Below are 72,089 nucleotides of genomic sequence, written 5' to 3'. Positions count from 1 at the left end.
ATTATAGCGGCCTTCCAGTCTTTGGGAAAGCTGCGAGGGGGGGGGTAATTTTTATAAGGGCATGTAGCAACAGGATGAGGGGAAATGGTTTTAAACTCTAAGAGGGTAGAATTAGACTAGATATTAGGAAGAAATTCTATATCGTGAGGATGATGAGATACTGAAACAGGTTGCCTAGTGAGGCTGTGAATGTCCCCTCCCTGGAAGTGTTCAAAGCCAGGCCAGATGGGACTTTGAGCAACCCGGTCTAGTGGGAGGCATCCCTGCCTACAGCAAGGAGGTTGAAACTACATGTAGACCTCACTCCTTTCCTCCCCTTATGGGCAGGATGTGACAAGGAGGTACACATAGAGGAGCTGTGATAATTATGTAATTTCTCTGATATTACAGGAAAGTCCTTTCTGGTCAGCAGAGTGAACTGCACATAGAATATCATGCAGTGACTAGCAGAACTAAATATGCCCAAGTCCATGTCGTGGCATAACACTGTGTCGTGGAAAAGTGTAAAAAAGTGCTTCTAGTGTGCAGCTTACGTGGAGGAAGCTGTGATGTCCATGGAGAACACTGCAGACCAATTTCAAGAGTCTCACTGTGGCTACCATGAGCCCCCATGACAAGCAGCTGACTACACTGTGGGCAAAAGCTGATAACAAAGAGGGAGCAAGCTGTGTGATTAACATGGCACCGTGTTCTGTTTGTCCGTCACCAGCCCAACGTAACCAAAATTTCAATAAAAACAAATGGCAAGTAACCATCACCAAATGTGGCAAAAGAAAAAGTCAAATGATTTATCCTCAGTAAAAATAGGTGACTAAGAAGCCACTATTATAAGCAGGCTTGAAATCCCATCTAAAGAGCCAAGGAAGATTTTCCAAGGAAACGGGATAAACTGGGAACAGTGTGTTCAGCCACTTTTCCTGATGAAAATCGGAATTAAAATAAAAACATGACATCTCAAAACGACTGACCAAAAGGCTTGCTTTTCCCCCGGGGCCTTGTGAACGTGAATTGTGAGATGCTAATGTTGTTGAAAAGCACAGAAAGAAATAATTTGAAATGTGGTGCTGGCAAATATCCTTGCGTGACTGCTAGTTAGAAAAGAAGAGTGCTTACATTAGGAAAACTACTTGATAAAGGTAGGCTCTGCTTCCTGCACTGAGCAGCCCTGGATATGTACTTGGATTAAATCAGACCCAGCCATGGAAATAAATCAAGCAAGATATGAGGAGACAATCAGGAAAGAGGTGAGAGCAGTTCACTCGATGAATATTACTATCAGAAATCTCTGTGCAGCTCACATAGCAAAATGCTGCAGAAAGAGCATAAGGAATGTTTGAGTGACACAAAAGGAAAGCAATCCATTATCAAAATACATGAGAACATAAAAATTCCAACTTTCCAGTTATTAGAAAGGAGTGCATTACTTTATAAGCAGGCTCGGCTTAGGTTGACATGCAAACATCAGGTGTTCCCAAATTTCCCTAATGCGCTAAATTAATTCTTTAAATTTTAGAGAGAGTGGTCTTTTCCTTCAGCAGGCAGTAGATCCAACAATGCTTCCCTAACAATATGTAAGCTTTCAGTATATGGATGGACTCACAGGATGTAAGGGGCCATCTCAGCAGCGCCTTGTGTAAGAGTTACCCTGGAATCCAGTACTTCAAATTATATGGAACTGTGTAAGTGAACTGAGTAGACGCAAGTCTGAATGTCTTTAATGGAGAAAAGTTCTTGGCAACCACGAAGTAAAGGGAAATGCACTGGCTCTAAAAATTGATGAAACTAGCATTTTTCAATTTCTCACTTCTTAGAGCTCTTTTCCAAAGAATTAAATGTATCTTTTCCAGGCAGTGGAATGTGGATTAAAATGCAGTGTTGCAAGAGATGTCTATCTAGTCCAGGAAAACACGTTATGTTTTTAGACATATTAGTAAAAAAAAATTTATGTAACCCATTTTAAAATATTTTTAGCATCTAACATTAGTAATGAGATGAAATAAAAAGACCTATCATTTTTCTAAATCCCTGACCGTAAAGGGAACTGAGCTTCACCTGGAAAACATTCAAACAGGTATTGATGCATTTAAAAACATTCTTCTTTCTGTCCATAAATAAATCTTGCCTCATCCAAGTCTCCTTCTCTGGAGACGTTCCAGACCCGCCTGGACGCCTACCTGTGCAACCTGGGCTAGGGAGCTGCTTTGGCAGGGGGTTGGACTCATCGGTCCCTAGAGGTCCCTTCCAACCCCTACAATTCTGTGATGATGAATTATACTTCCCAAGACAATTCTGTGCTTGATGCTGCATAAATCCCAAAACATAGACAATGAAGCTTTACCCCATGGAGATTTTCATCTATAAGGCAAAACAGACAAACCAGGATACAAGGAAGGATTAATCTGGAAATTCTGTTAGTTCACATTTCTCCCTCCACCCATTTACTGGCTTGATGGTGGTCTGCAGGTCTCTCAAATTATTCCTCCTCTTGATGTTCACCCAGCAGCAATTGACTCCTCACATCCTGGCAGGCAAGGAGCCTCAAAGGGCTTCCAGACTGAACCTTGTTGAACTGGCTTTGTCACTATGAAAAGATGAGTTTACTGGAACGCAAAAACCAAAATGAAATAAAAACTCCTGCTTGTGATTAAGAAACCTTGATATAACTTTTGCAGAGCAGAAGCACAATCGATGTATCAACCACATCTGGAAGGTGCTTCAGTTTATGCAAGGGGAAACACTGGAATGCGAATGCAGGCTAGGTTGGGCCATCATAAACTTCAAGAATGTAAGTTAAGCGTGTAGCAAATCTGTTATCACATATTTTTCTCCAGAAACAAGATGAAAACATTTGAAAAAGAGAAGCCAAATAAATCTTTATGGTCAATTAATGCTGTTATGCTATGGTTGAATTTGACACAAAGATCAGAGTGCATCATTGACAGTAAATGATCTTTTGTTTATGTACTGAGATGTTGATCAGTATTATGAAGTCTTTATCAGCCATTTCTTACTTCCCTTAATTCTCTCTCTTCTGTGTCGCACACAACTAATAACAAATTTGCTCGTAAAAATTCTGCTGTTTTCTCTGAACGTTACAAAGGTTGGAAGTAGGTTAATGTTGGACTGATCTCCTACTGCAGGTGCTGGGATGGAGGACCTTGGGCAGAAGCTTACAATATTTCCATAGATAATTGCTGTTTTGCACTGGTTAGGGTCTGCAACTCAAGGAACAGGACACTTCTGTTTATCCCTCCCAGCAGTCAGGTATTCTTTCAGCAATGTGAACTTGAAGGTCTTGCTTTGCCTGAACTCATCCCCAGAGCCGCTAGGCAGATGGGTATGGGCCATCTGGATACCTTTTGACAGTTTTATCATGGTTACAGAATTCTGTCCTGTTTTCTGTTCTCAGTGGGCATGCAAAAGAGTCAGGAAGAATCAGAGAAAGATCTCACAGATGCTTCCATCGGCAATTCACGGCACTTCTTCTCAAGCCTCTCATCCTAAATTTGTCAAGCGTGTACATTCACTTCAATATTACCCATGCCAGAGCAGAAGTCCTAGGGGCAATGCTTCCAGCCCAAGCTCTGCTACTGCCACTAGAGGTTCTCCCCCATCATCTACCAGCAGTGTGGGTGACAACAGCCACGGAGAGGCAGATTTCTTTGCGTGTTTGTGAGGATCAAATCACCAGGGCATTGTCTGGATGCGAGCGATCAGTTTCTCCTCAAGAGGCTGAGTACTCCCAGATTTCTGCTGGCGTGCAAGTCTGACTCCTCATGTTCCTTAATGCAAACTGAGAAGAAATGGATGAGGTATAATGCCAGCCCACTGAAAACGTTGTGTGTCTCTTTTGTCCTGTATTTTTCCTTTTCTTCGGATGGTAAATATTTCAGTAATAATTATAGCAGTAGCATGGATATCACCCTTCTCTATAGAGCACTTAAGTACTGAAAAATATACCTGAGATATTAGGAAGCAAAGGAGGGTGCGGTCTATTTTGAAAGGCAGTTATCCAGTTCCAGGTGGTTGGAGGGCAAGTTCAGAGCATTCATTCATGATGTGGGTGGTCTGGGCTGAGAGCTGAACTCTGTGCTCCATGAAGGGAGCGGACTCCTCAGAGGGAGAAAGAAAAGTTGAACTTATTGCCCTTCAACCTTTTTCTGTTAAGTAAAAATTAAGCATGGAATATATGTAAAGATGATGTTGTTGGTAGAACTGGCAGCACTTAGTTTTAATTTATTAAAGATACTTACCAAGACCTTGGGAAAAAAGGAGGAAATTAAGTTTCAAATTGGGAGTGGCTCTGAGGCAAGTGCTCAGCTCTAAAACAATTCTGAATTTTGGAAAATCATCTCTTGAGCTGTGGCAGAACATATTTATTGGTAAGATCTTGAGTTTATATCCCCATGGGCTTGTTTACTGACAGGGATTTTTTGGAGAGGGGTGGAGGGGAACTACTTGTCTTCCTCTGGTGATGGCTTAGTAAGACCCCCGGTGTTTTTGAAGTGCTGCAGTGGTACAAATTAACAAAAAAAAACCACTGTAACCAATAGTTATAGATTCCATTCCATTACTCATAGGCAAAATACTCTATAATCATCACCAATTTTACAAGCAAAGTCTTTTCAACTGTATTTTAACCTGCTTTGCCATTTCTCTGTTGCGAGAGGTTTTTTGTCGTTCTAATTTTCCAAAGAACTGCACTTCTGCACCCCATGGGCTGTTTAAGGCCAAGTCCATGATGCACTTAGGACGGGAGCAGCTTTCCTGGGAAGCACTGGATGAAAGCCTCAGCTGAGATGGCTGAATAAAGGACCCGCTGTCAGTGGAACCTATCCTAAGCATGACAGCACCACATTTGGCCCATTGTACTTTGAAGGTCACCGAAGCAAAGGCATGGAAGACAGCAGACTGAGAAAACGGAGGCAAAATTCTTCTAGAGGAGCAAGTGAATAACAAAGCAATTAATCCACTGCTCACGTAATACGCTCTTAGGAAGTCAGCTGTAGTTGGTCAGAAAGATTTAGCTTACTTGAAGCAATTTTACAGGGATGTTTGTATCCCTGTCAATCAGGAGCCTGTCACTTCAGGTTCAAAGGTTGTGCTTGAGAGCGGAAACTGGCTTTAGGCTTCTCTGCTCTGCAGTGCTAGTGGGCTTCATGCTGTGATAGCCACCAGCTACCAAACGTCCCAAAGCCACCACCTGCATCTTTATAATGCCACTACAGCTTACAGATTCACAGTGGCTCCCAGAGGGAGGAGATTGAGATCTGAAATGCTTTGCAAATGATGTTAACTATGTATGAGGAAGGGAAACTGATAGAAAAGAAATGAGAAGCACTCAGTGGACAACTGAGAAAGTGTGAACAAAGATGACAGTAATGAGCTGGCAGAGGAAAGCAAACTCAAACAAGAAAGACATATACAGACTTTAATGGTACCAAAGGCCAGAGAAAAATTAGTTCTGGAGAGAAAGATTAGCACGAGTACGAGTAGATGCAGGGAGATAATTATTTTTCTGTTTCAGCTTGAGCTAAAAGGCTGCTGCATGTATGCAAAGCTGTTCACTAATTGCTACTGAAAGGTCACAAAAGCAAATAAAGAGTAGAGAATTTCTGGATGTATAAAGACAGAGGATGGCTACTACAAAGCTCAGTTAAAAAACCCTAGGTATGTTAGGTAAACCTTTAAAGATGGTTTTAAACTAACAGTAGCATTAACAGCAGCAAAAAAGATGCTAAAAAGGTTTACTCCATCTCTGTTGTGAGAATGCTGCAATACTCAGCCACAGAAAAAGAGGACCTGAGCAGGCAGCAGGAGTCTTGTCTCAAACTACTTCCTTCTGCTTCGCCAATTTAATTCAAAGTTCCAATGCATTTTTATGACATGCAAGAGCGAGAGACTCTCTTGCAATTGGAACTTTATGAGATATCGTGAAAATAAATTTGGCAAACGTTTCAGAGATCACTGGGGCCTCCAGCTGAGTCACTGAAGAAACTCTGAGCAAGGACTATGGGAACTAGTGAGTCCCATTACAGGCTATGTGCTCATTGCTAACTTGCTCTGCACGCAAAGGCAGCCTGGAAAAAGAAATCCATATTTATGAAATCTGAACTCACTTCAGGATATTTTAATTACAATAATGGCTTGATTAAGATCTAAGTGAAAATATGAAGCTTTAAAATGAGCTATTTTAATAAGTACATAATTTTCCTTTTTGAAGATTTGCTTAGAAAGGAGTTAATCTTCGTGGACAAAAGAACACAATGCACCTAGGAAAAGCCTTGTGAATGGTTATTCATTTCTTTCATGTTAATGACGTACAAACAACTGTATGGGCCCCACTCACACTATTAAGATGGCAAAATATAGCTCTATTGAAGTCAGGTATTGCCAAAATTTACATCGCCTATACAATTGTTGTTAAGCCTGCTTCTATGTAAGTATTGTGATGATATCTTTAGTTTTATTCTTAAAAGCTATTTTTGTACTCCGGAGTCTGATTAAACTATAGAATTGACTATTCAAAGAGCGCATTAGCCATAAGATATTTAGAAACAAAACCTAGCTGGTGACATATCTAGCATCCAAAGCCTACATGGAATCTTTCATTTCTTTTTTAATAACAGATTCTGCTACTTCTGTTCACTGCAGCATGAGGGATAACTGCAGGCAGGATAATGATGAGCCTGTCCCACTGAAGAAGGTATCATGAGGAACACAAGAGAAGCGGACTAAATTAGGGCTGTTGACAACAGCACTGAGACTCACATTCTCAAGCACATCAGCACTCTGTAAATATTTTTAACCTAATAATCTGATTTTGGAATGTTACTTCCTGTCATTTTATGACTGAAGACCCATAAAGAACAGGGCTGAGCTGTAATATACCCCACTACAACACAATTGAAATAAGGGACTAGTATAATTAAAACAGGAGGGAACAAATGATAGGGGCAGTTCTTTCTCTAAACACGTTTACTGTGTCAAGGTGTTGAAGCAGAACATTCAACCTGAATGTTTCTACCAATCTCTGTGGAGAAGACATGTGTTCCCACAGTTCCAAGCAGAATAAATGCCTTGGATTGCAGCTTCCCCAATGGCTAAGCTGGACTGAAGTGTCACTGAAAAGGAAGGTTTGCTCTCCTTTTCATCCCACTCCTGCCCCTCCCATCCTCCTGGCCACTTCATAGCAGCTTTGTCTTCATGCTGGCTGTCCCACATGCCTCAAATCAAACAGTCCCCTTCCCTGGTGAGATTCGTGTTGCAGCAACAGTTTCGTACCAGGTTTGTGAGTTTGGGCACAGCATGAAGGTACCAGTGCTGGCACAAACTGAACAAGCAGAGGAGCGTGGCCGGGAAGAGAGAGAAGATGAGAGGCAGCACCTTCCCTTTCCTTAGGTGGGTGTAGTTCAGCCAGGTTGTTCTCCCAGGTTCATCCGGAGTCTTTGATTCTTCCATTTTATGAAGTGAAGTAGGAAATGGCAGGCTTAAGGTGAGCAGGTGCCTCAGCCAGAGCTGAGCAGAGGCATGCAAGAGATGGAAAGATACTTATCTGTTTCCAAGGTGCTCTCTCTCTGCTCAGCTTTCAGATGCTTCCCATGCACAAAGGGAGAGCAACAGCTTTCCCAGAAAGGTCAAAAGACGGTTTTACAGCGGAAAGGATTTGGCAATCTAAATACAGGGTTACTCCCTGCTAGTGAGTACTTTCTTCTGAAACAACATGCTCCAGCCCATAGTTTCCAGGAGATGTCTGAGTCCTCAGAGTGTGAAAAGAATGAGGACATCTCCCATTTCTGTAACTCAGGTGGATAAACAGGCGGTCTCAACCGGTCATTGAACCACACTTCATTTTGCTCTGGCTGGTCCACTGATGAGAGATTTCACCTCACTTTGCCTCATTAGTCTGCCTGCTTCAGAAAGTTGATCCTTCTATAGATTTACATCTTTGGATTTCAGGCAGTGGCTTCTACGAGGTATGATGTCACTAGCATCCTATAAGCTTGTATTTATAAGGATTTATTTCTTGGCCATCTCAGAAGGAAACGATCTAAATACAGACTAATACATTATCTTAGCTGCCCAAGACTTCTCATTAGAAGACCCCCCTGCTTTTTGCACTGATTCTGCTGGATTAACTCTTTTACTTGATTTTTTTCATCCCGCCAGGCTCCTTCAGACTTTGAAACAAAACACTCTGCCTTAATGCTTACCAATTCCCAACAATACGGATGAAAAGAAGGATTATGCTTTCCTGATGCTAAATCTTCAATACACGTAGCTTTGACCAGGGACTGGAAACGTGGTGAGGGGAATACAGGGCTCTTAAGGGATCATCCTTTGAAAATCAACTGAAATTTCACACTGCAGCACATTTCTGGAAAACTGCACCGTGCATATGTTCAGCAGAGACTTGCCAGAACTTCACAAGGCAGCTCGTCAGAGATTCAGTATGCAATAAGCATGTCAGACCTCATCAGGCTTTTCTGTGGCAGGAAGGTTTATAACCTAATACCACTAATAACTGCTCCTTCAGATCAAGTTGCAGGTCTGTGCAGCACATTTACAGTTTCTAGCAAGCTGATAAATTCACTTATTGTCAGCACAATTACACGGTTGAATTTTTTTTGTTTGCATCTTTCATGAGCTTACAAAAGTTGCTGTAAAACATATACTTTGAAAAACATCCAGTACAAAGGCCATGCAAAGTGAGCGTTATTAGCCCCATTACACAAACCTATTTCAGTATCAGTGTAGTCCTTCTGTGGGTATTCTCTCTTGTGAAATTATGAGCATATTTTGCTTTGAAAAAGTATAACCACTACTTGCACAATAATTACAGTAAAGATGTTACCTCGACACAAAAATTATCATGTTTTGAAGGCAAGACAAAACCTTCCATTGTCATGTATTATACAACAATGAATACCTCTCATTTCAGGAAGACTGAAGTCTAGCTACAGAAATCCCTACTGCACTCTGAATTCAGGCACTGGAAAAAGCAGATGACCACCAGATGTAACGTTAGCCATGCAGTGTTAAAAAATGAGCAGAGGAAATAAAATACATGCTATTTTCCTTAGCACTATTTAGCCATTCTAAGAAACACACACCATCACTCATAATTAAGATAAACATAACATCAGTGCATGTATGGTTTGTGCTTTTATCAAGGAGTCTCAGATCCTTCTCTCCTAATAACCGAATGTACAAGTTAAAGTTGGGAAGAAAAATGACTGAGTTAAATACACTCTGGCTGCCTTAACTCCGAATTTCCTTGTTTTTATGGATTTATGTTAAATCCCTAGGGTTATTTTAAAATTGTTTTCGGTGTTATTTTATCATTAATCTTATTATCATCCAAAAAACCTGGCCATAAATGCTTGCTTTGAGGACTGGCAAACACATTTGTACAGCTTGAAACAATTTATTGAAAACATGTTGCTTACATAAGAGAACACACTGTCTTCAAATTCTTTTAGTAAGAAACGCTTATTGCTTGAATTTCCTTTCTATTTACAGACTCTAAAGACAGCAGAAATACAACTCCAAGCACACCTACTGCTAGCACTTGATCCCTGAGAGAAGGGATCTTTCTCATTTCCCAAGTGACAGCATCCAGCAAAATGCTAGCTGAGGTAAAAGTGGTTTAGGAACTCAACTTCTGTAACGTATGAAGTTCTGCCTGAGTATCTGTCTGCACTTGAATGTCATACATGATCAAACTGAAATCCCTTTCTAGGCTATAGAGTAGGAAAAGCAGCTTGCTTACAGGTAGTTGGCCCGCTCAGAAACTCAGCTGGAATCCCACATTTCCAGCTTGCTTCCTCACGTGGTCACACAATTCTGCATCACAACAGCTGGACCCAAAGCCCAGCAGCCCAACCTGACTCTTCTACATTACTTCTTTCTTTAATAAGACTTTCAGATGACGAGAGCGACTTATGTGCTTATGCATTCAGAAGAACTTCATTCTGAAATTAAATATAGCTGTCTTTCAAAAAACTGAACTTTGGTAACATGTTAGATAGAAAGACTCCAGAGACCAAAAGTATGCATAACTTGAAATCGCAGTTAGACTTCAAAGGTCCATCCTTCACACCCACACCAGGGTCTATTTCATTGCAGTTCTTCTCTAAAAGAACCTAATTGCCTGCTGAACTTTACGTAAGCAATTCACACTTTCCCCTTTATTCTTCATGAGACAGTGGACACAATGTTGAGAGCACAACTTCTGGTTTCACCGACAGCGAGGCAGTTTTGGTCAGCTCACTCGATCCCAGTTTCCCAGGGATGCTGGAATTTTCCTCCTGTTTCATCACGCCGTGGAGGTTTTACCATTGTTGACTTCAGGTCTAACTCAGCAGCTGCCACCAGGTAACTCTTCCTTGCTCAGATCAATCACAGAAGGATTAGTGATGCTTTTGTCAGAGGTTTTAAATAGAAACATCAGGACCACTGGCAAAGCTCCTGAAGCTCAACTTGTGCAGTGTATGGTGCTTCTAGCATCCCAGCAAGACCTGCAGACACAAGAGCCTTAAAACAAGTCAGCTTCGTGCAGCTGTACCTGTGTTCTGCTGAGTTGCCTTCCTCTGGTTCCCCACTGCAAAGCTTTTCCCTGCAGCCACCACAGAAGGGGTATGCACAGCCCTAGCCCCATGCTGTCACGCTGAGGAAGAGTTTTTAATTGAACATTATGGGTACCACATCTCGGAACACAAATTGATCCAGACAAGTAAGAGGTTCCTGAAAGAAAAAAGTCAGGTTGGTATTTCTGGCACTTCCCCTTCTCTGTTCCTCCCGCCTCCTGTGTTATTTTTTTTTTCCTCTTGTTGACCATTTCACTAAAAGAATCCAAAAAACCTTTCATGGAAGCTTGTTGCTCAACTAAAAGGAACATGAACTATTCTTCATCAAAGCTTTCACAAACTGTAAAATGCTATGCTTTGATCAATGGACCACCATTTAGGTAAATTGAAGCGTATTTTAGTTTGGCAATATAACACCTAGCCTTCCAAAAACAACTGACCCAAATTACTATCAGTTAAGCACAGACTCCACTTTCTAATCAACTCTTTAAGTCAGAGCTATTCACTGACATGCAGTGACCTCGATATGGGCACTAAAAATACTTCACCTAGATTCTTCTTTAAGGTCAAGCCTAGAAACTTACAGCAGCCATTTCATTTTTTATGAGCTTTAGATCTCCCTGGAAGGCCATCTTCCATCTGTCTGTCTCTCCATCCAGCCCTACCCCCTGCACTCCTTCCACTGGCTATAGGGAGGCTTAGGAAATCTGATGTCCTCAGGTAACTAAGTTGGGCAGAGTGAATACTTCTCTTTATGTTCTCAGCTTCTATTTTGTGCTTATGGCAATTTAAAAACCCAGAGGAAGCCTACCTCACTGCAAAGGCCCAAAATAAAATCTGTTGACCATAAGGTTCTTTTAAATCCTTACAAGTTATTTTGTAGTGTCCTAAAAAAAGATAAATTTAGAAAAAATATAAGTCACACATCTCCTCTTTGAAGATACTATGGCTTTGTTGCTTATATTCAAGTCTTCCAATCCTCAGTGTGCATAACCAAGGGCACGCAACTATCACCAGCCACCTTCACAAAAAGTCATGCAGAATGATCTCAGATAACTTTCCAGGAGATATCTCTTTCCATCCCTACTCTGATCCACACCCACATCTTCTCCTAATCCTGGGAACCCACTTGAGCTCACTCCCCCACAGCAGGTTAGCTGTGAAAAACTCCACCTCTCTCTTAGCTTTACAACTCTCCTGACTACAGTTGCCTTGCACCCACTTCTCGTAGCAGGAAAAAAATACTTGGCTGAAATTATTCTTCTCATCTTCTCCCAGAACATTTGAACAAGAGAAAATGACAGACTCGAGAAGATATTCTCATCAGTCTCCCAAAAAGACTGTGAGAAGCTGGGACGGGGGTGAGGATGCATGTGTAGAGTTAAACCCTATGAAGCTGAAGGGCACGCAGCCCTCCAGGTAGACCCTGTGGTAAGAAGCTAAGCCCCAAAGCAGAAGGGCTGGACTTTCCCAGGCTGATTCAGAATGTATTGAGACACTTCAATCCAGCAATGAGCAAGCAACCCAAGCATTTTGACTACCTAGATAGCTGACAGCCCAGCAGACTGAAGCATCCAAGGAAAGGAAATACCTTAAAGATCCCGTAACGCTGAAAGATTTTTGCAGAATAACAAGTAGTGCCCGGAGGGCTCTGTCCTTATTAGCAGCTTTAACTTCTTGTTGTTGTTACTGTATAAAGAAACCTCGAGGGCTCAAGATGGCTTCAGGAACGTGCATGCCATACTAAAATGCACTCTCCTTCCCTGAAGCCACGTCACCAGCACTAAAGATGAGTAGACCAATAATAATATTTTGGGAAAAGCACTGCCAACCCACCCTGCATGTGAACATTTTTCTCACTGGTTTGCCTTGAGGTATTACAAATTATGACAGAAATGGCTTCTGGGCAACCTTTCCCACTGGATGTTTTTTGCTTTTTTTTTTTTTAAACAATTTTAAATCAACTCTTGACATCCTTCGTCCCTTACCAGACATGGTTTTGGTTTCAATTAGTGCATTTAGCAATAAGGCTGCTAAATCTGGAAACAGATATGAAGATGAAGGCTATTACCGCCAATGTATTGCAACACAGACGTGCAACAGGTCATGCAGCTGTAATGGGGGTAAGAGGGGGAATACCAAATGCAAACAAACGACAATGAAGCAGCTTCAGAAAGCTGAATTCCACTCTTCAACTGCAAAATACCCTTACTCTAAAACCACGCAGGAGAACCATCATGGGCCCCAACTCAGAACAGTGAGCCACGAGCAATGGAAGCTCCCAGGCTTTCCTGAAGCATCTCTGACTGCCGCATGCAGCCTCTTGTTCCTTGTGAGCATCACTAACTTGTGACATTTCAGCTGCTGGCAGCACAAGTCTTGCATAGCCTTAATATCAAAATACAACAAAAGAAGGAAGGAGAAAGCTCTACCATGTGTCAACAGGGATCAAAACATCTTTTCATGATCATGTGAACTTGAGAATAAAACAGCTTTCAATGAGGCAACTGATGAATGACTGATGGGCTATTCATGAAAAACTACTAGGCATGATGGAGTCTCATCTTGATAAATCAGCTCAAATTCCACCTCTAACAGTAATAAATCATAAATAGGGCAACTCCATTCTTAATGTTATCATTATGGCGCCTTCTGTCTGCTATTGAAAGTTTTAACATCTTCCCACATTAGGATAAGCCCTCCTTATTGAATTAGATAAGAGGATTCTGCATCCTTAATTCAGCAGGCAGGAAACTGTCCTGCTCTCTTGCACATGCTCCTGCTTACAGGAAGGAAGATCTTGAACACAAAATAAATGGAAGCGCTTAAATTTCCATTTACAGTTGGAATTCCAACAGTACAGTGGTAAAGCACTGGAACAGGCTGCCCAGAGAGGTTGGGAGTGCCCCAACCCTGGAGATGCTCCAAGTCAGGCTGGATGGGGCCCCAGGCAGCCCCATTTGTTGGGTTGGAGCCCTGCAGGGGGATGGAACTACACGGTCTTCAAGGTCTCTTGAAACCCAAGCCATTCTATGGCTGAATTTCCTTCAAATACAGTCAATACCAGCTCAAGGCAGGAAAGACATGAGATCACGCTCTTCTCAAAGTTACAAGTTGCTTAGTTGGCAAATCTGCCTATGAAACTTAAGACTCCAGGACACATTTGAGGACTTACCAGTCATTAACACTATCAATTAGTCTCACTCCTAATGCAGGTTTGTCTAATCAGCCCCTACACAGAACTAATTCTGCACATCTTCTCTGTGCTGCTCAGTACTCATTTGCAGAAAGAGTTGTACACAGCATCACCCAATTTAAAAACTTGTATCTTGAAGATAACAAGAGCTAATTTGGTTGCCATGATGTACTGATGAGCTCATGCCTTCTGAAACAGAAACGGGTTCTACTTCACAGGCAAATGTAATTCCTCATGGCTTGTTTGTGACAACATGTGCCTGAGACAGGGTACAGAAACACAGAGGGAAATCTGCAGACTCCCATAGATCATTTGGAAGAATGTAAAGAAAGATAAACTATGATTTTGGAAAACTAGCATGTCTGTACCCATACTAAGTTGCTCTTTCTGTATAAAAAGAAGGCCTTTTAAAGTTGTGTCTTAAATCTACACAGTTATGAACTATTTGTTACTAATTTGGCAATGAAACAATTGTATGCATTACAATCTACAAGAAAAAATATAGGCATAAAGCCATACTGGTCAGGCACTGCAGTATATACATGGCATCAGCCCTGCAGAGTCTATGGAAAGAAAACAGTGCTTGTAAGGCTGTTGTCACTACTACAACATAAGGCTTCCCCCCACCTTCCACGCCCCATTCATATTTTAAAGTGCATATTTTCGAACAAAATTGTAAAGTGCTAATCTTTCCTAATCCCCTATCTCTACGTTAATCAAATATTAACTAGACTGAGGAATGAGATGATGTAAAGTTTTATTCCCACATGTTTAATCTTCCCAGAGAATTCACAAGCAGTTGAGGCATGACCAAGTTCTTGCAGGTGTTTGTAAGCTTCAGCTTTCTTGGCAGCCACTGTAACAGCCTCCAAGCACCTTGCAAGAGCTAAAAACAACACATCAATCACCTCCTTCCTTCCAGCAGGTAGGCGTAAATTACTTAAGCGATCAGGCTGAAGGGAGAGGGAAACGGTGTCAGGGCATCTGAGGGAAATTGCCTGTAAGAGAGGAAGGTTTCACACTGAAAGTTCAAAAGCTCGTGGTCATTCCTACTGCTGTCTTCTGACGCTCAGTCCCTAAAGCCAAGGTCCAAAGCCAAGGTCCACATGTGCTCTGGCTTCTATATGCAAACCTTGCGTTTGCTGCACAGTTCAGCAGCCACAGTAAAAACAACCACTGCAGGAAACCCTGCTCGCAGAAGGATGAGCATCCTCAGACTGCTGGGGCCGGAAACAGCAAGACAGCCAACACACACAATGCAGATCTGATGAGCACATGGGACACGTGTGATGATCTTACAGAGACCTGGGCTACTCAGCAGGCGATCTGCAGCAGGTTTGGACCAGATGAGGCCGTGCAGACTGTAATCCTGGTCCTCAGCAATAGAAATAATCGTGACTGGATGTCTCGAGCACATGGATCGCTGTGGAGGATAGGATAAGATAAGCTCCTAACCAGAAGCAGATGGAAATGTTTATTATTGCAGCTCTTCCTCACTCACAGAACAGGGGTGGCCTGGAGGGTCTGACCACTGTGAGCTGAAAGCATCTCTTCAGAGGGGCAACCAACAGAGCAGCAACTTCTCTTGACAACACACCTTTCCCAGCAAGAAATCTAGCTTGGTTCTGGTTAACTGCTGTTACATCAACAGATCCTAGTTAATCAGCAATAATATTTAAATATTCTTCATCACATACTTCATTGAAGAGATGCGAGGAAAGAGGATAATCCTATTCATCTTTGAGTCTAATTTCTTGACTGTTAAGACTAATAAAAATTCCTCCATGTTTTGAAACAAAACCCTAGACAGCTTAGTCTTGTGACTACTTATCTAAGCTTAGATATCTCCATAATCACCACTGGCAGCCTTCCTCCCTCACCTACTGCTGCACAAGAGACTAAAACCAGGAAAGCCTATCTGAACATGGGATAAAATTACCATTTTTAGTAAAGAATAAAGATACAATCATGAGATTCCTTTATCAAACAGGCTACACATTCTTCAGCAGCTGTGGAAAACACTTAATGCTTCTCTGGTCAGTTATAAAGAGTGTTAATCTCTTTTGGCCTTTCAAAGATTTCTGTTACTATTCAATGGAAGCTAACAGTAACAACAAAGCAATGGGAAAATATCAGGCTCATTGGGAGCTGGCAAGTACTCCCACAGTGGGTTCTGGCTAAGATATACCAGTTATGTGTTCTTATTTTATCTTCACTGTAAACTGGATTTCCAACCCTCCCCCCCCCCACAAGGGTTACTGAACTAATGAAGTGCAAGGTATTTTGCAACTATCAGAAGTAAAAAGATTGGCAAGAGAGATGTTTCTTACTGTTCTTTAAAGCTAATGCTCAAAGGCTCACATTACTTAGGACCTGAAAATCTGCACTTAGCCCAGGAGACACAAACTCAGGGCTTTATATACATGGGCAGAGTCCCTCACTACAGATGGTAAGCCCACCTCAGGTGGGCAATGGTCAGAGCAGGGAGCCTACCAGCCAGCAGCTGAGTACTCTCACACCTGAGAGCCATTTGGCCTCTCTTTTCCCACTTGCTATAGGATAGATCTAAATGAACATGTTCAGCTCTCTAACATCTGCTCGGCAAATGCTCACATAAATCAGAGGTTAGAATATAAACTTATTTGCCACACCCTGAATATCAGTAGTAATGCAAAACAAAGACCAGGGTGAAATCCTAGACTCACTGAGGTCCATGGCAAAGCTCCCATGGATTTCAGGCAGGCCAGTGGTTTTAATGCAGATTGTTACCAGATGGTAGATTTGAGGACCATTTGATAAACTCAAGTGAAGAAAACAGAAAACGTACACCGTGGGTGCACTAAACTGCATTCCTATCATTAAAAAGCAGTACACAAAGCAAAAGCATCTCAGCAACAGCTATGAGCACCTTGTTAAAAAGCAGCCTTTGTGCTTAGAAAAACCTGAAATCCTTCTAATCAGATTCACTGAAGCAAGCAGATTTAGATTCACCAAACCGATTTTAACAGATACCTTTTTTTGGTGATATGCTGCAATTAGATACCCCATGTTTAGCTGAAAGTGCACGCAAATGCCACAAGCTAGCTGCCCAGTTCCCAAAAGCAGTACCCAGCTGTAGCTATGAACAGTTCACAACTAAGGGTTTTAAATTAATCTTCTACAGCACAGCATTTTTCCCAGTTGAGCAATGAAACGCGTCTGTGAGCACTAATATACAATACAGCATCTTACCCACGCTTAGAACTTTTTCTCCATGTGCTGAGCAGAATCTCTTCTATTAGAAGCAGCAGGTATAAAAGCAGGGTGCTGTTTCTGAAATAAAACTTCAGTTTCAAACAGAAATCAAACGACACGACACCTAATACCACATGCCTAGAGGTAACACCAAAAATTCATCAAGACTGCACAGAGGCTTCATCCAATACATGAATTTCAGATACTCAGAAGACATTAATGGGTCTGTGTGTTTACATTCCCTCATCAATTAAATCAAATACTCTCACAAACTGAGCAAAGGAATTGTTATTTTCAAACTACTGGCCATAAACCCCATCTGACATCTCAAACTTAAGTTGTAGTCTCGCTCACAGTCACAAAGAGTAAAATTTCAACTTCACTAACCCATCTTACATCCAGCTCAGCTGTCCTGGTTCAGAAGGAACAGCAGACACACCAAACATCAGCAAGAAATGCCTTTGTAGCCATATCTCTCCATATCTACAGAGAAGGTTTAGCCTACAAGGCAACTACCTTGATTACAACACTGGCATTCCCCAAACCTTTAAGATTTGCACCAACAATGGCTGTAACTCTGATTTAATCTGCCACCAGTCCCTCAAAGAAGGATGCTGATTGCCTTGAACTGTTCAAGGCAAAGTAGACAGTTGACTGCTGACATCCCCAAACTGGGGGTAGAAGCTCCATGCCCCTACCCCAGTCCTACTCAGCAGAGCTTCAGCCACGCAATAGTTGATAAAAAAGCTGCAGTTCCAACCCCTATGTGGTGCTCCGCAGCACAAAACACCGATTATTTGATGCAGTGTCACCTAAAAGACAGCAGTGCCATTAGTGCTCTCTGCTGGATAAAAAAGTAATTACTCCAAAATGAATAAACTGCAGCAGGAATCTCAGTAACGAAGTGGGGTGTAGAAACATTCATATTTAAATTACAGGTCTTGGACTACATTCGTTAAAGTGTGCGTTACTCCATGCAGCAAGTTAAAAACTTACTGTGAGATTAAATAAAGCACACAAAATAAGGCTGAAGTTGCAACTCCGATCTGAAATATGCCAATAAAGGGAAAACAAGACAGCACAAGAACACTTGAGTTGGGGGTGATTTTATTCAGAAGTATTCCTTCCTGTTCTTCACACTACCTGCCAGCATCGCTCAGGTCAGTTTGCAGCTCACAACCAAAATTCAGTTTCCAAAGTACACCCTGCCCTGAAAAACAACGGAGTACTTGAAGTCTAGTTTTCTTCAACACTTTGTATATCCTGTCAATATAAAGGAAGCTCACACTTGATAGATTACTACAGTGAGTGGTACTGATTAGTTCTGTGATTTCCAGGTGAAGAAACCAAAGTCAGCTTCTCTGTTAGCCCACACACCAGTGCAAATGACTCCATCTGGATATAAAGACCCACAGTTTGGCACGACCTCTGGCCAACACTGAACCACCGAGCCCCAGCAGCAGAATCATTGCACGGGCCTGCAGTTCAGCACTACTTAAAAGCCAAACCCAAAATACCTCAATTGGTGTTGAAGAGTTGATGGTGTAAGAAGAATCAGCAATTAGTTTTGGTGAGAGCCTCTCAATAATGAAACATCCAACCAACAGTTGAAGCGTGCCCACCACAACACTACATCTTTCTAGCAGTGGGCATACACAATTCACTACAAGAGTTCTCAAGAGGGCTGAAGAGAGACTAAAACGTTTTTACACTGCTACTAACCCTGAATTTTCACATGCAAAACAGGCTTCATGGAAAGTCATGTCAGGTTATACAGATGCACAAGTTCACTGTGTCTTTAACAGCTTTTGTTACCACATTTCAGAAGTATTCAGGAATTAGGCTTATTACAGTTGCATTTAAAAGCTAACCAAGAATGAACAACTACTACATGCAGTTCTGCATCAACAGGCACACAGTGGGGAGTCAAGCATCAGGGCAGACAAGGCAGCTAAGTGGGAATAGGAAGAAGGAGTACACCTGATGGAACCATTGGAAGAAGCATTTCTGAAGCATCATAACTTACAGTACAGTTGGAAACCACTTTTCTTAACATTGCTGAGAAAGCTGTCCAAATTAATTATTTCCCTGTTAAGCAATAATGACATTTTCCCCACCAACTAAATACCCAGCTACATCCCCCAGAGTTTCTCTGGAAGTCACTCCAAGGGAGCAATGACAATTATTTTGTTGGGCCCCACTGATCTGAAGAACATCTATCCTAAAAAAAAAAAACCCAAAACAATAAAAGCTGGGATTCAGGACGTTTGAAGAATGGTTTAATATACTGTCTTGGCTTCGTTTTAATCTTCTTCCAGTGTTTTGTTCACCATCTGTCAGCTCTCCTCAAGTGAGATTCCTATAGCATCAGATTTGACATTCTCAGTACACATCTCATAACAGTACTGATCATCCATTAAGAAAAGAACAGTATATTCAAGCAACAGAGTTGGTTAAAAAAACAAATAGCTATTTCCATAAGTCAAAACCCAAACGACTCACATTTGCTTGAATTTAGCTCAAATAACCAGAGATAAGTAAGGTCACAGCTACCTTGACCAATTGGCTGATAGACATTTCTCCCACATATTCCTATTTACCTCTACGTGACATCCGAAGTTCTGATTAAACATTTCATCAGAAAGAATAGGAAATCCACAATTTTGCATACCCATACTCTCTGAAGCTCTTGCCAACATGTATTCCCAGCTTCTCTCCCCCTTAAAAACAAACCTCTAGTTGGTTTTCCTTTCATCTCATCTTCTCCAAAGCTGAGCATCCATGGCCATTCCCAGAACGTGGGCTAGGGGAAAGCTTTAGAATTGCTGCTCTGTAGTTGATCCTGTTCTACACAGCTCAGCACATCCATAGCACCAAGAAGGACCAAGAAAGACAGATACGAGCTGAATCTCAAAGCAGCCTCATCAAAAGGGTTAGAAAAGTTACTCACCTGATTTTGATCTCAGCTTGTAACTTCGCTACTCACTCACAAATGGAGGAGATAAACTGATAAACCACCTATTAGATATGTGTCCAGAAAAATTAAGAGTTCTGGAAAGAAATATTATGTTACTCAAATCCTGTGATTAAAGGAAATGTTCTTAACCTAGAATGCAGAGTACACTACAAGCCAGGTGTATCACTGGTGTCTTTCCATTTATGCTTTCCACCTCTTAGCACACCATGCCAGATGACAGGATACAGGCTGCATATAGGAAGGTCATACTGACAGCACCTAGAATCCAACACAGGAAAAATAATATATCTTCCTCAGAAAGCCTACTGTCTTTAACAAGTTAAGTATTGCTTGCTTTCCAGTCTGCTTCCTCAGATTCATATTACTTATCCTCACGTCTTCATTGACATCAACCTCCAAATGGAAAACACGGATGGTATCATCATTTGGGTTTGATAACTAAGTAGGAATAGGTGATGGTATAGAAAGAACTTTCTCCAACGAGTTCTGCATAGCCCATGTTCTCATTGTTTCATCAATAGCCAACGTCTCCTGCTGGCCTGGTATTTAGCAACACAGAACTCAGCAGTCCCCACTGCAGCCAAAGCAAGCTACAATGAGGCCCTTTGCTACTCCGTCCTCTACCTTGGTATTAGGAGGGTCAAGTTACTCAAAGCCAAGCTGAGACTGCCCAGGTCAAGAATAATTCTTCAATTAGCCTAAATGCCCTTGCATGAAGGGAAGGTTCCCACGATTTTATCCTCATGCACAGAACTAAGCTTAATCCTGAGACCACATAAAGGCATCTGTTTATAATGCCAGAGGGAGGTGTGGGCAGCCAACTAGGAGACAACTTCATAATGCACACTCTAAGGGCAGCCCAAACCCTTCTCTTCCCTCCCACACAATTCACCATCCAGGAGTAATTTACAGATTATTAACAGGCCTGCTTAATCGTTTCAGTTTCCTAGGTATTCTCTTAGAGAAAAAAACAACACCCTCCAACTTGCAGTCACAAGAATCAAGAGAAATACATCATAGTTGATAAGTGTCTTTATATATAGCAAGACCAAATGTTTGTGCCCTAATTCCCCTTATCACTGAAAAGGGCTGCATTTCAACCAATGTTTATGGTCTTTTAATGTATAATTGGAAGAATATTTAATCATCTCTGCAGATTTTAGTGAACCAGTGAACAAAGCTGACAGACATATAACTTAAAACCCACAAGTCCAACACCCTTCTTCCAAGTTAACAGCTTTGTCTTCCTCACTACTAATAACACAAAGCAGCTCAGCTATGAGCCATGTTTGATCTCAACTCAACGAATACTTAACAGCAGCGATGTGCTGTACTGACTCCATCTGAGAAAATTCAAACCAAAGCTGCCTCTGTTCCCAAGTAGAGCAAGCACAGGAAGCACTGCTAACAAACTGTGAAGGTAAATCAAGGGAAACACGGCCACAACTGAAGCATGACATTCAGCTACTATCAGCATCAGGTTCTCTGTATCTACTTAGCTCAATACCACCCGACAACTTTCACTGATTTCCCCATGGTTCTGCATAGTCCTTCAAGCTGAGATTTATAGATATCATTTCAAGTACTAGAAAAAAAAAAACAGCCACTATAATATTTTACTAGAACATGTTTCCTCTCAGATCATACCCGTACTTTGAGACACCTTTCTGAAGCATTTAAAAAACACATATATTGACTTTTCCACACAGTCCCACAGATGTACATTAAAACACTCATTTGCCCCCACACTTTTTCCTCAACTGACACAAAATCATTAACTATTTAACCCAATTTAAAACAGCAAAGTTCAAACAGCAAAGAACAGGCACACTGCATCCCGTGACTTCTATACTTTATATTTCAGCAGATCAAAACCATGAAAAACACAGCAAAAAGGTTAAATAGTAATCTTTTATCAAGTTAAGCACCAAGTACTGTAATTCTTAAGAGAACACTTCAGGAGAAGCGCGAGCCAGTTGAGAAGTGACAAGTTAAAGCCAAGTACTAATAACTACTATCCATGTGCCTATGGACAGGTTTTTCCCCCCACACACACAGCAGAGAGTCCAGGAGGATTTAGCCCTGGGTAACAAAGCCCTGTTGACAGAATTCAGAGGAATTGCACCAAATTAACGTTATGGCAGATGCACAATATATCATCATCAAAACTAAGACAAATTGTTAACCAGATCAGAGCCATTCTTTCCTTCTTGCAGTGTGATATTTCTGTTTTAGCCTGGCACCAGCACCGCTCCCTCACCAGCTTCCTCCCCCCCTTCCCACCCTCCATCCCACCTTCCTACCTGTGTGCTGCTCCCAGAGGTGGTGGTCCATCCTGGAGCTACCCGCTCCATCCACGAGGGCATCCTCGGAGAGGGACAGAAAACAGTGCCGCCCCATCTCAGGCTCCTCCTGTTGCAGCCCTGAGGCCAAGCCCAGCTTCTCACATGCCCCAGGCCTGGCCGCACTGAGGTGCTGCTGAGGGCGATGAAGGGTCAAGATGGCTGCCTGGAAAGATGTGCCTCACTGGGGCAGCCAGCCCAGCATCGAAGGACACAGCAGCACGCTGCTTACCCAGAGAGCAGCAGCCAGCCATGTGCTTTGTCAGGCCTGATTCCAGTACAACAGGCTCAAAAAAATAAAAATAAAAATCAATGAAGTATTATTAATTGTGCTGGGAAAAAAAGGGAATATGAACTGCCTATCCTGAACGCACATACTTGCCCAGAATCCAACAATTTGAGAAAAATGCTTCTTTTAAATTGAGTCTTAAAAACAGAACAAAAGAAGAGCAACATCCTAGGAAGGGGCCTCTGGTGTACCAGGTCTGGTTGCCTACTACTCAGACACTGCTTTGTGTTTTACTTCTAACAGCTATACTTCCCTCTTCCTTTAACACAGGTCTTTCCCTGTAAGGCTGTTCCACAATTAATCCTAGTGATCAGGTAATTTCTAATCTAAGACTGACATAAAGGAAGTTTGTACTTCCTTTTGTTCTAACACTCATTTAGCTCACAATGCTTCCACTCTTCACCTGTCATTTCTAGAAGAGCTCCCAACTACATACTGCTATAGAGTTAATGCTTATCCATTAAAGGAAACTTCCAAAGGATAGAGCAGATAAAACACTTGACTTCCCAGAGCAGGCAACAAAAGAAGAAAAAGCAAGCCTGAAGTTGTGATTTGTGTAGTCATTCAAAGAAGGCTTTTCTCTCTTCATTTTGGATAAACACACTCAGGTACTGCAATCATCTCTTACATTGGCAATATTCACAGCAATCCAATGTAAATCTCCAGATGAAGGAAAACTATACAAAAATCAACTGCATGAACAAAAGTTAATACAACTCTATTGACCACTGATACAAAGACCAAAACACAAACTTGTTAAAAAGAAATACCATTTTTAGAGGACATACTACCCTCAATTTCAGTACAATAGTAAATTTGTCATGAAATAAATAAAACTAAATTTCAGAAATAGCGTTGTATACCTTTCTAGTTATTCAAATCCAATGGAAAACAAATCATGGATGGAATAGAAAAGGTGAATAAACAAATCATCCAGCATCCATTCACAGGCAACAGAAATAAAAGTACCATACATACACAGTGCTTTCACTCTGTCTACAACATGCAGTGCCATTACCATAAACAATGAAAAAGGTGTACATTTTGAAGCAAGAAATACTTCTCAACTTCCACTAGCTTTATTGAAGCCTTCCACGTGAAGAATCAATCTACTTGCAAGGGTCGTCAGGTCAGAAGGCAGACTTGCAAACAGATACTTCAAGTTTTTAAACTGTTAATCCAAAGTAGCTGCATCAGCTGAAGGACAAAACCTTAAGATATTTTCAGTTTTGAACTGTGGCGTTACTCACATATAAAGTCTCCATATTTAACACCTGATTTAGAATAGGCAAACTAGAGCATAGAAAGCCTATGTGATAGGCTTTCTATTAACCTTCTAATAGCTCACGAAGGAGATAGACAATAGGTATAGAAAAGTCACATCATAGTTCTTGGTTTTGGTAGGCTACTTTTACTTGAGAACATGAAAAGCACAATTGGCCTTTACAAAAAACTGATTTCATATAGAGTAAAATCATCTGCTCCTGCTTTTAATTTTAGTGTCTTAAAAATCAACATTAAGTTCATAAGGAGAGACAAAACATTCCCACTGTAACAGAAATAAAAAGCTTTTTAGTGTGTCCTTACCATAATTTGGTAAAAAATAAAAAAAGGCCAGATAAACCTTAAAACCAGAGTTAACAGGGAGAGAATCCTATACAGGTAACCAAAAACCCTCTTAGACTGAAAACTACAGAATTTCAAGGTGGAGTGAGCTTCAAGAATAGCTTGCTTGGGTGAAGTTAATGAGAATATTCCTCACACTGGTCTCATAACATTTCCCATTTCACAGCTGAACCCACCAATACAACTGAGATAGCAACGGAGACACGGATCATAGCCAAGGTACTACAGTCAAAACAGAGCATGGAACCCATTTAATGAAAATGAAAGTGAACTGCTTTCTTGAGCAGCAACACATGATCCTATAGCAGAGCAAGTAACAGTTTTAGCGATAATATAAAAATAGTTTGCAAGCTAGGATACCTTACCGTGGACTAAAACCCATATGTTCAATACTAAATGAACATAGTTAAACTTAGTTTATGCTTTTAAAAGGCATTTTATGAAAGAAAACTGTACAGTTAAACTACCACCTGTCAAGTTTGCATGCTTTAAGGACACGCTTTGTCACTTAGAATATAAAAAACACAGCAAAACAGCGCAGAATTTTCTAAAAAATACTTTAAATAAATTTACACTTCAGTATAAGATTATTCAAGTTAAGAATTAATCATCAGATTTAGTGTAACTCATTTACTTCCATTATCCGCATTGCACATAAAAAACAAAGTTTCTAATTAGTCCAAGACTAGAAGAGTGATTTCCTTGACCTGTGCAGGCCTGACAAGCCAGTAAACATTGCTCCACAGACAACATCATTTTGGTCTTCTGCAGACAATAAAAACCTGAACTCATCAAATATTTCTCACTGAAAGCACAACTGAAGGTAAAAGTTTAAAGGACTCCTAGAAGCACAGATCCTCAGCAAGGATCCATACAGGCAGCCTTCCTATGATTTCACAAGCAGAGTCCAATATTTACAACTGGCCTCTTTAATCAATGCAGCCAAGAAAATAACAGAGCTCTAGGTATAGTCCTCTGATCCAAAAATAATAGACAAACTTACTGCATTTTCAACTTTTACTCCTAGAAACCAAATAGCTTTCTCAAAACACTTGATATCTAACACTGACAAGAAAACAAAAAAAATCAAACACCGACATATTCTTCCTTTTCTGCAGTCTCAGAAAGCTTAAGTTACAGTACTGCAAGGCACATACAGAATCTCTTCCTTTCAAATACATAGCATATATATTCCCTGAAATAATTTTAAAATTCTCAAAACAATTAAAAAATGCTACAAAGTTATTAACTTCTATTTAAAAACATTGTTCCTACAGAACATGCACTTTTGTGGAAAACAGCTCTGCAAATATTTACTTTTTTCTTCTTTACACAGATACTGTAAATATACGGAATATCTTTTAAAGTACTGTATCAAGTCACATTAAGTTATTGCCTTCATTATATGATTGCATCACCTCTAGAAATCATAAAGGTATCAGATTTGTAAATAAGGTGGAATGGGAGACTGTGCACGTAGCTGAACCCATCTGAAAGGACGTCCACTAACAGCAACGCCACCCAAGTCAAAATGAACTTGCTTCATTCAGTGGATAAGGTCTACAGAAAACGATGTAAACATGTTTGTTTAATGCAGTGGTGTTAGAAACTACTTAATCTCAATTTTCTGCCTTTTGGGCAAGCATACCTTACTATAAAAGCAATAGAATTTTTAAGAGGTAGGTTTTTTTTTTCCATTATGCGCTCATTTATTTCAAATACATCATAAGCAAGAAAACCTCAGCATTTGCTTTTAAACAAGGACGAAGTCTCAGATCTCTGTACAGTAAAAGTTCAACACTTTAACTGTCCTCAGCAGTACCGGGCTGCTTTAGAACCAGTGTAATCCAGGTAATCTGAGTCAAAAGACTAATCTACCGACAGTACTGAATCCACCCCCTCCTCCTCCACCTGCTGGTCCACAACTTCCCGGGGGATCGTTGTCATCAAATCCATTGGGGCGGAAAGAGCACGAGGCTGAGGCAGCTTGAAGTGCTTGTGTTCGAGCACTAAGCTCTTGCTCCTGAAATGAAAGATAAAATTACGTATTTTCTACTACTTTTTAAGATGTCCTTGCTCTTGGTTGCCAACCTGAAACCCCAAAACATGAAATCAACGTTCATTCTTTAAAACCTATGTCTTAACTCCATCTTAACTGTATGGAAGAGTAGCACACATTAAATGCAGAAAGATAAACATATTTAGTTTACATTCAGGGACTTTTAACTTTTGAGAATCACCGTGATGACAACTGTCTATTAACGTTATTTATAAGCGTGCAGAACTCTCTAAAGCTCCCAAGATGATATCAGTCAGTCTGGAAAACTCAAGGAAGTACCTACGTGAGCAGCAGAAAGAAGAGAACAGCCTCCTGAGAGCTTTCCTTAATCAGGTGAACACTTCCACAGCTCCTAAGAGTCAACTTAATAGATAAGCAAAGGCTCTTCCCTCAGGGATATCATACACTAGTTTTTCTCTCGACAGTTTCACATAGCTTGCATTAGGTTTTCTTTAGTACCCCTTTTTGAAATGGATTAAGAGCTTCAAAATTTAAGGGAGGCAAGACAGAAGTAGGGTTCTGGGAGTCCCCCATGACTTCATTTAGTAAACAATAGAATTAGGCGCTAAGTACCAGGCTGACAGACTTAATGTGCAGCCGGGCACTACAGGCCACCCTCTAAAGGTAACGGGAAGAAATATTCAGAGGATTTTTATAATTACAATCATCACCTTCAGTCCTCCTGTTTCTCCACCTGGTGGAACAGCACCAAGAACCAAAAAAGACTTTTAAAGCCTTGTGCTTTCACAGTAGTGTAACAGTGTCCGTGTACCTCTACAGGTGCTAAAGGTACCTAAGTGTTGAGTTGGAATTTTTACTATGAATGCGCTCATACATCAATAGAAGTCAAAACTCTGGAAGCTGAAGAAGCCACGCTGCCTTGAGCAATCAAGACAAGTGCCACAAAAAAAACAGGGCAACTCAAACTGCTCAGAAATCAGCAACAAAGCTGCAATTCAAGCTTTCTTTGTTCATCAAATCCTTGCAGCTATTCTAAAGGAATTTCACACTGAGATTTCACTCCTCTTTCTTATTTTGCTCTTCACTATTAATTTGAAGAGGCCTTCAACTTACACAAGAACAGCTTACCCAATCCAACACAACAAGAAAATAATTTTCTTGTTACACAGCCTAAACATAGCAACAGCACTCAAAACAAATTATGTTTTAACGTGGAACGCAGCATGTTCAGAGAATCACAGAGTTGAAGGGGTTGGAAGAGACCTCTAGAGCTCATCGAGTCCAACCCCCTGCCAAAGCAGCTCCCTAGCCCAGGTTGCACAGGTAGGCGTCCAGGTGGGCCTAGTACATCTCCAGAGAAGGAGACTCCATCACCTCTCTGTGCAGCCTGAGCCAGTGCTCCGTCACTGCACTGTGAGAAAGTACACATTTGTGCAAAACTTCCTATGCAACTTTTTTTAATTAAAAAAAGATCGATCTAAAGAGGTCTCGGAGCAGAAAAGCAAAGCAAAAGCAGAACCCAGTCACTAATGCATAGCCTTCACTTTAACGCTATCACTTTAAGTGATAGCATTTGTACCGTCATAGTTGCATAAATCTAACATCTCTTCAAGTGAAAATACGCTTGTGAAAACACTAAGATTTTTTTTAATCTACTTTTGTCATTAGTTAGAGGCAATGAAAATCAGTAGCTTTAAAAGCTTTTCCTGCATAGAACTACAAGCAGTAAAAGGACCAGCACAAGCATCTTCACTAAAAACTTTTTCAACTGAAATGCTCAAGTCATTTGCCTAATGCTTCCCATCCAACAGTGACAGCTGATTAACCTCTATGAAATCTGTCTAGCATCAAAATGGAAGCCAGACTTGTTATTTCCAAGGTAAATGTAAGCTAAGTACACAAGAAAACTTAAAAGCTACCTCTTTTTCCACTTCCCTTTATAAACCCTTTCTTGCAAGTCTTAAAGGAGACCATTCTTCACATATTACCTTAATCTTACCTGCAAGTATAGTTTGTTATCTTTTGTAATTGCATCCATGAGGTCTTTTTGTAGAGGAGGGTCTCCGTTCACCCAGAGTCCATTCGCTGAATTTGTGTTGTAGCCACAGGTGCTATTTTGTTTTTTGTAAAACAAAACATAAGCAGTGTCCTTTGGAAACCTACTGGTAATTTTCTGGACTGACTGAAATGAGGTAAACGTCACTCTGCTGTCATTGAATAAAAACCATTCTTTTGGCATCTCAGTGTCCAGCTCATTCTCTACAACAGCACAAGGACTCTCCTCTGCTAACAACTTATTCTGAGAAGAAATTAAAGAGAAAGCTTTAGACTGGTGACACGGTCCTGAAGAACCCGAACTGGTCACATTTCGAGCATATGAATAGTAATGTCCACTTTCAGAGGATACACCAGAGTGCACCACCACAGAACTCAGCACATAGGGCACCAATTGTGGGCAGGGCACTTCATCAGCACCTGAGGGCTTCAGTTTTTTAGCAAGATTTTCTCCAATATCAGAAATCTCAACATCAACAGACCAACTTCCTGAAACCACAGCGAGAGGGGGTGTTGTTCTTTTGACTGGCAGTTCCAAGAGAAGTGGCAGAGAAACGCTGTCCAAGATTTTACGCCTTATATGACACTTTGGATCGTATGAAAATCTCAGAAGAGTGAGAATGAGGTATTCAGGTTCCTCAACGATTTGCATAGTTTTCTCAGCATTCTGTAGAGAGGCACACTTTTCACAATAATACTTATTGTCTCCACTGAGGATCTCAGGTGCCAGAAAATAATTCAGTAAGTCTGTTACGGATGGGGTGTTTTTCCCTACGAGCGCAGAAGAAACATCCCCGTTATCTTGATCCTTATTAAATTCGGTTTTTGCTTCAGAGAGTGGCTCAGCAGAAAAATCCTTCAGGGCTGCTTCATTTGTAACTGTGTCGCATCCACCATTTATTTCCGAACTACTGAGAGGTGTTTCTCCAGCAGAAGTTGCTGAAATACCAGTTTGCACCACAGAGCCATCTTTTATTTCAGAACATTCCACACATTTTGAACTAACACTTTCCAAGGACGTCGGAGGACAGAAGGCCAGAGAGAGATCTGTGAAAGCTTCCTCCTTTTGAGATGTGCTTTTGCAGTTCAAACAGCATATAGTAGTGTTCAGTTTTCCCCCAAACATTCTCTCTATGAGAGTTCTTTCTTCACTTCCCATACAAAGTGCTTCAGCAAACACCTGTGCTTTATGGACAGTTTCTTGTGCCTGGGACTCTTCATTCTTCCTACTTTCAGCAGCCTTTACTGAAGACAATGCTTTCAAAGTTCTTTCTTCCTCATGCAGCCTGAAGACAAACAAAAAGAGACCCAAATAGCTATAGGGTGAAGTAAAAGCACAAAGGCATTTAATGCAAATTTCATTTGCCTGGTTCTTTATATCAACTTTTATAAAAGAAAAAGTAGCTAGTTCAGTAGTGCTGGATTATTTTTGAGGAGAACAAAAGATCTGGATTGGGCAGCCAAGAAAGTTAGAAACTATAGCAAGAGAAACTCAAGACAAGGGAAAAAGGACACAAGTCTCAGTGAATTTCAGGCAAATGACTGAACAGCTTTCAGCAACCACAGAAGTTTTACGGATGGGATCGCAGCTAACATAACTAACAACCAAGGTCAGGTTTGTGAGAACAGAAATATAACCACCAATCTAACCTGCTTTAGATGTCAAGGCTGCATTCAGACATAACCAAAGATTAAACTCACGAAGGCAAGGGTTTCACAGATCATACATCAATCTTAGAACTGGAGACTGTCAGGAACTGGACCCCAAGTTCTCCAACTTACAACCACATAAAGGAGCCACTAGATGACTGCTCCTAATGACAAGTTCACCATCACATGACAGGGCTATAGGTTTCTACCCATCAATGATGTAACTATACCTGTTGAGCAGGAATCGGAGATATTCTGAGCAATCCTGCTGTGACTGAGGGGTGAACCATGGTGGTCTGGAAGCCTCAAGGAATATTCTAGGAGCATATGCCTCCCTCTGTTATCACGCGGGAGAAACAGAAGCATTACATAGGAATTAATGATTATTTACATATTGACAGCTGAACTCCAGTTTCCATTATTCTACAGGAATTGTACAAAACATGGTATGCCTACATACAGACCGCTTCCATATCAAAATCATATGAGGATAAAGATGAGTATTGGTCATTAATTTCGTAACAACTGCCTCTAGTACAAAGATGTTATCTGCCTCCAGGATCTGCTACTTATAAGCACTGAGCAAGCACAAGCCAGGTATTATGCCTGAAAGCAAGTTACTCTTCTTGCTGGCAACCTTAAATGTTTCATTCTTTTTTTATTACCTCATTAGCTCCGAATTTATACTTAAGGTGACCCACCCTCACCATTTTCACAGCAAGTTTGCTGGTATTCACCATACAGGATCTTTGTAATTACATGCTTTGTTAGGAAACTGTAGTGCTATAATGGGATGGAAAGTACTGCAATAATAGATGGATGGCAAAGTACTTGGTTACAGCAAATGAGAATGAGCTCAAATGCAGCAGACACAAAAGAAAGAAAGGAACTGCTTACCTTCAAAAGGCCTCAGGTAGGCAGCAAGAGACACCCTCACCTCCACTGCCAACTTAAATGAGGTCTGAGAAGGGGTGGATCCTGGCTCCACCCCTTCCTGTTACTCAGGTACATTACATGCACCTGAGGCCCCCTGGGTTAGCCCTGCCTTCTCACCAGGTGCTCAATCACTGTTTCAGGCCACAACTTAGCATTTCCTCCACAAAAATGAACTTCAATAAATGAAGCAATTTGAAATACAATAAAATTTCAAGCAGAAATCACTTCAGAAGGGAACAGTTTATTCTATGAAGTCACAAAATCAATGGTATATCACATCAGGTCTTGTTTGTATTTTTTGATTTTGACTTCTGAACGAAAAACCTTCTACTACCTATAACATCCCACTTATGAAATGGATTTCTCTTAATTCCATCATCATCTGAACATTTGGAGGCAGACTCAGTCCCCTACAAATCTTTCACATTTTTAATACTCTCTAGAGTATGCTTATGGCATAACATTTGTTCCTAAGTTCTGGCATACGAACCTAAGCTTAAAAAAGAGTAGACAAAGAATTCACCTACCTGGGTATGGGCCAAAAATGCAAAAAGATGCTGTAATTTTCTCATCAATGAATTACAACCATTTAGATTCAGAGATAAAACGTGTCTTCTGAAACTGAAACAAGAGAAAAACAGTTGCCCTGACAGATTTAAAGCAATAATGCAGTCAAAAGTTCCAGCTCAGATGACTTCAGTTTGAAAGAAGGTAAAACATGCACTCTGCTCTACTGCAGAAATGCAAAACTACTGCACAGTAGCAACTTACTGCTGAAAAGTTTTTATTAATATTCAAATGCTTAAAAATGAACTTTTTCTTCCAACAGCTCCTAGATTAAAACAAGCACAATCATGAAACTTTTACAATATTAAAGGGAACAAAAAAAAAGACTTAGCTGGAATCTGGAAGTCAGACATATTACCCTCATTTTAAAGGCTGAAGAAATAGCCTCTTGACTCAGTCTACCGTTTGTTCAACACACATATCTTTGTGACAATGGAAAGAAAGCATCAGGATTTTTAACAGCTAAAAATGCAATTTCAGAGTTGGATTTCAACAAAGCAATCAGTAACTAAGTGCAGAGAAACTCACTTGGCCCTAGGTAGCTGAGTAACCCAGGGCATACTTAGACTCTATATAAAGCAAGACAACTGCAACAGTTAACTTGCAATTAAAAGAGCTTGTAAAAAGGACTTACTCAGTAGCCATGAAAAGAGCCTGAATAATGCTGTTCATATAGCAGGTGTTTCCTAGGTTAATCAGGCCCGTCTTCCCAGTTTCAGATTTTCCAGAAAGTCTAGATAAACAGGATGGCAAAGAATTGGATTGAGAAGTCCAGGCACTCTGACTGAGAATGAGCTTCATCTTCTCCTCGCTGGGCTTGGGCATATCCTACAAGAGAAGCGTGAACAAAATGGGCCTTCAAACTTGCATTTGTAATAGCTATTGACACCTAGCAGACTTCCACATTTTCCCTTGCTCCCTCCACAACCACAGAAACAATCAACAAAGAAACACAAAACACTCCTCGAGGCTTTTTCTTTTTTGTCACCTCCCAAATGACAGGAACTTGGGAATAGGCAGATATCTCTGATCTGCTTACTCCAGCAATCCCTTTTGACCCCAGAAGTACTTCTCCAGCTCTATGCATTTGTAGAACCCCTTAATATCCTTACTCTGCTGGAGACAGAATCCTGCTCTGTCGCATCAAAACGCAAGAAAGAAAAGAAAAATGCAAAACACTAAGTTAACAGGAGCCTTTCCATTTTAAGCTTCAAAACATTTAAGGTGTTAAAATCAGGCAGTAATAACTGATCTCATTTTTTGTGGGTTTTTTTTTTTGCTTTAGATGTTAGTTAAGCAAATGTGCATTATATAAAGAAATTTGAGAGCTGCTCTAGAAGTATTGTCTCCCATTTTACTGTGTTGGCTCAAGACATGGGAAGCAGATGAGATAGCTCAGCTGATTTCACACCTCTCCAAACAGCTGCTTTAATTCCTTCTGGACACTCAGGACAACTTATTTATTTTACTCTGGTTTTGATTATTTCAAGCAGTTAGAATCATCATTAAATTATGCAGGTAACTCTTTGCTCAAAGAGGATATTCCACAGAGACTAGATCACAGCTTTCATGTTTGAGATAACAAAACAAACATCTCATCTTTGTATTCTTAATGTACCTTAAAAACTTCCATAATGGGTTCGTAGAGCTCTGGAAAACCTGAGTAATGATACATCATACAGTGTATCAACTCAGCCAACTGCATCAAAAACGCTGCACTAGATGGTAAGCCATCACTTTTGAAGGAGTGAACCAAGCTGACCACATGTGGGACAATCTAAATGGGGAAGAAACAACAATAGAAGTGTTAAAAAGTAATTCCACTTTCTGATTTTGTTCTACAAACAGTACTGTTTTGCACATCCTAAATGGAAGGGAACATTTTTCTTAATTCAGAAGTGCATGAGAAACAACAACCTGAAAAAATATATCCATTATACTCTTAAAAAAAGCACAGTTTAGCATTCAGTGCTCTCCTCAGCTCATATACCAAGTTCTGGAACATCACGAACTCAGAAAATGCATGTTCATTTTTTCACTACTTATACATCCGTAATACTCATCTTATTAATTCATCTTAGAACTGTGGACTTGTTGGAGTGTGTCCAGAGGAAGACTACAAAGGTGATCCAAGGGATGGAACACCTCTCCTATGAGGACAGGCTGGGAGAGCTGGGGCTGTTTAGCCTGGAGAAGAGAAGGCCCTGGGAAGACCTAACAGGCTTTTCAGTATCTAAAGTCGGGCTGTAAGAAAGAAGGGGACGGACTCTTTACAAAGGTCTGTTGTGATAGGACAAGGGGAAACGCCTTCAAACTAGAAGAGGGGGCGTTTAGATTGTATATAAGGAAGCAGCTCTTTTTTGTTTTGGTTTTCACAATAGGGTGGTGAGGCATTGGAACAGCTTGCCCAGGGATATGGTAGAAGATTAGCACTTGAATGCATTCAAGGTCAGGCTGGTCAGGACTCTGGGGAACCAGATGCAGCTGTAGGTGTCCCTGTTCACTGCAGGGCAGTTGGGCTAGATGACCTTTAAGTGTCCATTCCAACTCCAACTATGACACGATCCTGTGATTAAGGATACTACAACAAACATTCTACTTCCGTGCTACCACTGACAGCTCTGTATCCTACTCTAATTTCAGAAGAAAAATTGTGAGGTTTATTTTAAATACTCCAATACTTGCAATCCCAACTAAAAGAATACACATATCCTATTGCAATTAAGATGGAAATCGGTTTGCAGCTCCACCTAGCGACAGAGCTAGGCTGAAGCCAAGACGGTAGGAACAACACAAGCTTATAAAGTCTACTATCAGAATAAACAACTTGCAAACGAGTTCAAATACACTGCTGTTGAAAAACGCATATAAAACAAATATTTACTCCAAACTCTTTCAGCTTGAGTAGCAGCTCCTCACAGTGAACTGAACTATTTTAGACAACTTCTGATTTTCACTGGATTAACTGTGGCAGAAACTGACATAACTATTCCTCATCACAAGCAACTTACAAACTGTTTGGCAGTAAAGACAGGAAATAAATAAACTCCTCAAATAATTATATTCTTACGAGTACACAAATTAGAAGAATTAATATACTTCAAAACATCAGAACAAGGGACAAAGGGCACAGCATTCATTACTTTTTCTAAGTACAAATAGTATTTTTGTATCTCAGAAGCAAACCCTAAATGCTACAAAAAGATAGCTGTCTCCTTTTTTAAACAGAAGCTAAGATTAATTGTACAATGTACTACAGAGAGAGAAGCTCCAATTAATAACTTCTTACTCATGCATATACAGCATTGAGAAATTGGCTCACAACAGTGACATTTGCAAAGGTTAGACGTACAATACAGTAATTTAGCACAAAGCACATAGGAAGAGTAGAAAAGTCCACATCTGTCTAATTGACAACTGAAAAAAAAAAAAGCAAGTCCATGTAACCCATGTAATGACCAAGCATAAGGAGGGGAAAATACTTAGATACATTTCAAAACAAATTCAGGAGCCTTTATTAAAAGTACTTCACTAATATTTTACAATAAATGATCTATATGTAAAACACGGAGCTCAAGCACAGGAAAACATGACAGGATTACGAATGACAGTGGTATATTAAAAAATGATAGTGAAAAAGGTAATGTGAAAAACAAAATGCTAACTGTTAAGTCTGGAAGACATGCTACACTACCTAAGCATTATATTGTAGAAACAACAAATAGCATTTTGAAGAGCTGCCACTAAGAACAGTACCCTTCAGTTTGCCCACACGTACATCACGACAATGGTAACATATCTTTCTTAAAGTGAACTGCTTCTTGCTCTTACACATCTACATGGAATGACCAGAAGCAGGTAATATAACCAGTTAGTTATTTTCCCCCAAATAATTGCTCTTGCAAATCCACCTACAGCCCATCTTCACCTGTAGACTTCATGCCACATAAAATGGTATTCTAGAACTACGTAGACTAAGACAAAATGTGGTCCCCAGATGCTCCTGCCAGAAATATGTAGATAGCAGAAAGAACAAAGCACCTAGTAGTTAGAAAACCTAGCTGCCTGCAAACAACTGAAATCTGATCCCAGACCTCTAAGGTGAAATCAAAGCCCCCAAATTCCATTTCTTTTTACAACCAAAATCCCACATGAATTTAATTTCAAAGAACTGAAAAACCATTTATTCAGGAACTCACCAAATGAAAAGCTTCTGGAGAATGTTGGAAACTAAGTAACATATGAGAAAGGACAGCAAGGGCACCAGGTCTTACTAGAGGAAACCAAAGTCGATTAAATACCTAAAAAAAAAACAAAGAAAAAAACTATTTTTAGTAAATTGAGAAAGTAAGGTATTAATAGAATTGTAGACAGATTTCCAAATTGACAACCATTTGAAACAAAGAAAGATGAAAGCTATTTTACATCTTTTACGCAGGACAATAAGACAGCATAGGCCATAATGCAAACGTTGTTATGCAATTACATAGCTGTTACAAAATCCTTTCCCTCTCCTTCAACGTTATTCTTTTCCAACATACCAATTCAATCTTCATCAGAGTGACATCAATAAGGATTGTAAATTTCTGGACTGCAGCTAGTCCTTTTAACAGTGCAATCACCCACGTTTCCACATGCTGGGCCAGAGGCCAAGACAACCAGTCAATCATTCTGAAAGATAATGAAAAATGATTAATGAAACAAAACCAAACCATATGCCATTCGTATTTTGACCTCAGCAAAAAGATTTTATATACACAGAGATATACAAGAATCAATGAAATAATTAAAAAAAAAACACACGTAAGCAAATGAGAGTACCATAGTCTTTCTATTCAAGATGAAGCCAGCTTTTACAGGCATTAAGATTAGATCCTCTTTACAGAAAAGAAAACAGAACTGAAGAAGAAAAACTGTCTTCAATTGGAAACATTCCCTCCTATAGTATTTACCACAGATCAGACCAAAACTAACTTTAAAAAGACACCACTATATTAAAGCCTCTTCCTTTTTTCTACCATGGCAGTGGGTCACACTCTGAAGAACGTTACCCAGCGAGGCTGTGGCACCCCCATCCCCGGAGAGAGCTCCTAACTCAACTGGACAGTATCCTGAGCAACAAGGCCCAACTTAAATGCTTTGCCCCACTTGAAATAGGACCACTACGGGCAATGTCCAGAGGATGCTTTCAGCCTAGAGAATGCTACTATTCTCTTCTAAAATTCTATGGAAAGGGGAAGTTATAAGTAGCTTTACTGTCTTACGGAAAAGACTCTCAAAGATGCTAACTTTTTCTTTACGAGCTGAAGTTCTAACACAGCTGAACAGATTACAGGTAGCCAGCCTAACAGTTTGTATCAGCACGAAGAGGCTCAGCAAGTTTCTACCCCATTTTATATAATGAGAAAAGTACTGAAAAAAGCATGGATGCTATACAAATGTATCTTGCCACACACAGACATGCAGAGCTTTTACACACGGTCACGTCTCCTGCCATCACCACCCGAGATTAACATAGAGAATCCAACTGCTTTAAACAGTCAGCTTTTCCACATACATGCAAGTGTGGGAGAAAGCTACTAACACACAGCTTCCTAACGTCATTCAGACGCGAGGTAATCTACCAGTACTACGTGGTGAGGGAACACAAGCTGCTCTTGTTTTCTGAAAAAAGGACAATGTTGTAATTAACTCAAATATACACTAACAAATATTATGAGTAAAGACATAAATAATAAATTACTGACATGAGAACCAGTATCAAATTACATTAGCCTTTAAAACCAGTCACAATCATTTGCAACCAAGAAAGATGAGTTTCAGGGTGAAGCATTACACACAAAGCTTCGGAAGAGAATTTATCTGTACAAACAATCCGAAGATGATCAGCCACGCATGCCACATAGCTTGAGCAGTTCAGTCTCCAACAAAACAAGTCCTACATCCTTCCTGGCAAATAAAGGGTTCCAATCAGTCTGAAAACAAGGTTTCAGAGCTGATCTACCAAGCTAAAGAAGTGGAGTTCAGCAGGATCAGACACGTATTGTGGGTATGCTATTTTATCATAGGTTCATAAGGTTGGAAAGGACCTACAAGATCATCTAGTCCAACCATCCTCCTATCACTATCCCTACCCAACTACTAAAAATCAAATCCCTTAAGGATAATCCCTTATAGGTAAGCATGCCACCTTTTTGGTTTTTTTTTCCTTAAGTTGAAGATGCTCTCCCTAAACCAATCAATCCACAGCTATTGGCAGGGATGCAATGTACTCAGCCAAACCCCAGAGGTGGTGCATCTCTCCATGCTTCATCATCATTTAGCGGTGATGTGTGCATGCAAGTCCCTGTAGAGCTCCAAGGCACAGCTGTATTTGTTACACTGTGTGCAAAAGTTCAAGAATAGTGGACATCACAAACTGGGTAAGATGAAACCAAGTTTTGGCAAAGGCCAACGAAGTTGTGTCCTCAGTGACTCCAGCACAATTCACAAGGTGTTACAACAGAACCCGAGGTCAATGAGGAAAGAGTAAAGAAACCACCATAAAACCTAAAGAAAAAAAAAACACTAGAATTTGCATGTAGTTTATAATTCGGAACTGGAAAACTAACAGTACATGCATATTTTCCAAAACTTGCCTTGCAATTATAAGCCATCTACATACATGACATTTTAACACTACTCTAAAATAAAAAGACAGTCCTAGTGATTCTTTAAGAATCAAGTACAGATCTGCCTGGATTTCTCCAGTGTTTTTACAAAAAGACAGGAGAAAACATGCCAGTATCATAATTTTTGCTCTGAATCCATGCAAAGGTGCCCTTTCCTTGTGATCTTAAACTCAGGTGTTTCCTGTGAGCGGCCTTACAATCAGCTTTGGAAAGTGGAGAATTAGATTAGGTCAGCCAAAACTGCTTTTCCCTGCAAAAAAATTAACTTCAGAAGAGATCCCTAAGCCTGACTCCCCTGTAGTCATCAGCATTCATCCTACCTTCAATCTGTAAACTTAGTATATAACAAAATATAGAGATTTCTTAATTAACTTTTTAGACAAGTATAGAGTGTTCTCTATAGAACTCAGTGTGATCAACTCTGTTCTGAAATATTACCACTCTTCTAAAACACGCAACTTCGACCATGGTAACGTAAAAACTCCAAGTGAAAAATACTGCTTTGGTGGAAGCTGGAGCTTCCTGTGCTCCATATGACATCTATCATATGACTTCCCATCTTGCATCATCTCTATTCAGTATAATTTGTATTAAACTATACATCATTATTACTAATACAACAACCACCATTTCAGCACAATTAACACGGTAAAGAAAAGCGTCATTCTTTTTAACTGATACACGTAGATGTTCCATCCTAACAACCTATTTCTGCTCGTACAAGCAGAGTTGATGTTCTTATAGAACAAAAAAGTAAAACAGAACAATAGAACTAAACCTTTAGACATGCTTAGATCTGTCCTGAAGAACATAAAATCTGAGATCTGGTAGGTGACAGCAAACGCTTCAGTTACCAGATCCTCTCTGCATTGTACTTACTTCCTACTGGATTTTAACACAGACAGACATGGAAAATGATGATCAAGTATAAAAACAAGATTTTTCTGTTTGTTTGCCTAAAAGAATATCCTGAAGTCCTCGAGAGGACCTTCTTCCTCATAGCACCTTACAACAGCCAGTTATCGACATGTGTCCTTAACAAAGGCAGTATTTGAGACTTTTGGACAGAGTAAGATTTTCATTCATTTCTGTATCCTAAAACCACAACTTGTTACGTGAAAATATCTACTGAGCACCATCAGACAAAGACTCCAGCTTCTCGGGTACAAGTTAAAATCCATCCAAGCAACAAGAACCTCAGACTACTAGGCATGCCTACTCCCAGAACAAAGAAACCACGGGAAGGCTTTACTTCTTTATCAACAGTGTAAAGGACACGATCATATTGGGATTGTTTTCATAACAAAGCACAGTTTTAATTTTCTTCTTACTCTGTGTTCAAATTCAGTCAGGCACTGTAGTGTCATGACAGCTGTGCTTAGGAACTGAGTAACCAGATCCCTAACCTGCAGTAACCAAAGTTGCGTTAAGTCTTAATGCAAGCCTTGATGCACTTGGAGTTTTGCAGCTCTTGGGAATCAGGTAATCCTGATGACAACACAGTCATTCACTACTCCAAGCATTCCAACAGTGTTATTACCTCCTCAGAGGGCACCCTATGACACTGACAGCGGGACAGAGCGTATCCCCAGCACGCTTGCTGATGACAATGAGCTGTGTGGTGTAGTCAATGCACCTGAAGGGCAGGAGGCCATCCAGAGACACCTACACAGGTGTGAGCAGTAGGCCCAGGAGAACCTAATGAGGTTCAACCAATTCCAGTGCAAGGTCTTGCACCTGGGTCACAGCAACCTAGGATGCTTAGAGACCATCTAGAAAAGAAAACAATAAGAGGTTCCCCAAAAAACTTACTCCCCTGAAGTAGAAATACATTTCTTCCATGAATGTGCCAAGTAAGAGCACGTGGCTCTTCTGAAATCAAGAAGAAAAACCCTCCACGCAGCTGGTATTATGAGGCAGAAGTTACAGAAGTTATAGAACAATTACACAATCCCAATGTGTTCAAGCAGGTAATTTAACAGGAATATTAAAATTAAAGTATCATGAAAGTAATCACCAGCACACTACCAGCGAGTTATTGGTATGCAAAAACTCTGAATTTCTCAGCATTCCGTTTCAGACTGTCATACATCTTTACTACTCAACCAAGTGGATTCCTGTAATGTTCCTAAACAATAGCACTAATTTTACATTTTCAGAAGAAATGGCTTTCCGATTTAAACCCAATCTTTCCAGGAACACCCTTAGTGTTCCACTAAGATACATATAAAGCGCTACACTTAAATGAAGGTACTATACTTAAAATATTGAAAGCTTTTCTGAACAATACAAATTTGTAAACGCCTTCTCCCGTTAAAACTCTTCACAGCTTTTCCATCCTTGTGTTCAACAGAAACTTCTTCCAAGGCCTTCAGGAAAAAAATAATAGTAAGGAACTTCAACAAAGGCTTACTACTTCTTTGTCACCTTTCTACACTGCATTATTTATACTTCTGAAGACAACAGCCCAGATCACACTTCATATGCCATTACAAAAGTGGCGCACTCTTCTATGCTAGTTTTAACTGAATTCAAACTTAAGTGACAAGTAGCTTCAAAGAAGGCAAGAATGAGACCTTCCCCCTTACCCAATGAAATACAGTACCTGCACAGCGCTTGAGTCATGCTTGCATCTTTCACATTTGGGTCTGTAGTAAGGCTCATGATGAGTACTGTAATCATCTGTAAAGGTATATGCTGCACAAGACTCGCCAGTGCAACAGAGGGCTCAAATGGAGTATCTGTAAGAGTTGAACATGCCATATCGTAAGTAACAAAACAAGCTCCAATAGGAAAAGTATGCCTTGTTTTCTTAACAGCTGTGTTGCAGCAATGAAGTTGTGAAGAACCTATCCTACACCAAGCATTCTAACATCCCACAGGAAAAGAGAACAAAGTTTTCAATGGCTTAAGCACATTTGGTCACCCTACAAGAAGGTGAGAGCCTGCTAACTCATTCCTCTGCTCCCCATGGAGCTGATAAGTGCATCTAAACACGAGCACCACAAAACTCTTCACTGCACTGGCTGCTAAGACTGGAGATGGAGCACAGCCTGTCTTTCACCCATTCTATAGCAAGCTACTGTGTAGTAACGTTTCCTAAGGGCCTCGGTTGCAGACTAACTTTTGCTTGTTAACAACACATAACTCAGTAAATGTTTTGAGGACAGAAAGGAACACACGGTTTAGTGGGAGCTACTGCTGATAGGTGAACGGTTGGACTGGATGATCTTTTAGGTCTTTTCCAACCTTGGTGATTCTACGATAAGTTAAAACCTTATCTACATCAGTCAAGTAATGAATCCTTCCAAAGTTTTACACTCTCCCAGCTCTGGAGGAGGAGCAGTGCCAAGGCTTAAAGATAACCATCCAGAGAGAGAGAGAGGACAATTTCCCTATGATATCGAGTTCTAGCTGTATCTAGAAGAGAAGAACCGGTGTTCTTGTGCATCCCACGTAGCGTTACAGTACTTTGTTCCCAAACCCACGCACAATCAAGCCCCACGACCTCCTCCCTACCTTCTCACCGAGGACCACAGCATCCTCGCCAGCATACGAGCACGGGAACGCGGACTGAACCACCTTAAAGCAGCCCCGCTCCCCGACTCGAGCACCCGGGGACGGCGGCCGCCCCTTCCTCTTCCTCCTCCCCCTCCGACCCCGCCCCGCTCCCCGCGGCCGCACTCACCGGCGGCGGCAATGACGGCGAAGAGCTCCTGCAGGGAGGGCAGCAGCGTGTCGGGCTCGGCCTTCCAGACGCTGCGCAGCAGCCCGCTGACCTGCGTCACCTGCGAGACGTAGAGTCGCAGCTCAGCCTCGCGGCTTCCCTGGCTCTGGAAGTGGGCGATGCTGCGCACCAGCTGCTGGCAGAAGGCGAGCGACAGCTTCCTGCCGCGGGGCAGGCACTGTGGAAAGTCGCCCAGCAGCTGGCAGAGGCGGGCGCAGAGCGGCGGCGCGGGCCGCTCGCACACCAGCCGCAGGGCCTCCACCTGCAGCAACTCGAACAGCTCCAGCACCGACGGGCAGCTCATGATGAGGCGCAGCCCCGCCTGGATGTAGTCGAGGATGGCCGGGTCGCGGCAGCTCAGCTCGCCGTAGCCGCGCTGCAGGAGGCCGAGGACCAGCCCCCGGTTAAAGAAGGCCTCGAACTCGGCGCGGTGGTAGCGCCCGTAGGCCTCCAGCACCTGGCGGCCCACCTGTCGCTGGAAGGCGTCGGGGCCCTGCAGCACCAAGCGGGTGCTGAGCGCGAACATGGCGCGGCACTGCGCCTGGCTCAGCGGCGTCTCGGCCAGCTCCACCACCCGCCGCACGATGACGCGCTTCAGCGGCAGCGGGTGGGACGAGCTCACCAGCCCCTCCAGGATCTTGTCCATGGCGGCCCCCGCGGCCAGGCGGCGGCGAACCGGCCCGGGCCTCGGCGGGGACCGTCGCCGTCGTCGTCGCCGCCGCCGCCTCCCCGCGGCCCTTCCGTCGCCTTGGCGCGCTATGCCGCCCTGGCGATAGCGGCCGCCCTCCCCCGGGCGGCGGCAGCGGCGGCCCCGCGACCGCTGCGGTAACCACCGCGACCCCACCGGCCGCGGCCGAATGCTCCACGCCGACCCGGAAACGGAGCGACACAAACAGGAAGCGGGGCACCACGCATGCGCCCGCCGGCAGCCTCCTCGTCGAGGAGCTGACCAATGGGGAGCGAGCGGGGGCGGGTGGCGGGGCCACGGGCTGTGGGGGCGGGGCTTGTGGCGGCTGAGGTGTTTGAGCGTGCGCCCCGATGTGACCAAGCGTGCGTACTCCATATTTATTGAGCTTATTTCACGTAGCAAAACTAGTCGTTACAAACAAGTGGTTATGAGTTACGACGTCTGCTTGAGTCACTGAGTATGTTTGTGGCTTCAGAGCTAAAAATAACCTGTGCTGTGAGGATGATCCTCATTACAGCCTTACTATTAGATATACAAATACCAGTTTGAGATAAATCTTGGAACAGAGACTGTTTCTCTGTTTCCATTGAAATTTACCCCCACTGTATCACTGTATTACGTTGTTGACTAAAGTGAATTGTTTAGTGAATAAAATGGTCTAAAATGTCTCCTCTGGAAAAGTAAGAAAAAAAAATTAAGTTTAATCAAAAACAAAGACTATTAGCAAATTTGAACAATAAGTGTCTTACTGGTAGAGCACAGATAGGTGAACCGTAATGGTGAACCATAATGACATCTCCATAACTAAAACATGTTGGCAAATGTAAGGCAGAAAGGAAATCTTTTACTAAGAGCCCTGGGCTAAAAGCATCCTGTCAGTCTGCAGACGTTTTACACATTGTGTAGAGGATGACTGCTTTCCAAGGGAACATTTTCTTGGTAAGTAGGATATCCTGCAGGGCCAAACTCAAGACTGGTGGTGAGGTTCTTGATGCAACATCTGCCTGTTCCATATTCCACCCCCATGAACAAGTCTAACATGTTGAACTTGCTGCTGGCGTATAGTGATGGTCACATTGCAGGTACAGTGAATTTAGTGTCCCTGAGAGGTAGGATCTGCATACACCTGCAGGAGCTTTAAGGCATCTGGTGCTGAGCTATTAGCTTTGTGTCTGCAAGTGTGCTAAATCTAGATTGAGAAGGGCAGCAGGAGTGCAAAAGAATTTGCAGAGTGGCCTCCCTCTTCGGTCACAGCTTGCTGTTAGATTAGTTTTGCCATAACATGAAACTGCACCGTGAGTCAGGAACTTCTGAGTGCTAATAATGGTTCCGATACCAAGTCCACCAGTGGCAGCAATCAGCTTACTCAGCTGCAGGATTGGTGTCTGTGAAGTATTCTTAGTAGTAACTAGGTTCTGGAGAGCACTCAAACGTTCGACTAGATAATGTTTACCAAGTATTAATTATGTTAATTTTCCAAGTGTTGGTTAAAAATGCCTGAATGTTGAATCACCGTGCTCTAATTGTGTGCTGTCACGTATCCCAGAGGTTTATTCATCTAGTAAGAAAGAAGGCATAGGTTTATTTGTCCAAAAATCAAGACAGCTCAGCATGTGGCCTCAGCATCTTACTGAGGGTATAGCTTGTTACCACGATGCAATTATTTATCGTTGAGGAGAGAAACTCTGATTTGGAAGAGCTGTTTTCTCTCCCATGGATACAATCTGCCACAATTCAGATCTGTGTATATGTAATATATGTGTTCACCATGTCGAGGAAAAACATCTGACTGAATGTGACTTTATTACTAATTCTGCATCTGTTTTCCACTGTTGTAATAGACGCTTTCAGTAGGAATTCAGAAGACCACGGGTAGTAACCACCTTGAAAACAAGTAGTTTCAACCCCTAGCTGCAGCCAAGTAACTGCCTGTTAGCAACCACAATTAAAAGCTGCATTCCTACTGATATTTCTCTCTTTGTATTCCCTAAAGAAAGTGCCAATAGCAGTTGAATTTGTGTTTGGGTAATTGAAAACATAGCTGTGCATTGGCCACTCATTGATTTTGTTCTTTGTTTAAATCTATGTGAAATTTAGAATGTAGTGCCACAGAGGTTGGAAGCAACTACCCAGACCAATGTACATGCAAACAACTCATGTTTCGCCGTGCATCATACTCTAAAAAGTGAATTTTCAGGGACTTGGTATCTCTTTTTCTTTCCCTTGCACAGTGAAGAGTGTGGTAAGTGTCCCAGATTTTAAAGTCAGCATAAACTGCGTTATATTTAGGATGTGTGAGTCTACATGCTTAAATGCAGGGAACCAAAGTAAGTTATGCAAAAAAAAAAACAAAAAACCAAACCCCACAACTCTTTAATTTGTGCAATTCTTTATCTATTATTTTCTTGTGCAAGTGACTGTTTTGCATGTATGTATTCACAATACAGATGCAACTTGAGTGTGTGTTCATATGAAAATGTGGTATTATGTGGGAATTTATAGGCAGTGGTACGTACTATCTCCAAGAAAAACAAAAATCATAATGGTGAAATTCTTCCTCAAGTACAGACTGCTCTTAAAACAACAACAAAAAAAGCGGTGCTTATACGAAGGACTTCCTTTGATAAATGATACTTTTGATAAAGTTCATATTCCTGCTGAGGAAATAGCCTGCTTATAGAAATGGAGTTATACATCAGCCCAGTTATCTGCCAAAATAATAAAAGTAGATCAGTTGCAAGGTCATTTGTGACTCAGAAATAAGACAGAATGTGGAGTGTGGAAGTCAGCTGTGAGGTGACGGCAGCGGACAATGCGTTCTTCATTGAATCTGCCCCCAAAGATGTGTCAAATATCACATCTTTCTCTCAAAAGATTCACTAGGTGAAGGAAAACATCAAGCATTGTACTTCACTGTGTGTTATGCACAGCTGCCCTAAGAGATTTTTCACGCTGGCATTTCTAAATTTTCAGTGTTGCACACGCACCCAAATACGTATTTCTAATTTATAAAAATACAACAGAATAGTTCATTTTTAACAGCAGCAGCTTTAGCTTTAAGCCAGAGTGCTGGCTTTTTATCAGATTTTAATGAGACACTAGGCAGAACCAATACTGAAATTCTTACAGACATTTGCTGACACTTGCAGTGTCTTCTGCTTAATGGTGGAGCAAATTGAATCATAAATCTCCTATTTTTATTGCAGTTTCTTCAATGAGGAGTGGAAAGCACCTTTCAAACTTAAGGGTTTCTGCTGCCTCCTTTCTGTATTATCCACTATATAAAGGGTGCCCATAAGAGAATGTAATTTGTCCAAGAATTTGGACAATTGCTTGCTTAGTAAATATCAAAGATGTTCGTATTCTTCTGGATATATGCTTTATAAATAACTGAGGACCAAGTGCGAATTGTCATTAAGAACAAAATTGGAGAGACTGGGTAAAAAAGTGGAAAGTTAAAGTTAAGTTTCACAAAACAAAAAGTTTATCCCGGATGTTTTAAGCCCCTTGGCTCGAGGTATGCCTTAAAATAGATGCTTCAGCTTATTTGAGCCTGGAGATTTGCCACTATTGGAAAATATATACATTCTATGAGGAATTAAGCATCTCTGCTTACATTTTGAAGTTTTCCACATATTTTTATAAGACTTTTTCTACTAACTCAGCATTTTGGCCCATAAAAAATTCTCAGCTCTGAGGTAACAGCAAAATATGTTTCAGTATCTCCTTGGACGTGTGGCACAAATCCATCACGTTTTCCAGTGGGAGTACAGTGCTGCTCAAAGCGGTCAGCATTGCCTGGGAGTTTTCTAATCTACTGATGGGCACAGGCAACTCCTGAGTAATCCACTGTGTCTCACACCTTGGTTTGTGTATTATTTTGCATCTTGTTTTGCCTTGCATTAGCTACAACATGTAAGATCCAAGCACTGTTTTTTAACTCGAACAGAGCTCTTGTGTTTCCATTTTATATACATGTATATGTAATGCAAGTAGTAAATATATATATAAATAGTATATATTAATATATATATAAATAGTAACCTATTTTACAACAAAATACCTTCTCTTTGTTGTTGTTCATTTTTAAAATTTTATTTTCTCACTTCATACGCACAGTCAAAATTTTTTCTCACTTCCATGGTACTTTCATTACTCCTGGCCAGCATTTGAACATTTCATGGACTGTATGACTTTGTTCTAATTATATTGCCAAAGATGAAGCACTGTTTCTTTCCAAGGTCTGGGAGCTTTAGGTGAAGTCGTGCTTGTGATTTTTCTTCCACTTGTGCCATTAAAAAATCCAAGTTTTTTCAGTAATAAAGCAGTCACAAACTTCTCACAGTATGTTTTTGTTTTGTTCTCTGTTGAGATCAGTATGTTTTGACTTTAAGTTAAACTTAATCTGTCTCATTTTTATCCTTAGCTTCCTCTGTGTTAATCAGATCTGCATACAGTGGTTCTAAATCATATACGAGTTCCCTTCTGATTTTTAACTCTTTCCTGGCAGCAAGTTGCTTACTGCTGTGAAGCAAGTCTTTACTTAATAATCATTCATTTTTAAAAGAACGTCAGTGCAGATGAGTTCTCTGAATTTTTTAGTAAGCACTCCGTGTCAAAAATACCTGACAAAGATTTGTTTCATCTTCTATCATCATTTTGACTGCATCTAGCCTACATTGTTTCATCTTGTTCATCATTTGTTTCATCTTCTATCATCATTTTGACTACATCTAGCCTACATGATGGAGATACCCAGCTTAGTTCCAGCCTCAGCAGATATGTCTGCACCCTGCTCATAAAGTTAGCAGTGCAGTCTTTGTATTAATAGGGCACAGCTGAACTGGTGCAGCTTCTAACACTGCGGTTTGGTTGCCAGCAGTTCACTATCTCTGCAATATGCATTGTGTGGGATGGATAGGTCTTTCATTGCTACTCTTTGATCAGATCAGATTGGATTTTGGAGCAAAAAAAAAACAAACCCATGAAGTGGCAGAAGCCTTCTTGCAGTTAACAAATACGTTTATCTGTAGAAATGTAAGTGGAGGAAAAATTCATTAGAATTATCAAAGCATGACATGAATGTGATCAGATACACCTCATTTCCTTGCAACACCAAGTTAAGGTGTCTAACTTCCAGCAAGGAATCTCAAATGACTATAGAGATTGTCCTTGTGGTGTACACTGAATAGCTGAACTTTAGGAAAAATGTGAATCATTATGAAAATTGTCTTTACCTCGGGTTTACTTGTGATCTATGAAAAAAAGAATTGTGGAGATACACAAAATGATGTGGGGTCAGATATGTACTCTGAAATGTGAAATTGTGTAAACACATTTCTATTTGGACTCATTTTTAAATTCCAGCACAGATGGAGCCTGTGATAATTCAATAGCGATGATATTTTTTCTTCATCTTAAACCAGGATCTGACATATTCTTCACTTACAGTAGCTGCTGAAATAAGCTTAGGTTAATGTGTAAAATAATTGGCTCTTTGACCAGTTGGGCACAATCTCAATTAGTTCCAGTTTCAGTATCAGGTTTCTCTTAATCAGAGTCTTTCTCTGACACTCTGAACACACTGGAATTAGTTGGAAAGAAAATGCTTTGAGCAATGCAATGTAGAAGCCAGTGTTCTGTGTTTTAAGTAACACACAGTTAGATAATATACTGAACTCACAGAGCTTGTTTGCGTTGCATCATGTCAGGATGAACTATGAACTTTTGTGTCCTGATTGCAATGATCTCATCTTTCTGGGACAGAATGTATTTAAAAGTGTAGTGGTTCATTTTGAACCCAGCATAAATATATATGGAAAGTTAATGGTTTGCATTTTTAACTGAATACAAAATTCTTCTCTACCCAGTGTCTACAGCATATGAAAAAATGAGGCTTTGTTTTGGTCATTATTGGTGGCCCAAAACATGTAAAAAATGCTTACCCACTTAAAAAGAAGAAAAAGAATAATATATTTTCCCAGTGTTTGTTTTGTGTGCGGATGAGAATCTTCATTCTCTTTGAACGATTTAAAGGCAACAAGAGCATCACAGAAGGTTTATAATATCATAAACTACTGAAGGAAACCCTGGATAACAGAGGGGGAAAATATTTTTTTTTATTTAAGAGACTATAAATTGCTTTTGGTTTGTGAATGCCTATTTAATCTAAGACACGTCAAGCATCTGATAAATACACGGCATGTTCTTTTCTGTGACAAGATGTGCCATTTCAGATTTTCAGCATAAGTCTGGCTTGAGTGTGAGCTGTGAGGGAGGCTTGGAGCCTTACCACCTTTGTCACTTTTGACCAGCCACATTCCACTCCATCTGCTCACCACCCAGAGTTCTTACACCATTATTTTTGTCTCACTGCTTATTGTCATTGTCAGAGGAACAGCTCCTGCTCACCTCCTGAGTTTACATCTACTATTTACCTGATGTATGTCCGTATTTCTGCCTGTGCTGGAGAAGTATTCTCCTCTCAGAATAGACCAAGACAGATTGGAAGAAATTGTCCTACAAGCTGTACCTCTGAAGACAATGTCTGATCTTTTTGCTATCATTACTGATTTTTGTTCCCTATCGGTACTAGACAACGCTCTTTCCAAATCACGTAACTGAACCATGACTGACGTACATCTTGTCCTGTAACCCACTGTAGTAAAGTATGTCAGTTAAAGCACCAGACTGTATGGGAACTGCCGAATCACGGCCTGAACCACTGATTGGTCACCTGGGGTGAACACCGAGTCAGCCATGGGTGCACAGGTGGAGGTGATATACCTGTGTGATTGGAAGGGGTGGAGCCTGGCTCCACCTCTCCCAAATCCCATTTAAGGGCTGACCACCACCAGGGAAAGATCTTTTCTTGGAGATCCCTCCCATGTGGAGTCCCCTGCGAGCCTTGTCATCCTGAAGGTGAGCCATCTTCTCTTTTGTATTATTTGTATCCTGTTTATATAAAATTACTTAAAGTATACCATCACCTATACTATTTCTTTGTGGAGTACCATCCTTGGGAGTTATTTACCCCACACAGGCATGCTTGTGTTCAAGTATTGCTGTCAGATCACGCCTCCCTGCCTGAATGTGTTCTGTCGAGTCCCACTTTCTATAAGCACTTCACGAAAAACAGCACTTTTCAGAGTAAAAGGTCTCCTTGAATACTCAATCATTTAAAGTTTGTCTCCTGAAAACCTTGCAAGATATTAATTGTAGCTCAAAACTTGCTTGTGACATAGATGTTGCTGCAGACAGTGTAAATGATTCACCAGCGGCCACAAAATGCTTTTGCGGTGCTTAGGACTCAGAGAATTATGTTTGACGTTATCTGGTAAAGCAATTTGATTCTATTTATTTGTTTACACTGCAATATGTATTTTACAAGTGGATCCAGAGAACGAGAAATAATACCCCACGTTTTCAAAGGGCTTTATGAGTATCAGTCCTACTAAAAGCCAATAGGATGCCCAAAATGAGTTAGGTTGCTTTTAAAATTTGGCTTCTGTAAACACCTTGACTCTTTTTTCTTCCATCTGATGAATATACCTTTCACATACTCATAACATACTAAATCTGCAAAGCCACCTCACTCTCTTTTGCTGACTGTCTGCCTCTTTATGTAATACAGAGTAGCTCCTTGGCCTTCTGGGATTGCTTCTTGTTTTACTGGCTTTGATTGCCTCCTTTTTACTTCTATGCTCTCCCTATGCATTATCTCATCTCTCTCAGCTTGAATATACATTGGCAGCATTCAAGACCTGGATTACTCTTTTCATTTTGTGCTTTTATAGTGGGTACTAGAACATGGCTTGCTCTACAGCAAACATTTGCAGGAATGACAAAGTAATAATGCATCAACTTTCCATGGCATGGAAAAAAGTTAATATTCTATGTACGTAGATGTCTCTGGCAACATGTAAGTAGGGAACCTCATGCAGGGACTGTTTGCATCTGCAGTGCTAAGAAAAGCCTCAGTATGGTTTGGAGATAAGCAAACATCAGATAAGATTATCAAAGTATTTTTCTCAGTTTTGCCTTAGTGTCAAAACTTGTGTCCTTACGGTAAGATTGCAGAGGACACGCAATGAAAAGATGCTTTGTTCAGTGGAACAGAGTAGCATTGGAAATAAGAATAGATAGGGATATTTAAAAGGAGTTGGGATTTATCTGGAAAGAGTGAAATGGAAGTGCATTTCGCTTCATTTGAGTAGTTAAGGTGAGGAAGAGATAACTATTCCAGTGCTGGTTACACACTTAAAATAGAAATAATCAGCATTGCAAATTAATGAGATGTTGTAGAGCATGAGAATCCTTGAAGTGCTAATGCAAAAAAAAAGATGAGTTATGAGAGGTAGAAAGTTGTAATTGATAGATATTGGCTTACATAAGGAATGGTGACAGTTTCATATGAAAAATCATCGTAAGAATATCGATTGGTTTAATCAGAAGAGGAAAGATTTAAAAGAAGGATTCAAAAGAACAGGCTCATTTTTTGCTCCTGCAAAATGGAGATCAGTGTTAAAAGAAAGAGACAGTACAAAGTTTATATCATGCTTAATAACCCAACTCCTTTCATGTGCATATTGCTGACAGAACATCCCCTGAATGACACTGACCAACACATGCGAGTGGTGGGTAAGTGTGATATTTCAGAACACCAGGAAGAACTGCTAGCTGCAAAGCACTTCGTTTTGTACCTAAAAGGTTGCATGTGTAAAGGGTTCATATCCTAGCTGTTGGTTTTCGTTGTCTTTTCTTCTTGCTGGATGTTGAGGCCCGGGTTCTTATTGCAGATAGGAAAGGTACATCCAATTCTTGTTTTGTGTAATCATTAGCATAATATCTAAACCCTCCAAGGTTTAGTTTTGTTTATGATATATTTATGATATATGATTCACTTATGATAAATGATGCCTTTGGCATGGCTTTGTGCCTAATATTTATTTAGATAACAAGACAGTCCTACTGTCAGGAGCTTTCAACTAAGAATTGGATCCTGGTCTGGGCTGACTGAGTGGGATGCAAGCCTCAAACTGCCCTACAGCCTGTCCTCTTTTCTGAGTAGCTGCTGTGCCTTTCCCTCAGAGCTGTTTATTCAACACTCAGCTTACCTCATGCTGCCTCTCGTGCCTCCTGTTGCTCGGGTCCAGGCATCCCTGCCTGAGAAAGCAAAAACTGTTCAGATCAGTTTTGGGCTTCCCTTTGGTCAGCTCTCACACTCTGAAATCTCATTTCTGAACAGGATATTTCTGAGAGAACATTACAAGTGTGAAGGACTACTATGAAGAGAAAAAAGTCCATCTCACTCTAGCTGTGCTATCAATTGTGATCAAGGGTCATGCATTCATTCTGCCAATTCTACACAAATGAATGTCCTACCTTATGGTTATTTACCCGTGCATCCCCAACTGAAGACATGGTGCACAGTTTCAGATGGATTAAATTGATGTATTTCTTATGTGGGCTTCACAATCTCTTTTCTGGGTCTGGAGCAATAGAGATAACCTGCTTTCTCAATAAGCCCAAACAGGTATTGCAATAACTATGAAGTCATCTTTAGCTTTTTGGGCTGATGGTAAGAACCCAAAACACCCAGACACCTGGCTTCAGATGCAAAGCAGAAATAGCACATGAAAACCTGAGTTTGTAACTGGGTGTTCTGAGTAAGGTCTTGCCTTGTTCACAGTAACCACTAGCAAAGTGTGGAGCATCTTCAGATGCTCTTCAGATCTAGAGTCGCTTTTTCCTTTGATGCCTCCAGGCTTCTCCATTAATGTCGTAAATTTTTAAATCTGTAGATTCTGGGATTGAACCTTTACTGCGAGTTTAGTGCCCCCAATTACTTGTAGCTAAGAAGAAAATCCATTTAATCTCAAAATACTCAACTACCAATTAAGCAAACTCTGCAATGAAAACTGTTCCTTTTTTATTTTACATTACTTATGTAATGACACTGAATATAGTTGTATAAAATATATGTAAGTGAATATTTCGGGGATCAAAGAGACCCTTAATGCTATTGTTCACATACCTTATCTTGCTTGTCATTAACATAGTTAGTCATTTAAATCTCAAATAAATTATCGGAGTCATCCTAGTCATTACTCTCTGATTTGTCAGCTGAAGTTAGGCCTTATTTAACAGTAATGCTATGTAAAATCTGACATGCTGGGAATATATAGCATACTTCTGAAGGGCATGATGATAATCAGATTTGTCTAGACATGTAAAACACGTTTTTGGTGCTGCAAATTCCTCCAATTAACTTTATAAGGTCTTGAGACTCAAGATAATTTAGCTCAGATCAAGTATGAGAATCAGCAATTGTAATAGTCATGAAGTTTTTAGAAGACAAGCCACTGCCATCTTAAAATAATAACATTAGTGTATCATTTCCAGTATTCAGTGCATTCAGCGAGCTTTTTACTAATGCAGGCACTTGCCTGTCTGAGGAGGAATAAATGTAGACATGAGCCACTATAATGTATCAACTTGTTACTTAATGGCATACTTCCTGTCATCCTCTCCCTATACCCATGGAGCGATGACCTTTTCCAGTTCATTAGCTCCTCTCGTTTTGATGCAGCACGTGTAGGCTGCAGCAGGAACTGGAGCATATGTGCTGTCCTTTACGGGGCTGAGGAGTAGTGGAGCAGGGCAGGAAAACCAGTGTTTTCCATTGTAGGTGTGTTCAGTGGGAAAATAACATTGTGCAAAACAGCATCCATAAGCTGGCTATAGATCTTAGAGTTGCAAAACAAGAATGTTAGTTTGTAAACTTTGTGGCTGGAGGTGGCTGCCTGCAATTGGTGGTGCAACCAGTTCTGTGGTCAAATTGCATGTTGCTACTACTTTAAAGCTGTGGAAAAATACTGCTTTTCTTATCTGTCTCCTTAGTTTCCCTTGCTTTCCTCTGAAGTCTGATGTGCAAGCAGCTGGCAAAAACATGCCTTGGTGATGAAAGCATCTTTTTCTGAAGTGCTGATGACATTTAATTTGTCAGGCTGAGCCATTTACCACTCCAGTTTGAGTCTGGGGTGAGAAATTTCCATATCTCTTTTCCTCCAATAGAAAAAGAGGGCTTTCTCCCTCCCTCCTCCCTACCTCAGGTTACACAGAGGAGTAGGTTATAGGCAAGACTGGAATTACTGCTCTCTAAAGAATAGGTGAAAATCCTACAGAGTAATGGAAAATGTAAAATGAGGATCTGGTGGTGGGACTGCTAAAAATGGTAGTTCCATCTCCTCTGATGAGTGCTCCAGCACGTATGATTTGAAGATACAGACCTTTACATTGTGAAGTTAGCATCTGTAGTTCCCAATATCCCAACACCATGGTGTTTGAGCCTCATTTGCAGAGCTGCCGTTGGAGGACAGTACAAATCATTCGGGTTTTTCAGGTGGCTCCCATGGGTAGCTGAATATAATTCCCCAAGGAGTACTGATGGACCTTAGCATCATCATCAAAATCACTAAAGGTCGCTTCTCCTCTTTCATTTTAGTCTGATGTGTGGGGGCTTAGCAGACCAATGAAAACGTTTTCCTTCTTTCTGTAGGTACTGATTTGTGATACTCTTAATACTTGCTGGAATCCGAATCATCTCTGCACTCTGAGAACAAAAGCTTATTTTCTTTTAATTATGCTGTTATAACCCCTTACTCCAGTGTTTGTATAGGAATGCATTAGTACAGGAAAATACAATTATAAAATCTCTTGAGTTTGTGCACGAATAAAACCATCAAATAAGACAAAGTGTTAATAAAATCTTATACAACTTAGGGAATACTACTGTAATAACACTGAATGAAGAATAAGCCATACGTAACAAAAATGCAGCAATAAAATAAAAATAATATAACTGAAGTTGTTTACTTAATTAAAACCTTTCCCTTAATGCCTTTTGGTTATGTTCCTTTTCTGCCAGAGGTCAAATTCATCCCTGGTGTGACTCCAAGGGACTGCTAACAGATGGATTCCTGCCTTTGATGAGGGCTACCCAGAAGTTTTGGGCATTCTGCTCCTAAAGCTCTCAGCATCCTTTTTTGTCAGTGGTATAAACCTTTTCTGTAAATCTTCAAGCTTCTTAGCATATGTCCCTGCTTGCTTCTGCTCCTAGTGTTCCTGTCCTTGAATGTCTTCTAATGACACTGGCATTCGCGTGGAAACGAGCATTTGCTTGAACTCAGGCTGCAGTCATCTGTTACCTAGGGAATACTGGTATCAGTAGGTGGAGCTGTACCACCTAATAGGAGCTTGTTTAGATACTGTGGCTACATCCATATGAGCACAAGCATTTCATTTCTCCTGTTGAACTGACTCCTGTGATTTTTCTGCCTCAGGTTCAGAGCAGGAATGTACACGTGTGGAGCTCATCTCCTCCCAGTTGTCCCTGCAAACAAGATACAGGCAAGAAAAGTGCTGTGTGATCCTGGAGGGATGGGCTGGAATGTTTCTATTGCCCTTGGAAGGAAAATACAGAAAATATGGGAGGAAGATCACAAATATGCTTGAGATAAAACCCACAGGAAGTTGATCAGAAAGCAATAAGCCATATTTTGTTTATATATCACCATTGTCTCACACAAATCTGCCTGCTTGACTGAGTGTGACTATGAAATCGAACTTTTTCAGTGCTGCCCCAGAAAGTGTTAGATACACTCAGAGGTCTGAATGTATGGGTTGCCTTTTTGTGTTTTCTGCCTTGTCAACAAAATAATCAAACCACCACTTGCACTGATTGAATTTTTGTCTTTGTTTCACTTAATTTCAGACACTTATTCTATATGCATGCTGGTGTTTGAATGAAATAGCTGTCTGAGTTCATTAGTCAACTAAAGAGTAGGCTAGCAGGAGCTATATTCCCTAACTTGTAAATCTCTTGCTTTATTTCTATCAATTTTACTAGTGCATTTCACAATTTTCAGTTCCTTAAACCACACTTAAGTATTTTTTTCATACAGCTACATCTCCTACTCCACAGCAGTTGTCTTATAATGTCAAGACCTGGTATTACTTTTATTGCTTTAATAGCTCTCAAAAAGTCACAGTGTACCGTACAACAGGTAAAGGGATTTGTACAGTAAATCCTGCAACAACTCTTGTTTTTATTCTGCTTACACTGTAGAGTATGTAGAAACATAGCATCTCATTTTCCCACTTCTTTATTGCAGATATGCACTGGGTACATTAATGTTTCAGTGATTCTTCCACTGTAACTGCAAAATACTTTCCCTATTCACTGTACTGGATGGTTGCTCCATTTAGCACATTCTTGAGCTTTATTCTTCATTTCCAGGCTAATTATTTTACAGAGTGCAATGGCTAATCTCAACTATCATGTCAAACTGTCAATACCTTTAGCTCATTTTTTCTAACTTTTAGAGAAATCGAACCAAACATTCAGCAGAAATAAAGAATCTTAATTCAGAATTTAGAGGAAACTGCTAATTCAGCTGTCACTGTTGTTCAAAACAGTTGACAAAGATCAGAGATAGCACATGGCTTGTCTCACATGTCTTTGCATTATGACTTTTCCTTGACTCTTTCTTACTTATCTAAGTGCTTCTTTGACACAGTAACATCTGAGAAGCTGTTATTACCCACTCTTAGCTGTTAGGTCAGTTATATGAACTACTGCTTCAGTGATGTTTTCTATTAAAAACTGCTCTTCCCTTTTGCTGCCTTTCTCCCTTGGGCTATGTGAGGTCTGTGTAGAAAATAACATCTCAGTGTTTTTTCTCCTCATTTTCTGCAGGAGGCATTAACTTCTTTCACGAACTTCTTTCCAGGGATTTCAGACTGATAAAGATACCTTTTCAAATCTTTCCTAAGAATTCAATCTAAAGTAGTATAGATCTCAGTATTAACAATGAAAATTAGTTTCCTTGCCAACCAGGTATGTATATTGAAATAGGCTTATCAAAGTTATCAGTATGAAGTCATTAATTGAAAGATTGTGTGCTTGGAATGCACATTGTGGACAAAATTTAGGAGGGAAGTGGCAAGAACTAATTGCAATACCTCAGTTTTCTAAAGTCAACTGAAGTGACTGTGTGTAGTATCCAATTTTTGCCTCACTAGCTGTAGAAGGAAGCAAAAGGAGTACATGACTCAAAGAAAGGCTCCAGAGGACAAAGACTTGAATTCTGCTTGTTTAAATGGCCTTCTTAAGCTACAGATCATTACCAAGTAGGGTTTGTGAGAAGGCTAAGAAGCCTTATGTGAAAGAGAAAGAAACAAGTGACTCCAGTTACAGTGAAAGGGAAATTTCAGATTGCAATTAAACAAACAAAAGGATTAATCAATCAGTCACTAAATCAGTTTGCCCAGAGAGGTTATTTTTCCCTCCAGATTGGATGTGACCTTGAGTAACTTGGTCTAATTCTGAAGCGACTCTGACTTAGAAGCTGGTGATGCTTTGTGCAGTGGACCAGAAGATCTCTGGTAGTTGCTTCTAACCTAAATTGCTCCAATCCTGTGGTTATAAAATATCTGATAAGATAGTTGAGATGAAAAAGTAGAAGCTGAGAGGATGAAGAGGAAAAGAGAAGGCTAGTTCTGCTATCCACTTGTATGGGAACTGCTGAATCACAGCCTGAACAACTGATTGGTCACCTGGGGTGAGCACTGAGTCAGCCATGGGGCCACAGGTGGAGGTGATATACCTGTGTGATTGGAAGGGGTGGAGCCTGGCTCCACCTCTCCCAAACCCCATTTAAGGGCTGACCACCACCAGGGGAGGATCTCTTCTCGGAGATCCCTCCTACGTGGAGTCCCCATTGAGCCTTGTCATCTTGAAGGTGAGGCATCTTCTCTTCTGTATTATTTGTATCCCATCTATATTGAACTACCCAAATATACTGTTATCTATACTTTTTTGTTGTGAAGTACCATCCTTGGGAGTTATTTACCTCACACCACTGTAATTTTCTTTTTTCCTTTTTTAATTTTTGTCTACTGCTATTGCAGAAAGTTCAAGAAAACTATGTTCAATTGACTCAGTTCCTAATGCTGACAGTAGCACAAATGGTAGTGCATTTCCAAAAACAAGTTTTTAATTATTTGCTCTCCTTAGCATGTACTTTTTGAATCTTGATGAATTTAGCTCCATTACAAGCTAGATCTGTCGCAATACAGTCTTGAAATGTAGCAGCTGCATGCATGAGGATACGCTATTTGTAATCTGTCTTCCAAAGACAGTTATCTATAAAACATCAAATTACAGTATTTGATTTTGGCATAGTTGAATCTTTCCTGTGGTAGCAAATCTTGATGGGATTTTCAGTGTCTTTGGTAGCTTGTTTATTTCTGCTGATTCACATACATTCATATTGACTCTTACTTTCATCCATCCACCCACCGTTCTGTAACTGTATCTGCAAGCAGCTTTTGGCTTAAAACTTGAATTTGAGGATGGAATAGTGATTTAGATGGAAAGTTGCAGCTCGGAGTAGAAGAGAAAGACAAAGTACCTGCAGCGCTTACGCTGATTTCTCTTTTGATTGTCTCTTCTTTAAGAGTCTTTGAAAACAGTGTCTGATATCCTTGGGCGAGGATGGTAGGGTGGTGGTCAGTGATCTAAAAATAGCAGTGAGAGCATGCGCAGAGGTAGCAGTAGCATTGGTGATTCACGGTTTATCTGATTCTTCCACTTCAAAAAATATTTCCCTGCATCTCTGCGTGGCATCATCTTACATCTTCTCCCCAAGATCTGCTGCATTAAGAAATCAGTAGAGCATAAAGTTGTTCCATTTTCAACATAATAAGAATGAGTTTTTTTTCTTTTTAGGGACTGAATGAGATCTGTGGCTTACGTAGTACATTTGTGATATTTCATTTTCCTTTTTTCAGTACTCCCATGCTGAACGAACGGAGGCTATGTCAGACGTCATGCAGAAAGACTTGTAGTACTAAAAAATGAAAAAATATGCTCCAAGCAGCATTTTCCTCAGAAATGCTGGGCAAACATGGCAGCACGTTACAGCCTTTCATGTATTCACATACGAAGTTTATATTGTCATTCAGTGATCACTGTAAGGGAGACTTGCTACAGTGACATTTCAGTGTAAATTTATGATTTATTAATGCATTTGAAATGCTCTGCTAAATCGCTTTCCTTTTTCCTTCCCTTGTGCCTTTACTATCTTATTCATGCATAACTCCTTTCTTTCTCCCATACGAAAGCTCTCTGTTCCATACAAACTGTGAAAGCATTACTGTCGTTGCGGTTGCTACTTCTCTGGTCCTGAATGAGGGACAAAGGCATTGGAAATGATGGGAAAAAACTACTAAGAAGCAATTTTAATCTTCTTAATTGTACTCAGCCAAACAACAGTTGCTTAAAATGAAACTCCAGTGTAGTATTTCCAGCAGATGTTTATGGTTCTCTGTCTATCTTTATGGCTTAGTGGTTAAACCAGTAAATACCACCAACTCTGTAGAGGCACTTAGATATTCAGATCTAGGCAGTTAAATGGAGGGGTTTTTTACTCCTCAGAGCAACTCTTGATTTTCAGTAACAGCACAAGTGTTGCTGAACGGAAGAGACATGATCATAGAGCTCACTGTGCCATGGGTCTTCCTGTGGGATATAAGAGATGCTCCAGGGGGGCCCTCCCCAGCCAGGGCTTCCATCTGGCCTGGGCATGTGGTGCAGGAAAGGCCTTGAGTGTCATGCAGAAACATTTATTCTAGTGATTTTGCACAAGAACTGAGATCTCTCTTTTCTTATGAGTTAAGGATGTTGGTGGCTGACACGCTGGGACTCAAGCAAGTCAAGAGCTATTCTGATAGCTATGCTTTTCCAAGTTTGGCTTCTGATCATACTAGGGCCAGACACTGAGATTTCTGGTCAAAGCTTAACCCTGATCCTAGCAAACACGGAGAGAGTTCTGCTGAATGCAGGACTCAGATTCTACATATAATGACAATTATCTCCTCTCATCTGACTAACCAGCTGACCCAAGAGAAGATGGATTAGAGCCCAGGGGTGGGAAGATTGACTGTAGCTCTGTAATTTGCTTTCATTTTCCCTGAGTTTATTAATTAAGGGAACTGTAGGAGGCAGGGAGACTAAGAAGCTGTTAAATGTAGAGCTGCTATGACTGCTTTCCCTCTGTGGCTCCCTCTTGCTGAAGGGCTCTCTCCTCCCTCATGGCTCAGGATTGTTTCAGATAGGCCCTGCAGTCCTCCTCTGTAATTGTTGGCTTTTTCTTCTGTGAAGTTCTTAGATAGCCTTTTTAGAAGCCAGAAAAATGCCTGCATCTGGAGCCTTGGGGCTCGTTCCCATCTTTGCATTTACAAGAGCTGCTGTGTTTAATTAACAGCTATGACAGGCACAAAGAAAAAAAAACACCATAAAATCAGAGGTAAATAAGGATACTTTTACTTTTATCCTGAGTCTGTGTGGAGAAGTAGCCTTTATACCTCATTAACAAAGTCTCTACTGCATACATCTCTGCTAGATAACAGATTACAGACAGAGATGTGAAGTCTAAAAAAAGTGCCATTCCTGCACTGCTGAGCAGTCTGACATGAACTGGAAACTCAGTGTGCTTGGCACCCCACAGGCTCTGGTCTTCAGTAAATATTTCATTTAGCTATATAACAGAGCCCTGTCCTTGGATTCCAGAGCTTGTGTTCTTCCTTATTTTAGCTCCAGAGTCTGATGTGAAGGCAACTCACATTCAGCACTAAAATTCAGCAGGTGTGACCAATCACATTTCCAGAGAACCAAGCTAAAATTTACTTAACATTGTCAAATTAGAGATATTTTTATGGTAGGAAAGAGCTCATATTCCTATGGGTCTCAGTGGTTAAAAGCTCAAAGATACTGGTTTTGAACATTTGATATTAAAAAATGCATTCCCTTCATATCCTTGTAAAAGAGTGCTGAATGAAGTCCAAAAGAAATGTGTCCGCTTTTATAAACTCATGGATCAATAGGTATATCTTCCATTAAAAAGAAACAGAATAAAACTCTAATGTCATCATTTGTTTCTGTGAGTGCAATTAGCATCTTATTTGACTTGCAGTAGAAAAGGTGCTGGCCACCTGGTTTGGTCAGCTTTCCATCGACTGTGGCTTGCCCTTCAAAGCCCTTGTACTGGTGATAGGTAGAAAACTTAGCTAAAGATTCATAATCCCATGGCGAGATTGTGATTTGGGTGGTAGGAGAGGAAGAGAGGTAGAGTAGGAGAACCATTTTTAATTTTTAAACTACCACATCTGATACGATTATTTTTTAAGGCATTAGTTCAGGCTACTATGAAAATCAGCTGGAGCTGCATATGATTTAGAAGCTCTTGTGAATAATTACTGTGTTGTAGTTGTCTTGAGGGCTTTGTTCTACAGAGTAGCTCAGTGCTGATGTGTCTAACTTTCAGTGTGTTGTTTTAAGTGGTTCCTACTAACTCGGGCCCTGAGTTGTTGCTTTATGACGGCAAGGTTCCTGAGTAACATAACACCAGATAGGAACAAAAAGATCTAGATATGTATGTATATTTTCCTGCTAAGCATAGGGTTTGGTTGTAGCTGTCTATAATAAGAATAAATACAGGGTGAAGCCCTGTTATTTATCAAATCCAGCTGCAACATTCCTAATTACAACTGGTAAGTACTTTGGTCACAGCAATCTATCCTTCAACAAGAAAATCCTGACCCTACATCAGAAGCTTCCAAGCCTTTACTGCCTGGCCAAGGAGCAAGCCTGTGTGATGAGAAAGAAACTGCTTTTCGTTCTAAACGTCTTGCAGGGTTGTAAACATCTTGCAGAGTTAAGTCAAAATCCTGCAGCAGTTTGATATTACCACAGGGTGTTGATAGAGTGCATGTGGCAAATAAAATGCATATGGAACAAATCATCTCTGATGCACTTTTTTATCACCTTAATCATTTTTTTTTTGTGATGCTGTTTCATTTTCATACATGAGGGCTTATTTTTATGACTGCTTCTTTTAATTTTGTGCCAATTTATTTTTCCCCATCTTTCACGATCACACGTTGTTCTAGCGTTATATAGATTGAAATAGTATTAATTTGGATTATTTTATTACAGATGTTATGGGTAGTTTCACTTGTTTCTATTTTTGTCTGATGAAAGTCTGCAGTAGACGTGCGATCATTTACTGAGTGTATCTGACAATTAGATTATGTTTATTAATTAAATTATTTCCTGTCTTGCTGTCTTACCAGCAAAATGTGAAGGAAAAGAATTCAGTGGAAGGAGATATATTGAAATTTCCTTAAATCACATAGAACGTAACCACAGTGATTATAATTGTTGAATAGATGGATAAAATAAGCTGAGTTTATCTGCCCGCAGGCACAAGTCAATTAATTGAGAAACCACGTTTACCGTATTTCTATTTCAGCTAACCAGAAGAGAAAAGTCCAGAAGGAAAAATACATATTTAATAAGAAAATGCTTCTTTCTATAGGCATTTTATTTCCGCCTTTCACAAGTCTCTGTAATCCTCTCTGGTAGTGTGTGTAGGTGTTTACAAATGCTCTGAAGGGGCACCTCATGGAAGAGCTCCTGGCAGCTGGGAATTGGCTCCACCGCACATGGCAGTGTTATCAGTGCTGTATGTTTGACTGCAGCACTTCATGCTTTCAGAGAGCAATATTCAAACAGCTTGTCTGGATAAACTTTGTATGATGTATTAGCTGGTACTGGAGCGAGAATGTAGCCTCTGTACAAATAGCCCTTTCTCCCTTTCCTGGCCTTCTCAGAAAAGTAGAAACAGAAATATTTGCACAGTTTACCCAGATATTTCAAGACACAAGGGAGTACTGTGAAAATTCACTTCTTCTTGTCCTTTTTGTGCTTTTTGAGTATGGTGAGGACAGAGGCTCTAAGAATGAAAGTTCTATGAGGCATCTGGTAAAACTTCGAGTATTAGTGGATCAGATCTGTTGTTTGTGGACTACCATTGATTCTTAGTCTGTGTTCCCTACAGTCAGGCCTATCTGCAGCTGCGTACAGTCACATTTTCCTGCTTGCAGTTCCCACAAAAAAAACCTGTACTGCATACCTCCATACTAACCCTTGTTCACAAAACCAGCTGTTGTTGTGACGTCACCACCTTGATGTGATGTCTGTAGGATTACAGCAGAGAAATACCTATGGTCTCACCTTTTGGCTTTGTATGATAAGATAAAGTTGTCAGCATTCACTCAGGAAGCATCTATGGTTACACGTCATCTTCATGAATATAAAGACTATCTCTGATGGCACAGTTCGAGTAAAACTGAGTGTTCTTCTGAGGGTGGGTAAGGTAGCTTCAAATGGTACCAGTTGTTCCTTTCACCATCTCCACTTTGTTGTCTTTTTTCCATGTTATAGGAAGAGCAGGGGCAGATACAAGTAATAGCCATAAGGTGGGAGTATTCAAGAAGTACTGTACCGATTCCATACAGGCCCCAGAAAAGCTTATTTTTTTTTCTCTGGAAACACTTATATACTATACAGGAGAGATGTTGCTTGCAGGCTGCTGAAGCAGAATTGGTGGACTGAGGCCTAGTAATGGAAGAAATAGCTGGAATAATATGAAACCCTAAAGTACAGTACATTTTCTAATGTAAAAATTTTATGAAGGCTGGCTTTTGGAGTAGGATGAAATCCCGACTGAATTGCAATTGGCAGTTTGTTACAGCAGCTCTTCCTGAATTTCTCCTAAACTGAGACAGGGTTGTTTTGGTTGAGGGTAAACAGTCCCCCAAAGGAAAAAATGGTATTAAAGTGCTCCTATTTCTAAATCAGAAAGAACTGCTGGTTGTCCTCCTTTATCTGGAGTTTTATTCTAATATCTTTTAGTCCTTCTGACTTCCATCTTTTTTTTCTTTTCCTCCAGATAATTTTAAGGAAGTGCAAGTACTAAAAGCTAATAAAAAACATTTTATCGAAACAGTTGTTATAAAGAAACAAGTTACTGGCTGGTAGTTCTTCTCCCTTCCTCACTATATCTTTTACTTTGAAGACAAATTGTTTTAAAGTGAGAAGAAATATTTTGGAAAACGTTTCCGTGTCTGGCTGAACAGCTGCAGAATGAAGTGTGTTGGGTTTTGATCTTCTTTAAAATGTTCTTGCATAAATTAGCAGAATGGAAACATTTATAATTTATTGACATGTTTTGACTGTGAGCTTATGTTGCTAACAATCTGATTAAATGGCAGAAAAACATAATAATTTGCCTTTCCCTGCTAGTTTAAATGAAGTTCATTTCCTTTTCTCCAGTTTCTATCAATTGGGGCTACATTTGCTTTTCTTGTGCCTTGGGACAAAGGGCATACTCGATCATGGCAAGTCACGATTTTGCGTTTATAATCCCTAACTGTTGTCTATCACAAAATTAGACCACAGCCCACAACATTAAGCAATAATCATCCCTGTGTTTTTCATCTGCATGCTGCTCTGTGCACTCCCACCAGCCTGGCCCTGGAAGATTATTACAGCTTTGGCAGTGTTTACAAATTCAGACCAAACCACCGTGGGTTTGCTACCAGGGCTTTTCTGGATGTCTCAGCACCCCTTGTGCTTGGCACTGCGCAAACACACGGCGAGAGTTAGAGCCTGACCTACAAAGGCACCTCAAAGCTGCAGCGGCAGATACATGAAGCAGAAGCTGGAGCTAAGACTAATTAATCTGGTGTGGTGACTCCAAACATCAATTAGCTGGGAACAAATTTTAATCCCTCCTTGAGCTGGGCAGGATTTCATTTGGTATCAAGAGGTGACAGCCTGTATCGTTCACTTGCCACGCTCTGTGTTCTGGGAAGAGGCTTATTATATTAAGCCCTAATCTTTTCGCATTTTGTGCAGACCCAGTCGCCTTGTTTCTGGGAATAGGAACGCAGCCACCTAAGACTAAGGGTGCTGTATGATGTCCTCTCCTTCTTTCTGGGTGCTGTGCAGTGTTGGAGGCAGCAACTCTGCCATATTGAGCATTGTTGGACTGTGTGCCCCTCACAGCCACAGCACGGAGGCTGCCGCTGCTCATTTAGCAGGGCAGGCACTGTGAAGAACAAACACGCAGCAGTCAAAGATGCACTAACACAAACTTTAAATCACGTGTCGATTCAGTACACAGGAAGCAAATTATTCTAGAAGCATCTGAATTCATTTATCTTCTGTTTAAGGCCTGTCAGTCCTGGTCTCATTGACATCCAAATCACTTTTAGATCATGTTTGCCTTCCTTTCTTCCCAAAACTGGGGAATAATAGTTACTGCGCAGTTGAGTGTGATGTCTTGGGTTGTAAAGGGCAGAAAAGTATTAACCACAGTTGGCAGAACAGCTGGGACTTGAACAATTAGCCTCTAGACACATAGTTACAGCTCTCCTCTTCAAAGCCATAAGACATTTTGAGGGAGATTGGTTCCTCGTTCTCATCTTGCTTTGCAAGAATTGTGTGAAAGTTGCGAGTTTATATATAGTGACAAAACAGCCTATAGCAGTGACCAGAATTATGTTACCTGAGATTAATAAAAAATGACAACACAGCTGTATGCGGCCTATCTCAGCAAAGAATCTGGAAGTTACATATACAGCCAGATCTCTTTCCCAGTGATATCCGTGATGAAAGACTCAACACCTTATCTAACACAAGAACGGGCTGCTGACAGAACTGATGTACAAGCTGTATGCGTGGCAAGGTTAATCTCCCATTAAGCTGCAGCCACACCTGTTTGAAATGCTGCAAAATCCAACGGTTCACAGCCTTGTTACATAATGGTGTGAGACAGAGGTGAGGAGCATCACAACCACTTCAAGTCTGCAGAGGGAACAGGCAAATAGCTACAGATGCGCCTCGGTACCTGTGCTAGGCTGCTCATACTAAATAAAAGCTCTGTAAAATAATGAACGGTGGCTGATTTGGGGACCTTGGGATGGGTGTTTTCCTCTGGTTGCTGTTTGACACATCAGGGCCAGGGGGATCAGCTGAGAACACACTCTGTGGAGCACGAGTCCAGATTCAGTGACCCTGGAGGAGTTTCCCCATCAGCACTGTGTACTGAGGGTAAAAGTAAAGCCCTAGTGCATAGCTCTGCAGGATTTCTGGGTTATACTGCAGGCTGAGTATTTGCCCTCATTTTTACTGTGTTTCATGTTTAAACTCCAAAATGGCCTAGATTCTGTAGGGCAAAAAATACACGTAACCACTAGCCAAAGAAACTCCAGTATCTTTTGATTTTCTGTGTTCTCTTCGGGAAGTACAGCATGGCACCGCGTCTCTTGGTTTCTTTTTAAACCGAGCACCTTCAAGCGACTCAGTGCCCTCTTCTCACATCACTGAGGAAGTGATTCATTACTGACTGGGAGAGAGGACAGTGTGCAGTCGGTATCTGTTGCGACTTGATTTCTATATGCTGTTTTATTGGCTTTTTTTTCCCTTCTAAATAGGAAGAGTTCCTGTGAAGTGGTGATGGTGTCAACTTTGTGATCAGATATAGCCTGCAAGAAAATAAATGTGGAAGTGATGAGGAAGACCTTATGTTTACTCTCTGAATATTTTTATTTAGTGTAAGATAAAGGTCATTCTGGGGAAACATGTTGAGAATTCTCATGAGGCTTGCAAACATCTCATGTAACCAGAGAACCGGGAGGTTTTAAAGGATTTAAACAATAAGGAAGAAGAAGGCTGTGATTTTGGGAACCTATGAGTTTTCTATTTAAATTAAAGGACAGTCAACTGGATCATGTTTTCTGAGATGGGCAGTGCACCCTTACACGTCTGGTGTAAAATTATTTCCTCTGTTACTGTTCAGAGATGCAGCTCTAAAAGCCCTTGCCTTCCCTGTGGTAAGGTGAAATGGCACTTGGCAGGCACTTCCGTGCTACACTGCAAAAACATACATCTGAAAGAACAAGTCTTAACAGGTATAAGAGAGAATATCAAATTCTGAATCGCTTTCTGAAACCTTGTTTTCCTTCGAGGTGTCTCACTCCTGCTGAAATTGGAAGAACTGGAATATAAGTTACTGCTGAGGTCACTGTCATCAGGAAGTGTAAATTAAAAAAGAGCCCTTTAAGCATTGTGTATTTACATTATGTAAAATGTGCTTTTCATTTGCTCTCACCACCCCTCTCTTTGTCTAATCCTGAACGAAATTAGTTTTCTTCTGTGTCAAGGTTTCAGAGTTTGTATACTAAGAAATAAACAAAGGATAAAGCAAGGGAAGCTTGTTTCTTGAAGCTGTTGACTTTTTACCTGGTAGGCAGTTATGACAGATCAAGAATCCTCTGGCTATAGAGAAGGAACTGGATGAGGATTTTGGGATGCAATGCCATTTTCATCCAATTGGATGAAAAAAACCTATCTGGTGAAAAGATGTCATTAGGTATCAGCCTAAATCAAATCAACAGTTTCAGTTTTTCTCCTGTTCCCACTACACAACAAAGAGCATCTCTTTCGCTCTTGTCAGTTGCTCTTTTTCACTGTGGAAAAGCTATGGGTAGAATGACAAAGCAAGGTGCCCTTTTAAGGGGCAACAGAACTGACTGAATTGCTACTGGCATTTACTTATTTTTTAAAAGCAGAAGTAGGTGTGATCTGCCTCAACAGATGGAGTAAATGCCTTCTGTAAACAAAATGGGTTAAGAACATACAAGAATTTGTCTTGGCATGTCCAAGGGAAGGGGTAATGTAGTTCAGAAGGGGAGTATTCTAGCTGGTCATACAGCTTATACCGATTTTGGTCAAATTTGCATTGTCCACCTTGTAGCAGTTGATCCATTTACAATGACATCTTAGAAAAGCATATAGTTTTGTGATAGAATTTCTGAATAAGCAGATGAGGTCAAATGACGACTGCCGATGCTAGGTTCATTTTGGAGATGAGGTCTCAAAACCGAGCTTTTGGTCTTGCTTCTAGAAAATCAGAGTTGTATCCCTCACTCAATGACTGACTCACCTGCAGTGCTTTATTCTCCTATGTGTTTTCCATCCTCACTGTTGGGGTATTCTCTCTTTTCCCATGCAGCAAACTAGAATACTGTAAGCATTACTAATTACTTGCAGAAGAATCTGTACTAGCAATCTAATCTAAAGTATTTCCTCAGACATTTGCTAGACAGTCTTGGGCAGTCTTTCTGCTGCTGGTAATCCATCTAACCTTCAATACTGCATTGCAGAACTAGGTTGCAGTTCTATTGCTTCACCCAGGCATGCAGGACACTGGTGCCTGGCAGTCAGCACTTCCATAGTGGATGCAACCAGTGTGTCTGTGAACAGGACACGTTAAGAGAGGTAAATGAGGCAAAAAGTAAATCCATTTAGGTTCACTAAAACAAAGCTGTAAAATCATTATCAGATTTGTGTGCTAGATCGTAGATCTAAGGAAAAAAAGCTGTTCTAAGAGCTTTTGTCTATACAGGAGGTGACTTTTCCATAGTCTAGAACTGTTAATGCAGTCACCTGCCACTTTACTGCCACTTCTGCCTCTGGGATTAGTTTGGATTCTGGCTGGGTGCAGGGCTGCGCAACTAAAATTATAATGGCATGCAACATCCTTGTTCCTAATGATGCTCTTGGCTGCAGGAGGATACTAGGACTGCCTGAAATTGCCCTAAATGACTACTGACAAGTATGTTACAATGGCTGGCTGGATTAAGGAGAAGGGATAAAATAGTAGGCGCTGAAAGGCACACACTGAAACTTTGGAACATAATGTAATTGGGTAGTAGTGCCAGCATAATAAATATGTACATGTTTTTCCACCTTGCCTTGCCTTGCCTTGCCTTGCCTTCCCACAGTGACAATGCTCACTTCCCCTAGACAGTTCTTTCAAAGTGCCTTTGTGCTCAGTCACCATCTCTGAGAGCACGAAGGGCAGATCAGTCACAATGTTTGCTGAATCCTTGCCCTTTCTACTTGAATTGCCCACAGGGAAGGCAATCAATTCAGGCTTTCTGTAAACAGTAAGGACCATTTTTTGAGCACCATTTAAAAAGTGTGTATATATATATATATATATATATATATATTATTTTTTTTATTTTAACCAAAAATTCTAACTAGAATTTATCATTAGCTTTCTCATTTTACTTAAAACTTTCCGTACTACACTGATTTTTGTATTATGCTGAAGTATAGATTTCTATGATCAAATATTCTTTACTATTTTACAGCAATTTTTAATTAGGGATTGCTCCTAAGTGGGCCATGGGACGGCCTCCCTTGTACAGAGGCCAGAAATGAAGCAGAGCTCCATCCCTCCAACATGCTGACTCATTTAACTCTGCTTTGCTGGTACATAAGTCAGTAGCATTTACTGCTGCAAAACATAAAATTCCTAGCTCTCAGGCAACAGTATTTCTCTTCTTACAACTGGCCATGAACCTAGAACATAATCTCATTCTTAGCAGTTAATTTTAGAAAGGAGGATAAATAGTAGTGTGTCAAGATCATATATATATATGGCATCCCGGTGTATTGCAGTTTTGTCCTAAGGTGTTTGTTATTTGGCAAAGACAGAGAAGTGCGTAGCTGGTGGGTTTTTTGTTTGTTTTCGTTTTCCTGCCGAGGTATAAGATTTTCATTTGAACAGCTCACTGCTCCTAAGAAATCAACTGAAGAGAGAAATCCTCAGAAACAAAGGAGTGTTATCCTGTTCCTGACTAGATTTCACTTTCTAGGGTGGGGTTATATGAGGGCCATTTTGAAAGTAATCTGTCCTGTTTTATTAAATTGGCTCACAACGTCAGAGGTGGATGTTGGATGTTTGGCAGTACAGGCTGAACCTTCCACCAACGTTTCATTCCATGTTGTTGCTGTGTGACAGATGGCAGCGGAGGGGCAGTCTGACAAAATAGCGTCTGATGTGGAAGTGCGTATGAAGTAAAGGTGTGCCATCGAATTCCTCCGTGTGGAAAAATGGGCACCCACTGATGTTCATCAGCACTTGCTGAATGTTTCTGGAGCCCAAACAATGGATGTGAGCACAGTGAGGCAGTGGGTGGTGCGTTTCAGCAGTGGGTCACCTCTGCTGAGGCAGACTTTTATGACTGCAGGTCTTGTTTATCGCTGGCAAAAATGCAGAAATGATCCTTTCTTCTTTGTATTAGTAATTTAAATAGCCATTTGCAGATGGAGGAGATATGTGTGCCACGTGCAGGTTTCTATTTCACAGGTTGTACAATTTTAGTGAACATGAAAAAAAGATGCAAAACTTTTGAGGACTTACGTTAGCTGAAATTGAATCGTGAATCTTAGGTGAATGGCAAAAGTGCGAGTCTGTTTCACTTGTTACGGTCTATGTGCAAAAAGGGTAAGGAAAATCCCAAGTCGCTGCTGCTCAACTCTTCTTTAGATATGGCAAAGTGGGTATTAAGAGGCACCATTTAGATTTAATAGCTTTTTGTATGTGCCATGCACCAATTTAACATTGGTGAAATTTGCTGTATTCATTGTTTCTGGAAGATTCAAAGGCTGTGGTATCTATCACGTCACTTTCCTCTTTCTTTTTCTCCTCAGCCATTACACAAATGCATCTTTCACTCCCCCACAGTGTTGAACTCTAAGCCTACCTAACCAAAAGGAAGCAAGTTACAACAGTGAACGTGAGGCAGAAATCAATTCTCTTCTGAGGGAAATCAACTCCTTCAGGAAAACCAGCAGGCCAAAGAGAGCACTGAGACACAGCAGCTCTGGGAGGAACGTGCTTTGCAGTGGCCAGCACCTGCCAACACAAGGAACTGGGTGCTGTCCTGAAGACCAGCCTGCTAGCCTGGGCGTGGCCACGTTAATGTCAGCCTGTGGTTTCCAGGGTGGAGCTGGGCTGCTAGAAATACGGTTATGTAGAAATATAAGCATGCTGTGACTGGCCCAGATACCGGCGGGGAGACTTACCCCATAGCCTTCTCATTCTACCAGGAAGAGCTCCAGGCTGCTGCTATGACTCTCCGGAAGGAAACAGTCTCTCATCCCACCCCAAACACCACGTAGGACAGCTGAAATCTCAGGCTGTTTATTTCATGGCTACCTGCTGCTCATAGCCTTTCCTTTGTGTTTCTTTCTCTAATAAACAAACAGGGATCCCACTCAGCTGCTTTCCCCGAAATCCCTCTGACATCCCTGCACGGTTCCCCTCCAGGATGAGGGCTTACAACCTACAGAGCTAGAGATACGAGGCAGACAGCTCTTCACCTAGAGCTGCCCTTAAACATCCAGTGCTCAACCCCCTGTTAACACCAGCTAAGCCTTTTCCTCCTCTTCCCCTACGTTATTGTATCATCTGTATTAAAAAAATAAGGCTTAGGTTTTAGCAATTTAACGTCCTTTACATACTGTAGCGCCAGTGGCTCTCGATCAAGGTGTTGAAAACTTGTGTTTTGTTTTCAGAATTCTGTGAGCAAAGGAGTAAGTCAGAGTGGTATAAAGAGCCTACTTCCCAGGACCGAAATTGTTTATCATCCTCTGCTCTTCTCAGCGTGTCCTCAGCTTTTATCCTCTCCCTTATTAAAGGCTGCTGTGCATAACTCTTGCTTGTTGTTTACAGAGACGTAATTGTCAGAATGGTTAAGGCATTATGCTCTTATATCTATTTTTGACCTCTATTAACTGCCGTCTCAAGTTTATTTTCTCATATATCCAACCCAGCCTGCACGGTCATTAGTTCCCTGTGCTTTTTACCTGGTGTTGCTGTGAACCCACCGCAGCAATAATTGAGGAGCTCTCCTACCTACCTACCTGGAGTTTTGCAGATGAAACTGAAGACATGCCCCCATCTGCAAGGCTTGGGGATTGCCATGCTCTCAACTGCACGAGCAGATATTGACAAGCAACCTGAAAAGAAAACGCTGGAAGAGACAACACTTAAACTCTCAAATACTGGGGGACTGGTATTCTCATTGCCAGACAGAGGACTTGACAATAGGAGAGCTGAATGAGTTTTGACCCTGGGCTTCTTCAGGTTTTGCCCTTCCACAGAAGGCTATTTTTCCAGAACAAAATCACAGATAAAAGGCAGACTGCAGTATCAAGAAAGAAGAAAGGATTAGGAAAAACAAAAACACAACAACAACAACAACAAAACAACAGAGAAAATCGCTGTCTGTTCCCTTTGAACCTGCTACCAATTTCTTTGATCTGTTTTTGGAGTTGTGGTCCCTCAGCTGAGGAAGACGAAGCAATGTCTCTCAATAAGCTTTGAAGAGGTATCTGTTGTTCGGTTTGTTTATACCACACATCCAAATTCATTATCTTTTAATATTCCATCAATGTACTAGACCCGGAGAAAAGTGGAAAGACAAGCAGTTGTTATGCTAATACAGCTTGATTAGCGTGTGAAACCAAAGCTTAAAATCAAGTGCATCCTGTCATTTTGACAGTTGGCCCAGCTACTAATATGAAATCCTTTCCTTGCTGTATGGCATGATGGCTGAAAATAGTCAATTGCTTACATTTCAGCTCAGTATTATGTTTTCTTTGCTATTTATGTGACAGCTGTTAAACAATGCTACATGATTTTATAAAGACCAAATCATCCACACAAGTAGCCCCACTGAGCTGGATTTCT

General features: G+C 40.8%; 1 protein-coding gene across 2 annotated transcripts; it reads right to left on the bottom strand.

The window, feature by feature from the left end:
• Positions 1–25,937: 25,937 nt before the first annotated feature.
• Positions 25,938–42,614, bottom strand: USP38 (ubiquitin specific peptidase 38). Of its 2 annotated transcripts, none has more exons than XM_065736330.1 (10): positions 41,841–42,614; positions 40,758–40,893; positions 36,023–36,152; positions 35,681–35,782; positions 33,100–33,258; positions 32,116–32,309; positions 31,442–31,535; positions 30,209–30,315; positions 28,273–29,614; positions 25,938–26,276 (listed from the first exon to the last, which is right to left on the bottom strand). In XM_065736330.1, the coding sequence occupies exons 1-10, from the start codon at positions 42,523–42,525 to the stop codon at positions 26,115–26,117; spliced, it is 3,111 nt and encodes a 1,036-aa protein (XP_065592402.1). In that variant the 5' UTR covers positions 42,526–42,614; the 3' UTR covers positions 25,938–26,114. The 2 variants fall into 2 exon arrangements, with proteins under 2 accessions (XP_065592402.1, XP_065592403.1); XM_065736331.1 differs by lacking the exon at positions 41,841–42,614 and adding an exon at positions 41,672–41,772.
• Between the last annotated feature and the right edge of the window lie 29,475 nt (positions 42,615–72,089).

The sequence above is a fragment of the Cyrtonyx montezumae genome, unplaced genomic scaffold (genome assembly GCF_038088225.1).
Source record: "Cyrtonyx montezumae isolate F1298 unplaced genomic scaffold, pur_monq_1.0 scaffold_2, whole genome shotgun sequence".
Lineage (NCBI taxonomy): Eukaryota > Metazoa > Chordata > Aves > Galliformes > Odontophoridae > Cyrtonyx > Cyrtonyx montezumae.
Note: the sequence above shows the minus strand (reverse complement) of the source record. Positions and strands in the feature narration are given on the sequence as shown.

What these genes read in the sequence shown, in the direction of transcription:
- USP38 (XM_065736330.1), bottom strand. Translation starts at nt 42,525, where the DNA reads ATGGACAAGATCCTGGAGGGGCTGGTGAGCTCGTCCCACCCGCTGCCG. An exon ending in CCATTATGGAAGTTTTTAAG is followed by an intron (nt 32,310 to 33,099) that starts GTACATTAAGAA and finishes CTTCTCTTGTAG; the next exon opens with GATATGCCCAAGCCCAGCGA. An exon ending in ATAACAAACTATACTTGCAG is followed by an intron (nt 26,277 to 28,272) that starts GTAAGATTAAGG and finishes CTTTCATTTCAG; the next exon opens with GAGCAAGAGCTTAGTGCTCG.